The sequence below is a fragment of the Andrographis paniculata genome, unplaced genomic scaffold, assembly GCF_009805555.1.
Source record: "Andrographis paniculata isolate CXL003 unplaced genomic scaffold, ASM980555v1 Contig87END, whole genome shotgun sequence".
In the NCBI taxonomy this organism is placed as follows: Eukaryota; Viridiplantae; Streptophyta; class Magnoliopsida; order Lamiales; family Acanthaceae; genus Andrographis; species Andrographis paniculata.
The window spans coordinates 2458622-2529205 of NW_026137625.1; the positions used below are offsets into that span (position 1 = coordinate 2458622).

At 30.0% G+C, this 70584-nt stretch overlaps 10 protein-coding genes and 1 non-coding gene across 16 annotated transcripts; 5 read left to right on the plus strand and 6 right to left on the minus strand.

Annotated features, from left to right (window-relative positions):
• The first annotated feature begins 4422 nt into the window (after positions 1–4422).
• Positions 4423–9008, plus strand: LOC127242714 (protein IQ-DOMAIN 13). Of its 5 annotated transcripts, none has more exons than XM_051262378.1 (7): positions 4424–4581; positions 4659–4739; positions 5699–5805; positions 6066–6560; positions 6634–6855; positions 6963–7094; positions 8165–9008. In XM_051262378.1, exons 3-7 carry the CDS (start codon positions 5722–5724, stop codon positions 8888–8890), a joined length of 1659 nt encoding a protein of 552 aa, XP_051118335.1. In that variant the 5' UTR covers positions 4424–4581; positions 4659–4739; positions 5699–5721; the 3' UTR covers positions 8891–9008. The 5 variants fall into 5 exon arrangements, with proteins under 5 accessions (XP_051118340.1, XP_051118335.1, XP_051118338.1 ...); XM_051262381.1 differs by having other exon boundaries at positions 4668–4739; XM_051262382.1 differs by having other exon boundaries at positions 4682–4739.
• Positions 9009–11542: 2534 nt separating this feature from the next.
• On the minus strand, positions 11543–11663 carry LOC127242783 (small nucleolar RNA snoR86). The gene has a single exon (XR_007836886.1). It is a non-coding gene; the product is annotated as a small nucleolar RNA snoR86 (small nucleolar RNA).
• Positions 11664–12034: 371 nt separating this feature from the next.
• LOC127242602 (uncharacterized) lies at positions 12035–14149 on the plus strand. Its single transcript, XM_051262186.1, has 3 exons — positions 12035–12287; positions 12376–12513; positions 13619–14149. Exons 1-3 carry the CDS (start codon positions 12159–12161, stop codon positions 13799–13801), a joined length of 450 nt encoding a protein of 149 aa, XP_051118143.1. The 5' UTR covers positions 12035–12158; the 3' UTR covers positions 13802–14149.
• Positions 14088–18855, minus strand: LOC127242601 (cysteine synthase). Of its 2 annotated transcripts, none has more exons than XM_051262185.1 (10): positions 18474–18855; positions 17212–17321; positions 16963–17020; positions 16573–16836; positions 16170–16307; positions 15937–15988; positions 15773–15822; positions 15320–15379; positions 14430–14510; positions 14088–14312 (listed from the first exon to the last, which is right to left on the minus strand). In XM_051262185.1, the coding sequence occupies exons 1-10, from the start codon at positions 18729–18731 to the stop codon at positions 14220–14222; spliced, it is 1164 nt and encodes a 387-aa protein (XP_051118142.1). In that variant the 5' UTR covers positions 18732–18855; the 3' UTR covers positions 14088–14219. The 2 variants fall into 2 exon arrangements, with proteins under 2 accessions (XP_051118142.1, XP_051118141.1); XM_051262184.1 differs by having other exon boundaries at positions 15773–15852; positions 18474–18851.
• Positions 18856–23628: 4773 nt separating this feature from the next.
• Positions 23629–24406, plus strand: LOC127242710 (early nodulin-like protein 1). Its single transcript, XM_051262373.1, has 2 exons — positions 23629–23863; positions 23946–24406. The coding sequence occupies exons 1-2, from the start codon at positions 23686–23688 to the stop codon at positions 24311–24313; spliced, it is 546 nt and encodes a 181-aa protein (XP_051118330.1). The 5' UTR covers positions 23629–23685; the 3' UTR covers positions 24314–24406.
• Positions 24407–24563: 157 nt separating this feature from the next.
• LOC127242749 (uncharacterized) lies at positions 24564–27043 on the minus strand. Its single transcript, XM_051262435.1, has 2 exons — positions 26871–27043; positions 24564–25798 (listed from the first exon to the last, which is right to left on the minus strand). The coding sequence occupies exon 2, from the start codon at positions 25779–25781 to the stop codon at positions 24756–24758; it is 1026 nt and encodes a 341-aa protein (XP_051118392.1). The 5' UTR covers positions 25782–25798; positions 26871–27043; the 3' UTR covers positions 24564–24755.
• A 132-nt stretch (positions 27044–27175) lies between these two features.
• On the plus strand, positions 27176–29650 carry LOC127242722 (60S ribosomal protein L5-like). Its single transcript, XM_051262390.1, has 9 exons — positions 27176–27230; positions 27732–27801; positions 27913–28004; positions 28184–28310; positions 28458–28537; positions 28624–28740; positions 28884–29018; positions 29098–29267; positions 29347–29650. The coding sequence occupies exons 1-9, from the start codon at positions 27228–27230 to the stop codon at positions 29468–29470; spliced, it is 918 nt and encodes a 305-aa protein (XP_051118347.1). The 5' UTR covers positions 27176–27227; the 3' UTR covers positions 29471–29650.
• A 77-nt stretch (positions 29651–29727) lies between these two features.
• On the plus strand, positions 29728–30604 carry LOC127242723 (uncharacterized). Its single transcript, XM_051262392.1, has 2 exons — positions 29728–30020; positions 30173–30604. The coding sequence occupies exons 1-2, from the start codon at positions 29728–29730 to the stop codon at positions 30417–30419; spliced, it is 540 nt and encodes a 179-aa protein (XP_051118349.1). The 3' UTR covers positions 30420–30604.
• An 822-nt stretch (positions 30605–31426) lies between these two features.
• On the minus strand, positions 31427–35808 carry LOC127242680 (uncharacterized). Its single transcript, XM_051262322.1, has 5 exons — positions 35533–35808; positions 34369–34470; positions 33483–33624; positions 33357–33403; positions 31427–31753 (listed from the first exon to the last, which is right to left on the minus strand). The coding sequence occupies exons 1-5, from the start codon at positions 35617–35619 to the stop codon at positions 31535–31537; spliced, it is 597 nt and encodes a 198-aa protein (XP_051118279.1). The 5' UTR covers positions 35620–35808; the 3' UTR covers positions 31427–31534.
• Positions 35809–38149: 2341 nt separating this feature from the next.
• LOC127242520 (BTB/POZ and TAZ domain-containing protein 3) lies at positions 38150–43145 on the minus strand. Its single transcript, XM_051262071.1, has 6 exons — positions 42819–43145; positions 41859–42194; positions 41636–41766; positions 40967–41273; positions 39654–39967; positions 38150–38533 (listed from the first exon to the last, which is right to left on the minus strand). The coding sequence occupies exons 2-6, from the start codon at positions 42165–42167 to the stop codon at positions 38398–38400; spliced, it is 1197 nt and encodes a 398-aa protein (XP_051118028.1). The 5' UTR covers positions 42168–42194; positions 42819–43145; the 3' UTR covers positions 38150–38397.
• Positions 43146–47652: 4507 nt separating this feature from the next.
• Positions 47653–52322, minus strand: LOC127242686 (integrin-linked protein kinase 1-like). The gene is made up of 12 exons (XM_051262334.1): positions 51330–52322; positions 50669–50743; positions 50478–50582; positions 50219–50304; positions 49966–50086; positions 49802–49881; positions 49623–49685; positions 49406–49524; positions 49217–49302; positions 49005–49129; positions 48688–48819; positions 47653–48015 (listed from the first exon to the last, which is right to left on the minus strand). Exons 1-12 carry the CDS (start codon positions 51759–51761, stop codon positions 48009–48011), a joined length of 1431 nt encoding a protein of 476 aa, XP_051118291.1. The 5' UTR covers positions 51762–52322; the 3' UTR covers positions 47653–48008.
• Between the last annotated feature and the right edge of the window lie 18262 nt (positions 52323–70584).

The window sequence follows — 70584 nt, forward strand, 5'->3', positions numbered from 1 at the left end:
TTATTTTTATCCTTAATAATATAATAATGATAATAATAATAAATATTATAATATAATATAAAAATAATTAATTTATATATTATATTTTTAAAAAATTAAAATATATAATAATATTACTCCATCTGTCTTCGATATTTTGTCCGATTTACTGTATATACGGGGAATTTAGGAAGGGTATAATTAGTAAATAATTAAAATATATTAGTGAAAATAATTATCATATAATAAAAATAATTATAGATTAAAATTAAGATAGCAGATTAATATAATTAAAATTAAAAAATTATATATTAAATTTTTAAAATAAGATTAAAGTGTATAATTATTTTCCAAAACATAAAAGTGACAAAATAAGTGGAACGGATGAAAATGAAAAAATGGACATGAGAAGTGGGAAGAAGGAAATATTATTTTTTATTATATATGTTATACTTGAATTATATTTAAAATTATAATTGAGATACCAAATTTAAATAAAAATATATAATTTTTCTAAATTATACTAAAATTATTAAATATAATTTCAAAAATTTTAAAATAAAATAGAAAATACGGATAATTTAATATTACATTGTAATTTTAGTTTTAATTTATATATTTTCTTTGAATTAAAATTTTAAAATATAAATAACTAAAATTTAAATATATATTTTTTATAATTTTATTTCAATATTTAATTATAATTAATAATAAAATTTAAAAATAAATTATAAAAATTCTATAGAAAGATTCAATTATATTAACACAATATCATTTTAAATAATTTTAACCGTTTAAAAGCACTTTCAACTCTATTAAATTCAAATATATATATATTTTTAATCAAAAATTATTTTTATAATCATTCGTCCAAATACAAAATTGAATTACATTCTTACTCTTCTACTTCTGCTTTTAGCTCTGTAAGCAAATTCTTAATTGAAAATATATTTTTAGTTATTTTTTCTATTTCAGTCAATGGTGTCTTTATTTTACAGGATTAGATCATATAATTTTAAGATTATTTAATCATTAGGGTAATTAGTATAATATTTATTTTATTTGATTAAAAGGATGTTTGACAAATAATTATTATTTTTTTAAAAAAATAAAAATAATTTATTAAACAAATTCTATTTGTTTGATAGTTAAACAACTAATTTAAATATTTTGTAAATTAATTTTTTTAAATGTAGTAGCTTATTAGCTTATCTGTTTGACCTTCTGTTTTTTATCTATTTTCGTTCGTCTCATTTTATTTGTAAATTATATAATTATATATTTTTAATTATATTTTAAAATGTAATATTTATAAATTTTTAATTTTAATTATATTATTTAATTATTCTAATCATAATATATAACAATTATTTTTATTAATAATTTTTTTAATTACTCACCAATTAGGTTTTGTTTAGATAGAAGTTTTTGAAAATTTTTGAAATTTTAATTCAAAAAAAAAGAAATTAGTATTTGATTTAATATTTTATAAAAAAAATATATTAATATGATATTTTTTTAAAAATAAATAATATCAAATGAACGAAAGTTTTTACGTAAACAAAACCTATACTTCATTCGAATTCCTAAATACACGTTAAACCAAGCAAAAGAAATGGGACGAAGGCAGCACTTCATGTTACAGTCCGTACGAAGGAAGCCCACAAATTCAAGACACGTCATGGTTGTAGGGGCATTGTTGTCTTTTCAGGATCTCCACTGTCAGTCGGTACAACAGCGGACAATTAATAAATAAATAAATAAATAAGCGGAGGATTCATCATCCATCCTCGGACGGGGCCCACCCTTTAAATTAAGTAAAATTCCATAGGGGCATTTAGGTCTTTACACAAGCACCGTTCTTTCAAAGCAAAAACATTTTACTAGTATTTTATTATTAGTATTACCCGTAGGTAGAAGCTGAGCTGAAAAGACCGACAAATAACCCAACGGCCAAAAACGTGGCAGAATCCTGACCGTTGGATCAATCCATCCTTCTTCCCCACTGTTAATAAAATAAATATTAATAAATCTCCAATGTCAAAAATGGGGGACACCAATTACCATTACCATAATAATTTAATTTAATTTAATTTAATTAATTTAATTTATGGGAAAGATAAACAAAAGCAGATATATATATATATATATATACACACACCACTCCATATAGATGGACCTAACCTAACATTTGGTTAACAACAATAAGTGGGTGTGGGGGGTAATCAGAATTCAGATCAGATTTTTTTATCCCTTATTATTTATTTATTTATAGTAATAATAATAATAATAAAAATAAATTAATAATAATAGTCTTTTCATTGAAGCAAAGTCAGGCAGGGAATTGAGTGTGGGCCAATTAGCCGTTTGGGTTGGGGGGGGTGAAAGAAGGGACTTCCATTCTTGCCGGCTCCATGGACCTCAGCACCACTATCATATGGTCGTATTATTATTATTATTATTATTACTATTTTAAGTGTTTGACTGTGAGTAAAATTTTAAACTAATATTGAATAATAAAATATTAAATGATTGTTGTATCTAAAACAATAAATTTAAGAAAATTTATTTATTTATTTATATATTATAATATAAAGTGCCATTTAATTGTAAATACGAATGGTTGGGATAATTACGATGAATAGATTTAGTATAAATATATATTTCTTTTTTATTGAAATTAAAGTAACAGATAGTCTGTGAAATTATATTATATATTTAGTATATTTGTATTATTTTAATATAAATTATATTTTGTTTATATTTCCGTGTGGTGTTGTTAACATTATGTCCTAGTAATTTCTGTTTTTTATTTTTTCGAGATACTTATATTTTTTTTATTATTTGTTAATTTTATACATAATATAATTATAATAAATAATTTCATTTATTCACAATTTATTATTTCTATTTTAATAGTAATATATTAATTTTTTTTATAATATATATATATATTTTTTTATCTATTTTATTTTTATATTAAAATGTTATTACTTTTTAATTTTTAATATATTATTATTTTCTAATCCGGTGTCTTGAATATAAAAAAATAATACTTCCTTCATCATTTAAATTTTTTTTTTGTTGTCATTCAAATTTATTCTTATTTTATTTTTAGTAAAAAAATATCTTTTTTTTTTCTTTAAAAAAAAATTATTTTTATCTTTTTTAAAAAAAAAATTTATGCCGGTCAAATGAACACACAATTGGGAAAAAATAGGAAGTAATTTATACTCCCTCCGTCCAATTTCTATTATCCTAAAATACATTTGTACGGTTTTTTAGGTGATTGTCTTTTTATTATTAATTGACAAATTTGCCCTTAATTGTATAGTAGAGATTAAAAGTAATAAATGAATGAATTGTAAAAATATAAAATGTGTATTTAAAAAAAATAGAAAAAATAATTGTTAGACATCTCAAATAAAAAAAATAGGACATTAGTTTGTAAAGTGAACGAGTATTTGATTAAATTTTTTTTTTTTATAAAGTAAAAATGACCACAGCTCTATTGGTTTCTGGAGGTCCAGGAGCTTAGTAATATAGATAAAATTGGCCAACCACCTGTCCTCTAAAATTGTTTCTTGTATGTTTAGAACAACACTAAATATCTACGTTTATCATCATTGACCAAAAATTAATAAATAAATAATTAATTAATTAAAATAAAATCCCACTAATAATATTAACGACAAAATGTAAATTTACAGATTACTAACATGAAACAAACAAGAATTTCGATTTTGGGTCAAGAACAATGATAATCCATCGTCATCATTGGTCATGATGATGCAGACAAAAAAATAAAAAATAAAAAATAAAAAGAATATCGGAAAGTTGTGGGAATTGCTTAAATAATTAATTAATTACCCAATTAATCTAATTTTATTTAATTTAATTTAACCAAATTGTTGATTAAGAAATAAATAAAACCTGTAAAGGAGCAATCTTTAGCAGCACCAGATTCAAAGTTCTACTTCTATTTTTTTTTTTTTTAAAAAAAAGAGAAATGTTTGTTGGACAATTCTCAAAGGTGGGGAAGAACATAAAAGTTAATTAATTAATAGCTATATAAACGCGTCTAATTCGATCCTTATTTAATAGTATTTGACTTAAATTCTAAATAAATTTTAAAATATTAATTTTTAAAGCTTTAAAATTATAAATATATTTATTTTTTTATATTTAATCTTAAAAAATAATAAATATACTTCTAAGAGTTTATTTAAGTCAAATACAGTTAAACAAGTTAAACAAGTACAGTCGAGGGGTTAGACGAAAAGTGTAACGAACACGAGAGAATTTCACGCAATTTTAGAAATTTTGGGAATTTGGCCGAATTTCGTCAAACGATTTTGTGTAATTTAACCTTAATTAATTAAGTAATCATATCTAATTGTGTTCTTGGTTTGCTTAGCAGGGCTAGAGAGAGAAACTGGTGCAATTTAGAGAGAGAAAAGATAGATAGAAATAGAAATTGGGTGTTGTGGGGATTTCACTTTCAGTTGGGTGAACTTTTGTTTTCTTCAAGAGAGACCCTTCGAAGAAGAAGAAGAAGAAGAAAAGTAGAGAGAGAAAGAGAGAAGCAGAGTTCATCCAAAGGTAAATAAATCAAAACTAAACCCCCAAAATCCCCAATTCTTTCAATACCTAATTTTGTGTTTATTTTTATTTTTAAGTGCATGAAGTGATTTTGTGGCAGAAGATCTCTTGGGATTTGGCCATTTCTGCCTGTCTCTCTGCAACAATTCCATGGCAAAGTATACAATTCTCAATCTTATTTATTTATTTAATTATTTCTCTACAACTTCTGTTAATTTTTATAATTTAGCATTTCCTCTTTCGATCTTCTTCTGTGAATTTTTTCCTCTTACACAATGCTCTGTAATTCCGTTGGATCAATTCTCTGTTGCTTTTCTTTCGTTTTGACGAAGAACTTCCACCTGAAACACACACACACAGATATTATAATATTTATATATATATATCACCATAGATTTGGGGGTTTTGTAATTTTCGAGCATACCTATCTCCTGCAACAAATTGTAAGATTAATCAGTTCTGAATTGTGCTTTAATTTCTCCAATTCTGTTTTTAACCTGATCCAAGAAATTAGCTACAGCTTGTAAATATTTGCTTTTAGATATGTTTATGCTAAAAAGAATCATTAAAATTGTTGAGAATCATAAGATTAATTGCTCGAAATTCCTTTGAAGGGTTTAGCTTTATTTGATTTCTTATGGCTACTTTGTATTAGGATGATTGTTGGAACACTATATAATATGTAATTAATTACGGATATATCAGCTAACAAGTCATAGCTCCTTGGAATGAGATGCTAGTTCGATTTCAAATTCGATTTCGATCTTTATATATATATATATATAAACTAGAACGGGATCCATTCTTACCGCTAGCTTTTAATCGCGACTATCTTCGCTATAGAAGGATTATGGTTTAAATTTTTACCCCTTCGAGTCGAGCTTTGATCGAAATGTAGGTTATTCGATGGAGATCATCTTTCTTCATGATTGATTATATTGAATAATGATCGAATTATCTTTAAATCCTGGAATGCTCGATTATTTGAGGTGTTAGTAGTCAAACATAGAGTTTTCTATCATTGTAATCGGATCTCTTTGGTTGGAGATCGGGTTTTGAAGCCTTCGAACGAACTGCATGTGTAAATGTTCGTAATAAATTCGTTGTTTCGATGTAGGGCGAGACCGTAATGCTGAAAACATGGGGAAGAAAGGGAGCTGGATTTCGGCGATCAAGCGTGTTTTCACGCACGGTTCCAAGGAAAAGCACGCGAAGCCAGCCGATGTAAGTAACACAAAACAACGCTATTTGCGACCAAAAAAAAAATTAGCCGGTTTTCGTTGTCGTAGCAAGTTTTGTCGCAATTTTCTTTCTAGCGTGAAATTGACCGTCGATCAAGTTGTGGTTTTTTTTTAAAACGACGCTATTTGCGATAAAAAAAAAAAAAAAAAAGAATTAGCAGGTTTTCATTATCGTAGCAAGTTTTGTCGCAATTTTCTTTCTAGCCTGAAATTGACCGTCGATCAAGTCGTGGTTTTGTTTAGGGGTCGTCGGAGAAGAGGCCCGTTCGGGAAAAAAGATCCGGGAAGGGAATTCTACGGCGCGGAGATACCAAATCGTTCATTCCCCTGTTCCGGGAGCCGAGCAGCATCGAGAAGATATTAGGGGAAGCTGATCAGCTCCTGCTCAGGCCACCCGCATCGTCGGAGCCGCCGAAAATTGGTTTGCCGGGAGCGTCGATCTCACCGCTCGTCGCATCGCCGCAACGGGATTCTCCGGGGGTTCGATCTCCTCGAGCCCCCCGTCCTGTTTCTCCGAAGATTCCTTCTCCAAAAGCTGTTTCCCCAAAAATTGCATCGCCGATAGCCATTTCTCCCAAGGCTTCGACATCCCGGGCAGCTTCTTCGAAAACTGTCGCGACGCCTCCGAAGGTAGGAAAGGGCAAAAAGGGAATTACCTATGTGAAGAGGCCAGAGCCGAGTTTGCGAGAGCAGCAAGTTTCGGCGACTAAGATTCAGGCAGCGTTTCGGGGTTACTTGGTAATGATTTTCGTCGTCGCCTTGTCTGAATCCCACGATTAGATGGGTTATTTACGATGTATTTATGTTTCAGGCAAGGCGGAGTTTTAGAGCGGTGAGGGGATTGGTGCGGCTGCAAGGAGTGGTGAAGGGACAAAGCGTGAAACGACAAACGATCAACGCCATGAAACAGCTGCAGCTCCTTGTCCGGGTTCAGACACAAATCCAATCTCGAAGAATCCAAATGTTGGAAAGCCAGCGCCGGCACGATAAAGAAGCCGAGAGTACTGTCAGCAAATGGACCGCGAACCTGCTGGTGAGTGTTATCGAATTCGTTAACTACAATGTAATACATTTTTTTCACGGCAAATGTCTCTCAGAATTGAGTTTTGAATAGTAAAATTTGTTCGTTTTTTTTCTTAGTCCGAAGCCGGACAAAATGAAGATTGGGATGACAGTACACTAACAAAAGACGAAGCTGATGCAAGGCTACGAAAAAAGGTTGAGGCGGTCATAAAACGAGAGCGAGCCATGGCGTACGCGTATTCTCACCAGGTATGCGCTAAAATCTTTTCCTTAAAACTACGTATGTTTTATTGCAATCGAGTAGGGATATTACGTGAGTGAAGCTACAAGAAAGCTTTAATCATACTAACGAGTGGAGTTTGAGCTCAAAAATTTATTTAGTCAAGTAGACTTAGCTCAATAAAGCTCGATAAAATAATAAATTTTTATTTTTATTTATTTTTTAATGCATAATATATAAAAATAAAAGTTCGAGATCTCGAGCTCGAGCTCAAACTTGAACTTCTTTATAAAACTAGTAAGCTCGGGTTTGGCCTGATAGAAGATCGAATCGAGTTGGAACATTAGATACTCATCTCAAATATCAAATCTAGCTTCAAGTAAGAATTCTTCTTTGCTAGTGTAGTTTAAAAGTTTAAAAGTTTAAAAGTACTTTGAGGTCTCAAAATCTTTTATATCAATATTTTGAAAAAACAAAATATCATACCCTTATTATTATTTTTTTTTTCCAAAAAATATCATGTTAAATACTCAAATTTTATTATTATTCAAACTTTCAGAACACCTTGGTTTAGATAGAGGTTTATTAAGTTTCTAATGATTAGTAAAAATAATGTTTTGTGAGAAAAAATAAATATTTGAAGTAATATTTTTTTTTGGGCAAAACAAAATAGAACTCATTCTTAGTTTATGAAAATTGCACATCTCATTGTTTAAAAATTGCGGCAAATATCTTTATAGTTCAAAAAACCTTGCATTTAACCCCCTTGATTGTTCTAGACTTACTTAGGAAGGTAATTCAGAAACTCTAGATCTACAAAATCACCATAAACTAACATCGGAAGGGGAATTAAACACAGTTTTTCAAATTATAAGAGAATTTGATGCAATTTTTAAACGGCGGGGGGTTTCGTGCTGTTCTTATAAACACATATGAATTTTATGTCATTTTGCCTATCCTTTTTAGAAAAAGTTATTATCGATAAATAGTTCATAAACTTACACTGGGAACTTTCAAAGACAATACTATATATAAACGGATATCTAGCTACCATTTAACCTCTTTCAACTATTCGACATGTTTTCCTTTGCGATTTCAGCTATGGAAAGCAAACCCGACCTCGACTCAAACTCCGGTTGACATCCGCGCAAACGGATATCCATGGTGGTGGAATTGGCTCGATCGTCAACTCCCTCAAGAAGGCACCTCCCGGGGCCAACCCGCCGGAAAAATCGTCGCGTCAACTCCTCCAAGATCGATCTCGGGTTACAAACCGAGCCCTCGATCCCACAAGCCGGGAAGCTTCACTCCCGACAACCACCACCACGACTTGCCCGGAACGCCCCAATCGTCGAGATCCGTAATCCCGACGACGCGGGTCAAGCAATTCCATACCCCGAGCCGGACTCCTCCTCGGCCCGGAAACGGTAATTCATCGACGAAGCCGCGGCCAATTTACGACGCTCCCATGAAAGACGACGATAGCTTGATGAGCTGCCCGCCGTTTCTCGCGGTCCCGAGCTACATGGCGCAGACGGCGTCGGCGAAGGCGAAAGTGCGGGCGAGTAGCAACCCAAAGGATCGGTTGTTTGCGGGAACGGTAACGGGAACGGGAACGGGAACGGCGGGGAATGAGTCGAAGAGGAGATTCTCGTTCCCGTTGACGCCGAATACGATCGGGTCGTCGTTTAAGTGGAATAGAGGGAGTAAGGAGACGAGCTCGCAGGCGGATAAGCAGTCGGTCGGGGGGATGAGCGTCGACTCCACAGCGTCGATGCCGGCGGCGTTGATGGGGCGGAGGAAGCCGTTTAACAGGTTTGTGTGAGAGGTTTGTGCTGTTTGTTTGTGTTTTTTTTTTTTTCTTTTGAACGTATGTATGTTTTGTTTGTTTGTTGTGATACACATCATGTTACGATATTGATTGATATTGTTGTTGTTGTTGATGATGATGATGTTTGATGTTTGTTTGTATTTTGGGAGTGTTTTAGGGAAATTAGGTGATTGTTGAAGATGATGATGATGACAAATTTAGTGATTGTTGATGTAATAAAATGGAGATAGAGTGAGAGACTGGATATTATGTAGTTTTCTATTTTATTTTTATTTTTAAATTTTTTATAAAATGGAGATAGAGTGAGAAAGTAGTTATTATGTGATTTTCTATTTTATTTTATTTTAAAAATTTTTATCATTGAGATTGTTGAAAATGAAATTTTATTGACATATAAAATTATATAGAGAATAAAAGAAAATGAAAGTGTATATTATATTAATATTTTTTTTTTGAAAAAAACATGTGATAAGAAAAAAGAAGAAGAACAAAGTCAATTGCTTTGAACTTTGTTGTGGTTTTAAAAAATAATAATAATAAGTATTTGTTTTATCTATTATAAAAAATATATATAATTTTTTTTTTTTTTTTTTTTTATCATTGTTTACAGTTTTTCTAAATTCGTCTTATAAAAAGTAAAAAAAATTATTTTTCAATGATAAAATGAGTACTTATATATCAATCTAAACCCAATATATATATATTCTCTTCTCACTATATAATATAAATATTTGTAAAATTATATTTTTTTATCAAATCAAAATAAGAGGTGTGTTTTGTTTTGAAGTTTGGATTTTGAGGTGAGATTAGAATAGTAAAAATTTTAAATTTGAATAGTTGTATGATGTGATATAAATAAGTATTGATGTGATATTTTAAATGTAAAATTGATTTTTATATAATATAAAAAATTAAAAATAGGTGTTTGATTTGATATTTTTGGAAAAAAAAAATATAATGAATAATTAGATTTACATCCAATCGTCCAAACATACACGACCGATATTCTTGGGAGTATTTTACTTTCACATTTTGTTGAAAGTACTGTTGAAAAAATTTAGAAACAAAACACAATTAAATAAACCTAAACTTTCATAAATATTAAAAGTTGATTTATTTAAATTACTTCTTATTTAGGGAGTATATACTTCTTATTCTCAATAAAATACTACTTTTATTACATTAAAAATATTATTTAACTAAAATTTAAATAACTATTTTAATTTCAAATCAAAACCAAAACACATTTGCTTTTGGCACAAGTTTTTAAATGAATAGTATTAAGTAAAATAATTTAAAAATTTTATGATAGATGAAGAAAGAAATATATATTTTATAATATTTGGATCTGATGCAAAAATTAAAAAAAAATAATAATATTTTATTAAAATATATAAAAATAAAAAAATAATTGTTGATATTTTTAAAAAGTAAATTAGATATTCCGTAACAAAGTTTTTATTTATTCCATAACAAAATATTAATTTTTTTTTATAATAACTATATTATCTACTTAATAATACAAATACTCTTACAATATATTACATAAATATAATTACTTTTATATTACACATATTAATATCTATTTTATTTTTACTAGATCTTATTATAATATTAATATTTTTAAAACTAGATAGATATTATGAAATCATTGTTTCAATTGATTTTAGTACAATGCCTTGTTTGTTTTGGTCTTTAGATTTCAATTTCAATATTTTACATTCTATTTGACTAGTTTGCTCGACAGTTATCAACATGACAGTGAGCTTATTAAGTGTGTACCATCTATAATTGCTTTCCATTTATTTTTGATGATATTAATTGTCGAGATTGCAATATTAGGGGAGGTATGAACAATTTGTATTTGTACCATAACACATTACTTATAATCCCTACATTTCCTTTTTTGTTTTTGTTTGTCACAAATTCACTATAACATTTTCAAAAACAGCCCTCACAGTAAATAGCAAAACATTCAAAAAAAATTTAAGGAAAGGAAAAACACTAGGACGAAAATGTGTTCAATTACTTTGCAATTTACAAAAGAATTGAACATCAGAGAGTATATTTCACTACATTCTCTAGGAATGAAGTTTGTCTTGCAAATTACCAGGGAACAACACTCGTTCATAAAAATCAATAAATACAAATTACTTAATCGTGAGTTAACTTCAGCTTGCTTTCGTTCGGAGTTTATCCAAATAATTTTCAATTTCGAGGCCAAAAAAGATGTTTAAATAAGAAATATGTGAAAAAAAATTGAAAATACAAATTACCCCCAACAAATAGACATAGCTCTATGACTAAAAAGCTTTCCAGATTTTGTTAATTGTAATCATCTAAAAAAATTGGAAAAATATATATTGTTGATCCACTTAGCTATATAGCTGAAACACATTCGGTTCGGCTGATCAAATCCTAAACCTGAACAAGTCAGATTCAACATGCATTTCCACAAACACACGCACATACCTTGCTTGCATATGTGCGTGTCTGCGTCACACCGAACGTAACACAAAATCATTCGCTCCTAATTCACAAATACATTAGATTATCAAAAAAAAAAAAAAAGGTCAACAATTCAATTCCGAAGAGATTCAACTAAAATATCAGATCAATCATGAAATGTCGAAAATTAGAATAAAAAATTTCGCGAGATGTTCGAGGCCGTAATCAAAACCAACGAGATTTGAAAGGCACGGAGAATCGCTTAATATTTCGCCAACCTTCAATGCAAGTGGTTCGTCATAAATTGACGCCCTTGCTCTGCAAATTGGCTTGAAATCCGTTCATCCAATACAAACACACAACAAATTCGAATCAAAATCTGAATCCAACAACAACATCATCACCTACACAGGACACCAATCCCCAAAAATCCAAAAATAATAAAACCAATCGAGAACAAAACCTCCCGAACTGCAAACGGCACCGCGCTGGATGAAGAACTGCAACCGAGAGAGGGCTATTTATACATGAAAAAATTAGGGCTACCGCTTAAACCCTACATGTGAATTGACTAAATTGCCCTGGAAGAACAAAGCCCAAAAAAAGGGGCCCAATGGGCCTTCTGATCCAGAGTTATTTAAACTCGGCTCATTAACGAAACTGAAGATAAACCATCATTGTGAACTGTCAATTATACCCTTCAGCCCCTTCTCCAAGAAAATGAAGAAATGTATCCGCCATTGAAAAACCTTCTTGAATCCTAACACACCGATAAATCCCTAAAACCCTAAACTTGAAGGGAAATTTCATAGCAATGGATCACATAGCAGCAGCAGAAGAGAGGCTGGTGAATGAGCGTATGAGGCAGAAGCTCAACGAGGTCAATGCCGCTGCTCAGTCGCATCTCGCCGGTGTACAAGACCACATCAATTTTACCCTCCAGGTTTTTCCCCCATTTTTGCTCTACGTGAGGTTTTGTGATTATTTGCGCCGTGATCGTTCTCTTAATTCGGTTGCGGATTCGTTTGCAGAAAGCTTACTTCAAGTGTGCGTACGAGTGCTTCGACAGGAGTAAGAAGCAGGACGAGATAAACAATTGTGTGGAGTACTGCAGCGCTCCTGTTCTCAATGCTCAGAACTTCGTCGAAAACGAGATGGCAAACTTTCAAGTAATTGCTCATTCCTTTGTTACGATCCTTTTTTTTTTAGGTATGGATTTTCATGAGATGTTTGATTAATTTGCTGTTGCGTATGAACATTGAACTACATACTAATGTGGATCAACTGTTTGTCCTGCATTAGCTGTTCTAACGTAGAATTAGCAATATGATTTTGACCTTTTTTTTCCATCTCTACCTGAATCATACTCCAATAGTTTAGGATAGCTCTCAATTCCAAAAGCTGTTTCCAGGATTTTGTGTTCATTGCACACAAATGGTGGCTAAAGTAAATTCTTATAATGATAGCTGAAGCAAGAAAATATTACATGTCCTTTTGTAATCTGTAGAAAGAACTCTGATGCACAATTGATGATAGTGATTAAGGTTCAAAGAGTCGTCGATTAGGAAGATTTTCTGACAATCCTGGAAACAGTAGATATTCTTTTCATTTAACTGAACTGCATCAATTTTTCTTCCATAGATAAGTGCTTGAAAATTTGGGTGTTGCAATCAAGCTATATGGCTCTGTTTACCAAGAGGGTTTTAGAAAATTTTGAGAATAGTAAAATGGAGGTTACTTGAATCTTTCGGAACTCTCCCGAAGGGGTTAGAACTCTTGGCTAAGTCCATCCGACAAAGATTAGACTTAGTCCATATTTATTCGTTAGATTTAGTCTATATTTATCCGTTGTTCATTCTCTATTAGATAAAATTTATCCGGTAGTAGATATAGGGTTGTCCCCCTCATTTGTAAATCACCATTCAAGAGAGTAATACACTTACACTTGGTCTGTACTAGCAAGGTTCTAAAGAGTGTCGATGAGATTTTATAGTTTTGGAATATTTTTAGAACAAGAAAAAAATATTGTGATGTTTTGTGAGAGAGTGAGTATTTGATATGATATTCGTTTCGAACAAAAAAAATTATTGTTGAATAGCACTATCAAAACTTTCAAAAGTTTGTATGTAAATAGAAATAGAGCCTATAATTCTCCTGTCCAGTGTAAACTCTTGGTTAGCTATCAAACTATTCGGCACCTTAACTAAAAAACGCGAAAACTTTTATTGTCTATAATGAAGCTAGTTCGTGACAATACCTCTTTGATGTTTACAGGAAAAATTGAACAGATCTTTGAAGGTATGTCAAGACAGATATGAGTCAGCGAAGCTCCAGCCCAACAGCAACAATGCCATGAAAGGCTTGGAATCATGTGTCGACTCGTCTATTGATGACAGCATCAAACTGCTTCCACACCTAGCTCGAAAATTGAAGGAATATCTTGCAGTTACGGATTAGCAACAACTTTACCATTTTATAAAGCCGGTAATCGACCCTTTGTGAGGTAAATCAACTTGCTGTGAGATGAAGCGATACTCGAATGAATCAACTTATACACATTTGTATTTCCCAGGAACCTGAAGTTATTCGATAAAAAAAAGTGCAGTAGACAATAACACAATTTTCATTGTAACTAGAAATCAACAGGGGAGCTTTTGCCGAGATATTTATTCGAGTTAGGCAATTATCGCTTGTATCAAGTGCAACTTTTTCATGCATAGACAACCTCGGACTAACGGGGCAATATCAAAAAACACATACCACTATGTAATACTTGCTATAGAATGAAATTATTCAAATACCAGACTAGAATATGGAGTGTTTTACATAGAATTGCCAAAGCTGTTGTGGGAGATTCTTAGGACAGGATTGATATTCAGGGTTCTGGTTGCATTTTTTCGCATTCTTCCCGGATGGACTGGAAAAGAAGTGTGGATAAGTACCGTTCTCCGAAGCTTGGAAACACTACCTGTAAGAAATAAGAATGCCGGCTGTGTTAATTAGGGGTTTATTAAAGATGTAATAAAACTAGAATAACATTTCTTGGAGGCATGAAGTATCGAGACTTAGAAAAGAGAAAAGATACCGCGATAAGCTTTCCAGCATTTTCTGGTCTCTTTCCTACTTGAATTGCAGCAGCTGCTGCAGCGCCGGAAGAAATCCCCACCTGGTATGAAAATTGCAAAATTAAATAACAGTATAATCGGCGGGTTCATAGAAGTCGGGATACTAACATATGCATGATTGTAAATTAGGAAGATGAAATCATTTGTAAGCATCAAAAAAGTATAAATGTGTCGATCTTGATGTTTTAAACGCAACACTTGACATAAAATCATAAACAGCCAAGCTTGTCGCAGCATCAAACAAGAACCAAAGTAAAAACTCTCAATATCAAGTAACTTATCGCCAGAAATGAGTCGGCAAGTTACTAATTAAAGGAAATCTTAAGTACACTACCCACATAGATAAGGCTCCTAGTTACCACCCTCTAACCGGAACTAGTTCGAAATAAATAAAGTAAAATTATTCGTAACTTTCCTGTGGTTTTGAAATTCAATGTACAATCTATCTGTACTTTAAAACTGTATGACGTCCCCTCATATTTTAAAAATTGTTGTATGAAACACCACCGCCATAAAACTTCCCTTGTGTGATATTTTTGCATGACATGCAATTTTTTAAAATAAAGTGAGGATTTACACTGAGTTTCAAAACTACATAGAGTTTCATGCGACCTTCTTAAAGTATAAATGGACACCATGCAATTTTTAAAGTAAAAGGGATATTCACATCGAATTTCGAAACAACAAAGAAGTTATGGACAATTTTGCCAATAAATAATATTCAAGAGGTTAATTGTTCAAATATATGGGATTTATTTATTTTTGTCACATAAGGAAAATTTCAGCATCAGTAAACACTACAAAATTGCAAATTGAGTTAATAAAACATAAAGTAAAAATTTGTGCTAACCAGTAAACCCTCTTGAAGTGCTAGTTGCTTCGCAGTTTCCACAGCTACATCGCTCGAGATCTAACAAGTAATAAGAAAGGACATCCACTCAGCAAGAAGTTATCGAACTTACAAGTTAACACACGAGCCAAAGTACTAAAAGGATCAATACCGTGTTCAAAGATGCCGACGGGAGTATGAAATTAGTGTCGGGAAATGATTAGTACTCTCTAGTCTAAACCATTACAATAGCTACTCAGTTTTAATTGGATCTGAGTGTGGACCTTAATTTTGTTTAATCTGTATATCTAAAGATGGAATTAGTTTGTCGATCCAAAAGTTCAGCAAGGCTACGCAGATCTTTCAACATTTCATGTTAAAGTTGGAAGTATAAGTTCCTATGAACTCCAAAGTGAATAAATAGCTATCATAAACTTGATAAAGCTACACAGAGCGCTAAGGTAGACGTAGTACCTCTATAACTTCATCCATCACATCTTGATCTAAATTCTTTGGAATAAAACCTGCCCCAATTCCTTGAATTTTGTGAGGGCCTGCAGTTTCAAATTGAAAATACGAGAACCCACAAATTTAAGCTTGAAACTAGCGCAGCAAATCCATTCATGGGACCAACTTACCAGGTTTTCCACCAGATAGTATGTTGCTCTCAGTCGGTTCCACGCCAATAACCTATTATATCAGATACAAACGCATAATTTACAATAGGAGATATAAGAAGTACATTGAAATATAAGTATATACATCTTTATTAGAAGCTTGCAAATCTATTCCATCTACAACTAATTAGCATCAAGTATACAACTGCCGAACAACTGCTTTTGGATAGAATGCATTAGAGAAAATTTATTACCTTAATTTTAGGGTTATTTTCTTTGAGATAACGACCAACACCTGAGATGGTTCCACCAGTACCAATCCCAGCAACAAGTATGTCTACCTTGCCTTTAGTATCTTCCCAAATCTCGGGTCCGGTAGTTTCATAGTGAATCTGCAGAAAGACATATATGGTATTACAGTTTCCAGACTCCATTTGCGGATCATATGTTTACACTACTAGAAGTATAATAGAAGTATAGAAATAGAAAAAAAACTTCAGAAATCTGCAATAGCAAGATTATACAGAAAGATGAACTTATGAAATCTGCCATCTGCGGTCAGATTATGTTGGCCATTGATTGGAAAAGTAGACATCCAAAGAACTATACTTTTTTCTTTATCGACCAACAAAAAACAAAGTTTCTAAAAGCAAGGACCTTGGGATTTGCAGGATTGTCGAATTGTTGGAGCATGTAAGAATTTGGGGTTTTCTTCAATATTTCTTCAGCTTTTGAAACAGCTCCTTTCATGCCTTTGGCTGCATCGGTCAAAACTAGCTCAGCTCCAAATGCTTTCAAAAGAACCCTTCTCTCAAGACTCATGGAAGCGGGCATTGTCAAGATGAGCCTGTAGCCTTTTGAAGCAGCTATAAATGCAAGACCAATTCCCGTATTTCCACTGGTCGGTTCAACCAAGACGCTCTACTAAAAAGTAAAATTTCCAAGTAAGAATAACATATATTGCAACAATCCCAGAACAAAAGTAAAAAACACAACGTTCGAAAAGAACATCCGAGTCAAGAAACATACTTATTGCAGATATCTTACCTTTCCAGGAGTTATAAGCCCTTTCTCTTCAGCATCAGCAATCATACTGTACCCTATCCTGAAAACAAACACAACAAAACATGAGGCTGCAGTGCAATCACACAACGAAAACTTTGTAATGTGCGATTTTGCAATATTGAAACATAAACACCAGATAAAAATTAACGAGCATCACAATTTTGCTCAGCAATGAACAAATTTCTCCACAGTATATGAAAATTTGTCGATAAAAAGCAGCAGCAGTTGTACCTATCTTTGACACTGCTGCATGGCTCCATAATCTCAAGCTTCGCAGCAATATTTGCAACGCAACCTTTAACAATGTTGTTCAAGTAAACCATTGGTGTCTTCCCGATAAGCTGTTGATGGAAGCAGTAGCATATACCAAACAACATGTTAAAAGTGGAACATCAGCAGACTAATAAATAAAGCAAAAGCAAAAAATCCACCAAGAAATCACTAATTATAAAACAAGATGTCTACATCTTATATCTAAAAATCATCATTCTGCTCAAAGATATCAGCTTGGAGGACAACAGTACATTAATTCCTCATTCTTTTCATGAACCAGGACAATTAAATTAAAATGGCTGCCGAAAATCTTCCCATCTTTGAATTGGCAACAAGTTTTCCTTCAACATTTAACAAAGGACAGACCGTTTCAATTTTAACCCTTGGAGTCACATACACTTAGTTGTCCATCGGCCAAAATAGCAAAGAGAATTGAAGTAAAATGCGATAAAATTGTGCTTCTTAAAGTTAAACCCCCAAAAACTTCAACTGAATTACACAATAAAGAGAAGAAATATGCATTTTTGGTCCAGTATTAATAAATGCATATTTGAGATTCAAGATCCATTCACAATCTACTGATTGGGCAAAAACTACAACTTAGTCAGATGGAAAAAGACAAAAACAAAAACAACAGAGAGAATTAAAAAATTAATTAACAAAAATAATAATGATAGACCAAGGGTGTGATCTTTCTTTTGTGTTTAAAAAACACAGCCAAAAAGAACTGGTGCAAATTATAATACTAAGAGAAAAGTTTCTAGACCAAATTTCTCCAAATAATAAATTGTTCTAACATTATATTCCAAAATATATCAAAATTAGGAGCGAATAGTGCAAAATAATAACAAAGTACTAAAGATTTCTTGACCAAAAAGAACAAAAACAAAATTGAACAAGCTAGACGCCTTCTTTTTTCACCTTCTTTCGGAATTAGCACATATATTTATCATGAATCCAAACAAATATTGAATAAAAAGGCAATTAAACTTCAAATTTGATCCAAAACCTCATCTTATATGGCAAAATTGAACCTGCGAAAAAGTGTTCAAGCTGATAACTATTTCAGTAATCCTTTTCACATCATTCAACCGAATTATTTCTACATAATGTCACCATTTCCATATCTAGAGTAACCCTAACATACCCCAAACCCAAACAGAATATTCTTAAAGCAAAAAAGGTAGGAAAAAACAGAAAACAAAGCAACGCAGTCTCACCTGAGTAACATCTTCAGCGATGTTAAGGCCTTCAATCTCCGTCTGCGGTTCAACAGAAACCGCTTTGCACACAATCCGATGGACATCGCATCTATTTTGGCCAGTAACAGCGGCGTCGATAGTAAGGCTTACAGTGTTAGCATACTTTCTGGCTCCGATGCGGCAGCCCTTGGCGAGGAAGAGCTCCGGCGAGCGCAGATCCGAATTGTGAGGGGCGCAGAGAGAGTTCAAAGGATTGTTGGGCAGTGAAAAAGTCATGGCTGGATGGCTGGATGGCTGCCTGCGCTCAGTCACTCACTCTCTATATCGTATCGTATCGTCTCGCAGTCGCAGGTAGGGAAGGGAAGTTTGTCCTGTTCGACTGCAGATGATTAATAAGTAACCGCTTGGCTGGCGATACGACGTCGTTGAGGAGAAGTGATGTTCAACACTTTTGAATGGGCTTGCAGTTGCAGGGCAGCTATATGAATGAGCCCGTTTCTTACCTCTGAGCATTTATGAATTATGATTGGTCTGTATTTATTTGTTTTCACTCATTACCGTCTCTTATTTATTCTACTATATTACTTTTTTTTTAGTTTTTGTATTACAAAAATTAATTTAAAAAATTTTGTTTGGGGTTTTTCCTAAAATATACTATTCATTCAATTTTTTTCTTCAAAAAAAATATCAAATCAAATACTTAATTTTTATTTTTATATTATATTAAAAATCAATTTTATATTCAAAACATCATATTAACAATTATTTATATCACATCATACAACTATTTAAATTCAAAATTTTTACTGTTCAAATCTCAACTCAAAATCAAAACTTCCAAACAAACACACCCTTACATAAATAATTTTCATTTGCTCTGGGTGTGTTTGTTTGGGAGTTTGGATTTTGAATTAGAATTTGAATAGTAAAAATTTTGAATTTGAAATAGTTATATGATGTGATATAACTAGGTGTTGATATGATGTTTTGAATGTAAAATTGATTTTTAGTATAATATAAAAAATAAGTGTTTAATTTGATATTTTTTTAAAAAAAAAATTGAAATGAATAGTAAATTTAAAATCCAATCTCCAAACAAACACACCCTTATAATCGTCTATGTCTATGCCTCTTTTCTCTTCGCGGTTCAAAGTCAAGTAGGAAAATAGAATCTTTCAACAAAATGAACGAACAAGATCAATAGATAACCAAAAAAAAAAAAAAAAATTATTTGTCATCATTTCAATTTCAAACAATCTCTAAAAAAAATAATAAATACAATTAAATTATAAATAAAATAAAATAAAAATGGAGTTTCAAATACATCATGCTCAATAACATCGATTGTTTTCATAATTTTTTAAAATCTAAAAAATAGTCAAACTATGAATCTGTTTGTTTAGTACATAGAATTGACAACAAGTGTTTGTTTAAATAAAAAAATAGAAATTGAGAAATAATAAATCATTTTTATTGATTGGCATACAATGAATAATATATGTTAGCGATCATTTTTGTATCAAAATATCTAAATTACTATTAATTAAAATAAATTAATATCTCGTTAAGTTAAATTATCCATTGATTGACATACAATGAAATTTATAAAATTTTATAATTTTTATTGTGAGCATGCACATAAAAGTTTGCAGTAATGATTAAAATGAAAATATATATATATATATTCATTGTTGTATAGAAATACCCACAATATTATTGTTAATTAAATAAATTAACATTATGTTCAGTTGAATTTAGTATTTACGTGTGCATGAAGAATATTTCATACTATATTATAGAATCCGATATAAAACTCTATTTTTTTAAAATGTGTGACAATATTTTATTATTCAATAGACATAATATTGTTTGACATTTTTCAATTACTAATAAAATTTTGATTCATTGATTGACATACGATGAATTTACAAAATCAAATGATGCTAATAATTTCTATTGTAAGTATATCGATAATAGGAGTTTGTAGTTAGAATTAGGATGCAGAAAAAATTCAAAATTTATTTTTTATATAAAAATACTCATATTACTGTTAATTAAAATAAAATAGCATTATGTTTTATTATTTTTAACATTTGCGGATGCATAAGGATCATTTATATTATATTATTCAACGCGATATTAATTTTCGACATAAACTTTCCCACTACTTTTCGGATCATCATCACCACTCTTCTTCTGCCACCGCCACCGCCCTCCATTTAATCATCGTATACTACTAGAACAACAATCCGTCATCCACCGTCATGTCACTCAACACCAACAATCTGTCATCCACCAGTCACTTTTTATCCATCAATTAAGCTCACATACTCTCTCGGAAAATGAAAATCACCGCTAATAAGGCGGCATAAATAAATAAATGTTGATGTAATATTTTGAATATAAAAATATTTTTTTTAGCATAGTATATAAAATAAAAAATAGATATTTAATTTGATTTTTTAAAAATAAAAAATAAATTAGATGAACAGTGAATAAATTAGGGAGAAAATCCCTCAAACAAACACACCCTAAGGGGTGTGTTTGTTTGAGGGTTTGGATTTTGAGTTGGGATTTGAATAGTAAAAATTTTGAATTTGAATAGTTGTATGATGTGATATAAATAGGTATTGATGTGATGTTTTGAATGTAAAATTGATTTTTAATATAATATAAAAAATAAAAAATAGGTGTTTGATTTGATGTTTTTGGGAGAAAATTTTTGGATAAATAGTAGGATTTTATCTAAATCCTACAAACGAACACACCCTAATGTACACCATCTATGTCGTATCTAACCCAATTGAGGGCTGAAATTGAATAAATACCTTGCTGATGAGTGTGCCCAGCAGTAGGGAATCCACCGATTATTTTTTTTTTTTATATTGAAATATTATGTTTTACTATTTTAATATAAATACAAAAAAATATATTTATTGCTTGAAAAAATTTCTGTTTAATTAAATATGCACAAAATATGTCTAAAATTACAAAATATTACTCCTCCGTCTATATAAAAAATAAATAAATAAATACTTATTTTTGGCACAGTATTTTAAAAATAATATTTCATCCGTTCCATAAATATAGTTTTAATTAGGTTGGATACGAGATTTAAGAAATAATGTGTAATAAAAATAAAAAAGTAAGAGTAATTTTATGGTGATATGGTTATTTATGAAAACAAAACTATTGTTTTGAGACAGACAAAAATGGTAAACGAGATTATTGTATTGGGACGGAAGGAGTAATATTTTAATTATAATTAGTAGTTAAAAATAGTATAATAACATTTGTCCATAGCTTTTTGATGTAAAAGCAATTATATGATGTAAAGTGAATTACTTGTATAAAAAAAACGAGGTATTTAATTAAATGTCCTAAAATAGAAATATGTATACTTTCTAACTGAACGATGAACTACTAAATAAAAAATTAATCAAATATTTATTTACTCATTTTATTTAATTAAAGTTATTTAAGATATTTTATATATTTTATTTGTATAAAATTTTGTATAATTAGTACGTTGAATTTAACACAATAATTTTACTCAATATAAACATAATATTTTTATTGAATTGTTACATTTTGTTAGGTGATAAAATATATATTACTCATCCATCTCACATAAAATGTCTAGAATTCAAAATGATAATTAGTAAATAATTAAAAAATATATTAATATATAATATAAATAATTATAAATTAAAATTAAGATAATTAAATAATTTAATAAAATTATAAATGATGAAATTTAAAATACGATTAAAATATATAATTATTTTTTTAAAAAATGAAAACTATGTAGGAGTAACCTAAATGAAAATAGTAGATACTTTATATGGACGGATGAAATATATATATATTGTTTTACTTTTTGTTTATTGTATTTTCTATTATTATTTGTAGAGAATCATTTCAATTAGAAAAATAATTGAACAAGCCCATAATTAATAAAAAAAAAATAGTCAAAATCAATTATACAGTAAAAATATTAAAATTAACTTTCAAAAGAATATAGTTAGATAGTTAAAACATTGATCTGAATTATTAAGAAAAAAAAATAATATTTTAGTATGTTTTCAAATAATAAAATATTTTATTTTTTCATAAATATTTAAAAAATATAATAAAAAATTAATAATTCAATAAAAAATATATTTTTTTATTATCAATATAATTCTTAATATCTAAGTAAAATCACAAAATGAAAACACCATATTTCTCCGATATTAATAAAAAAAAAAAAAAATTAAGGATGTGTCTATTGTTTACTGTTGAAAAGAATATTTAACAGTAATATAAAACAAAATTGCATTTTTTATTATTTATAGTGTTATTTTTAAAATAAATAAGGGTTGATTAAATAAGAAAGAATGTTTACCGTAGCGGTAACCATTCGGATTTTCGGTTCGGATTTTGCCAAATTCGAATATCTGAAAATCGAAAATTTTTGAAAAAATCAATCCGAACCGAACCGAAATCCGTAATCCGAACTAAAAAATCCGAACCAAATCGAAATATCCGAAATTCTAAATATTATTATTAATTTTTTTTATTTTTAAATTTCTTTTATATTTTATTATTACTTTATAAAATATTAAATATATATATAATATATAAAAATTAAATATATTAAAATATAATTAATAAATTTGAGTTTTTTATATTAAAATATAATATTTTCTAATAAAATATTAAATATATATAATAAAAAATATATTAAAATGTTATATTTCGGATTTCGGATTGGTTCGGATTTTAAGTATACCGATTCGATTTGAAAATACGAAATTTGTTAAAAATTCAATTCGATCCAATCTAAAAATCCAAAAAATCCGAACCAAATTTTAAATTTCGATTTAATTTGGATTGAATTTTCGAATTTCGAATATTTTGCTCCCCTAGTTTAATCGTGAGAGTTTTTAAACAACAACAACAATAATAATAAATTGAATAATAAAAAAAAAACAAGTAAAACATGTATATACGAGTACTGGATCCGACCCGGTCAAAGTATCCATTAAGCCGAATTGGCGGTAAAAGGCAAAGTTTGACTGCTTCGAAGCACATTCTGGAAAATGGCTTCAACTGCCGTCGCCCACTTCCCTCTCTCCGGCATCACTCTCACTCTCACTCCGCCCTATAAATATCTCTCCGATCAAACCTACACATGCACTTACAGCTACAGCTACAGCTGATCCATTAATCATTCTCAGTTATTCCGATGGCCAGTATCAGCACTCTTCTGCTTTCCCTCCTCCTCATCGGTTCCATGGCGGCCGCCGCCGCCGAGGCCTCCGGCTTCCAGTTCGAAGTAGCGTGGAGAAAACCGACGGGGATGGAGTCCGAAACCTACAACGATTGGGCGGCGAGGAACCGCTTCCGCATCGGAGATTCCATTCGTAAGTCGTTTACCTATTGAATGTTAATTTGAATTAATTTTGAGGTGCTTATATATATATATATATGTGGTTTGGATTTCAGAGTTCAAGTACCAAAACGACAGCGTTTTGGAGGTGAGTCCGGCGGATTACCGCCGGTGCGAATCGTCCAATCCGATCTCGGAATCGGACGACGGAGGGACGGTGATGAAATTTGAACGGTCAGGATTGTTCTATTTCATCAGCGGGAATTCCGACCACTGTCAATGGGGGCAGCGCCTGATCGTTCGGGTGATGCACCTTTCCGAGGAGGAGATTGCCGCGCCGGCTCCGGCGCCGGCGACTCACGGCGGGATGGACTCCGGCGAGAAGGGGACGCCGGCGGCCAATTCGACGGCGAAGATCTCTGTGGTTTCGTACTTGGTTACTGCCTTTATTGGGCTGTTTGTCGTATTCTATATTTTCATGTAGTCAGTCAGTATTGCTTATTAGTTTTTGTTTAGGGTTTATATTAAGATTATTTCGAGTTAGGATATTTTTATTGATTTTGATTATTGTAGTTTGTTAGGATCATTGTATTCCATTATTTATTGATTGGTTATTGTTATTCTAATATTTTATTTTAGTGGAAATTTTAAAAATAAATAGCTGCACAATTTGTACCCTTGATAAAGGGTAAGTTCTTTTTTTGTTATTCTTTTTATTTTCATAAAGAACATAATAAAGCGTAAAAGTACCCTTCATTTGATCAAACAAACAACACAGAAAGAAGCAACCATAAAAGACATCTAAACACAAACACAAACTCAAAACATCTACCAAACAAAGACACACACAGATTCACACAACAACGTAAACCAACAGTACAAAAATAACATTTACCAGAAAATACTCCCCAAAGATCGATCCCATCCTAAATCTCGCCAAGAAAAATCTGCTTGTCGCTGCTGCCCGACCCGATTATCGGCTCGTGGGGATGAAAAACGCATTCGTTCACCGACCCCGTATGTCCCGGGAGCTTATACAGTATCCGCCTCGAGGTCGTGTCCCATATATGAACCATCCCGTCGCTGCTGCCGGCAGTCACTTTACTCCCGTCCGGCGACCAGCTACACCTCAACAAATTCTTCTCGAAGTTGTGCTGATGACCTTCTAGAATCTTCACGCAGCGATTCTGCGGGGCGTACGGTCTCATATCCCATATTCGAAGACTGCAGTCCATGCTATTGGTCAAGAGGTAAGACCCGTCGGGGCTGAGCTGCATCCCGGTGATCATATCGTGATGGCCTTGGAGTTTCATCACGGGATCGGTCCTTCTTAAATCCCACACTTTGATGTCGTTGTCGATGCCGCCGGTGTAAATTTTGTCCGATGCGTCGGAGAAGCTGACTGCCGTGATTTGGTATTTGTCGGGAAAGCTCTGTACGGAGGCCCTCTGCCGCATGTCCCAAAGTTTTGCGGTTCCGTCGTCGGAGCCACTAACGATGAGGGGCGGACCACGCCTGGCGGGGCAGCAAGAATTTACGACGAAAAGGTGCCCGACCATTTTCTTGATCTGTTTCCCCATTTCGACGTCCCATGCTCTTAGGGTTTTGTCGGGGCTTGCTGATATTATGTGGGTACCGTCGGTGTTCCACTGAATGTCTAGAACGGCATTCTTGTGCCCTCTTAGGACCATGAAGTTCTTGCAATCGCCGTGCACGTTCCACAGAAAGATATCCCTGTCGTGCGAGCTGGACGCAATTACGTTTCCCGTAGGGTTGAATTTCAGCGAGTAGATTGCGCTTTGATGCCCTGTAAGTAACATGATTGGTGCTTCTAAGCTTGATGTCCTCTGTTTTCCATTTGTGCCCGGCATTGGAGGGCCGAAGCTCTGTACATTTGTTGACAGCTCCGTTGGCCTCGGACCAATAACGGATAGAGCACTTTCAACTTGCATTTTGACTTCTCCTTTGCCTGTACTAGAAGAAAGAAGGGATTAGAAGATTATATCCTTACCGATTTCCGGCCAGCGTAATGAAAATAATAAGTGAACCAAACAAGGCATAAAATCCATTCAACAACAAAGTTACACCATATTTCTTCATGGGTTTTGTAAAACAAATTTCAGTTAAAATTTTACACCACTATCATGCATCTGCGGAGAATGGAAAAATGGTGTGCATACGGAATTCGATCTACAACAAAACAACCATTTATACAATCACAATAAGACACAGACATTTAAATGTGTATATGCAAATATCCTAATTTGTATATGTTCAGCCACCCGAATGTCATTTCCTTTACCAACGACAATCAAGAAAACCACTTCCTACACCACCAATACCAACATATAAGAGCATTATATAATGTTCCGAAGAATCATAAGGTCGGCATGGTACAAAACATTCCACATGGTGGGCTCAAGGGTGTAATTAACTTAAAATTTTAGTGAGTTCCTTCTAAAGAACCCTTGTTATTTCAGTAAAGATAAATAGTTACAATTTGTGTAGTCGGGCGCTAGGCGATTATATAGCACCTTCTCCGCTAAAGTAGCCTTCTTATAAACTTATGCAACTCTATTTCATAAACAAGTGGTAATAAAAATTTCAATGCCAGTGTATGCATTTTTTTATGCTTATTTAGAACACATAATACTCCAAAAGCTAAATATCATAGCCATAAGTGTACCAAAATTTATAAATTTTCCCTTCAAAAACAAAGAAGAACGACACAATAGATTCTATAAGCATTCCACCCAACAATCAAACACATAGTGGTATAATCCACACAATAAATAAATAAATAAAAATAAACAAATTAAGAGCTCGGCGTCAAATCATTCAAGTTTCAACAGCTCAAAACAAACCAAACTACACATCACATAAATCAAAACACAAACAAAATACCAGGAGCTATAAATCGCCAGAATAACTAATTCACATTCTGTCACGAAAGATACACAGCGAATCCACAGGAAACTCACATTTTCGTACGAAAACCAGAAATTAACGACGTTTAAACATTTCATAAAACGATCACTTACTAACAAAGAAATAACGGCTGAGTTGAGAATAATCCAAAACTAGCTCAAACGAAACACTGCCAGATAATGATGATCACCGACGGAGATATTTGCCAAGATTAGGAGCTCTCTGTAAAACCCTAGATTGGGATTTCTAGTGAAGAATCGAGAGCGCTGTTCGAGAAAATGGAGGAATGGAAGAACAGAATCTATAATGGGCTGGGCTCTATTTTATAAATTGGGCCTTCGGCCCAATTATTTGGAAGAAAGGGCATTTTCGTAATTGCATTGTCCTGCAATTCCGCCTCTAGGTTTTAGATATAAAAGCCTCCGCCGAACATTTTTCTTCTGCGACGCAGCTCAACTCTCGACTCAACAATGGTAAGCGCCTAGCTGAAGCCTTTTATTTTCTCTTCACGTGTCTGCATTTTCTATTTCAGATCGTTAGTTTTTTGCGTGATGTTGTGCAATTTGAATGCAAATCGTTTATAAATTTTACTTGCGCGCAAGCAGTCTATGAATTTCATATGGTTAGAACATGGGAAGTGAACTTGTTCTTAATAACTGCGGTTTTATAGAATGTTTAGATTAGTATAGTTGCTGTTGAAGATCTCTGACTTTCTTTTAGCTATTTTTGGATTGAGAGTGAGAATGTATGAGCTTTGGAATTGCAATTTTAGTTTTAACTTCCTTTTTTTGACAATTGGTCTTGGAGTTTCGCTAGCACATTATTTCTTGCGGATCTTATCTGTAAAATAAGAAGTTTCAGGAAATCATCTATGCTTTTTGTATCTCAAAATTTTTCGATTTGTGTTGCCTATGATATGATTATCCGTTATCATGGTTCAGTGCAATTATGAATGTTAAAAATTGCAATTACAGGGTTTTGTCAAAGAACAAAAGTCAAAGGCTTATTTCAAGAGGTTTCAGGTCAAATTTAAGAGAAGAAGAGGTACAGAATTCCCTGAATTTCAATGTAGCCTCCAATTTGATTAATCGATTAATGTGTTTAATAAGGTGCTTAATTAGCTGCTCTTGCTAATATTGTGTTTCGATTATCCAGAGGGGAAGACTGATTACAGAGCTAGAATTCGCTTAATCAACCAGGACAAGAACAAGTACAATACTCCCAAGTATCGATTTGTTGTGCGATTTGTATCCTTCAAAGTTATTGGCTTAGAGCTAAATGGCATTTATTTAATGTTCCATGGTGTAGTTCTCTAAATTATGACAAGGCTAATCCCCTCATTTATTTGAACTTTGGTTTCTATTGAAAATGATATGATGATTTTAAATAATGTAATGTGAAAAGTTAGCCTTGATCATATTTATAGACAAACAAAGATATAATTGCGCAAGTCGTATCTGCTACCATTACTGGAGATGTGATTCTGGCTGCAGCTTATGCTCATGAGTTGCCTCATTATGGACTTAAAATCGGTCTCACAAATTATGCTGCAGGTACATCTTTCCACCAAAAATTCACTTTGAAGTTTGAATGATGTGTATTGTGTAACATGTATGCTCCTTTGTATTCAATTTTCATTGAAAGAGTTGATATTCTTTGTGTTGGTAAGGTTATAATCCTGTGAATAATCTTTTAATCAGCCTACTGCACCGGGCTGCTTCTGGCTCGCCGTGTCCTGAAAAAACTTGAAATGGATGATGAATACCAAGGCAATCCGGAGGTATATGAGATTTGTGATGCTCTGTAGTCATTTCTTACTGATGGGAATTCTGCTGCACGAATTTATCGAAGATTTTATGACATCAGGCTACTGGAGAGGATTACTCTGTTGAGCCAGCAGAGAGCCGAAGACCATTCCGTGCATTACTTGATGTTGGCCTTGTTAGAACAACTACTGGAAACCGAGTATTTGGTGCCCTGAAGGTAATCCGTTTGTTACTACATTTTACTGTAGGAAGCTAATGCTTATCTGGGCTATAGTCGAGATCTCTATGCAGCTATTATTCTGAGGTGTCGGAAAACACTAATTTACCTCTGTAAATCTATTTCTTTTCAACTGATTACAGGGCGCATTAGATGGTGGATTGGATGTTCCTCACAACGAGAAGAGGTTTGCCGGATTCTCTAAGGATTCTAAACAGCTTGATGCCGAGGTTCACAGAAAGTACATTTACGGTGGCCACATCTCTTCATATATGACGGTATATCCCCTACTCACTAACTATAACATTTTTCTTACCAAATATTAAATGATTCTCACCTATTTCTCAAACTTTTCAGTCACTGATCGAAGATGAGCCAGAAAAGTACCAATCACATTTCAGCCAATACGTCAAGGAAGGGGTCGAGGCAGATGACCTCGAGGAACTGTACAAGAAAGTTCACGCGGCAATCCGTGCCGACCCAACTGCCAAGAAATCTGATAAGCCACAGCCTAAGCAACACAAGAGGTGAGAAAGCAGTCTACATCTCAACTTTTCAACAATTCCTATTTGTCGATTGTAGATACTCACAAACATCTTTCTCCAGGTACAACTTGAAGAAGCTCACGTACGAGGAGAGGAAGGCAAAACTGATCGAACGCCTCAATGCCCTCAATTCTGCTGCTGGCCCCGGCGCCGATAACGATGATGATGATGAAGACGACGAGTAAGGCAACTAGACGCCGCACCATCTGCTTCAACTGCAGTTCTATCCAAGAACATGATAAATTTTCCCAATTTTCGTGAGTTTCTTTTCCATTTTTGTAGCTTTGAACCCCGACCGGAATATTCGAGCTGTTTGTTCCATCTTTTTATTGCATACACTCTTAAAATGTACGTTTTTAATCAAACCCTTTGTTTGTGGGCAACACAGAGAAGAACCCTTTAAGAGGGTCCACATAATTTAGACCTTATCAAGTGTGAACCAATGAGAATTTCCAGCAAAGGATGTAAAATGCAAACCCTATCCACAAAACCAGGCCATTTTCTTGCCACTTTAAACTTGTCAATTCACATGAAACAAGATCTCAAAAATTGCACAGAAATAATGATGTCTTCCCATATAGCCCCTTTCACTACAACCCATCATCATCCATTGGCAAAGCCATTGCCAATTTCAAGAACAGCAGCAACTCATTTGTCCTTAAATGGACTGCATTTGCACAAGGTCTTTGCTTGCTCATCATCTTCCTCTAATGAAGAAATACAAGTCCAAAGGAGGTATGTATGTATCTATGTTTGTGTGTGTGTTATCAAATGGCAACAAAAATTGCATTCGGGAGTTGACTAATCTGGTCCCGGTTCGTTATATACATGTGTTCATCTACTGTTTTCTAAATCCACACCTTAAAAGAGGTGTTGTGTCATTGCAGGAGTGTAGCATTGGGGTTGGGTGGCTTGGTGTTGGGGTTGCAAGTTGGTGGCGGCAATGCGAGTGCCGCTAGGCGACCACCGCCGCCGCCACAACAGGAGAAAAAGGATCCAAATGTGAGTGGTGTGACAGCAAAGGTTCTAGCCAGCAAGAAGAGGAAGGAAGCCATGAAAGAAAGCATAGCTAAATTGAGAGAAAAAGGGAAGCCTATTAAAGAATCCATTCAAGAGCCAGAATCATCACAATGAGGCTGTAATTTTTTTATTATTATTATTTTTTTTTTTCTAATGTCAAGTAAGTAAAGGCTACACAGCCTATTTTGGACTGTTTTCAGTAATTACTGAATTCAGATGAAGAAAATGTTAACAAATAATGTAAAGAATCTTGTTACATTCAGAAAATGGTTATTTTTGAATGTATGTTTTCACTAGCACATATTATGTTCATTAAGGTATGAATGCAAGTAGCAATTAAGGGTTGGCTAAGGTGCTTGAATTGAGAAAATTTCGGCATATAATCACATAATATCCTAATGATAGAAAATTTATATAATCTATATACGAAACTTACTAGTTAGTCTATCACTATAATCGTCATTGTCCATAAACTATTATGTCGCTTGAGATCTGCTCAATTGTAAGTCACATAATCTTTTATTGTTAGTCACAAATTCTATTCCATAAATATGTGATCACCTATAATTGCAAAAGTAGATCATATGTGCTCACACTTTCTTGAATGGTAAAAGAACATATAATTTAGGTCATATATGTGAATGAATATTATTGACACTAGAGAATGGAAGGAAAAAAGGTAAATAAAATCATGATCAAGTCGACATTATTTTCCAGAAGTAAGAACAACCAAACTTGAGGGCCCAAAACATGTAAATTAAGCTAACCCATCGAACTCTAATTCTCACAATCAATGAAAGATGCTAAGAAGAAGAAAAAAACAGACGAGCAGTTATGTTAGTAATAGGACTTACTGATGAACTATGCTCCTAGTAGTGCAGTACACCCAACCGATGGCTCCAGTTTTATCAGGTAGCTTGCACCTCACAAAGCCAAGCAAACAAATCATAAAGACAACCTGCATCCATATGGCTCCTAGAAGACGAGAAGACACAGAGATCCAAGTTAAGTATACCTCACAAAAAAGAGATTTAGTCATCATCTTCCTCAAAACTACATACTGAAATCAAGGGGGTTGGTTATACGGAAGGTTATTTGCAATGCTTATGAATACATCCAGCTTCACATGTGCCAAAATGGAATAGCAGCAATCTGAGTCATTAAGAAATAATAATATGTTGTACAATGTTGCAGGGTAGAAAATTCGAAAACATGTGCTCAACAAAATATCAGGTCTTCACATTCCCAAAGAATCTGGAAAGTGGTAGAGGTCCACCGGCCTCTTCACTTTCACTGCTAGAGAGCTTAGATCTCGAGCCATGCTTCTTTTCTTTCTTTCTTCTTCTCAACTTTGACTTTGATGATCTTCTTGATTCCCGCTCATCATCATCACTGCTTGAAGTTTCTGATGATGAACTTGAACTGGATTCTGAGGATCGCCTTGATCGCTGAAAATGAAATTATATCCTTTGAAGTTAAAATTCAAAGTAGTTTTGTATCTAAGATGAGGAGCTGAAATTCATCTTTCCACGCTTGAATACCATTTCACACACAGAGAGGCATACCAATAAACATATTCATGTAGCAAGATCACACTTCTGGGAAAAAAAAAAAAAAAAATATAAGAACTAATGACAACATTTAAAAATAACAAAAAGTTCTGATGGAACTGTCTACGGAAGCAAGGAAATGATAGCAACACCTCTATGGAATAACAGTTTCAATACACAATTTACAGTATTGATGAAACTAGAAACAGAACTACTGGTGGGAAAATAGACAGTATCACTCCAAGCACATGCACCTTATTTAATCTTTTCTCCTGGGGTGTATAATCCCTTTGCAGACCTATATAATCGAACAGTCCAATCAGGATGGACCATATATACCTACAACTAAACCAGAACTAGAGACCACCCACATATTTGATCAGCCAATACTTTTTCTTTGCCCCTCTATCCTTCTTATGTAGGTCCCCTGAGATGCAACAAGTATAAAAAATGTACTATGGATCTTTTCCTAACAATGCAGAGGATATTATCTGCTCATTCACAGAGAAGAGAAGTGATATTCTTAAATGCAACAGCCTTCCCTTGATCTACAAACATTGACTCATTTCACGGGTAGGGAAGAAGCCATTTTTGTGTCCATGTGCATCTTATATTTTTGGATTGGAAAAACAATAGCAGAAACTAGGAATAAGATGCAGCAATAAACTTAAGCTGTTGCCTATGGATGCTAAAGATTAAGGAGACAAAATTACATGGTGGGTAAGAGAAGTTGAGATATGAATTCCATGCTGTGGAGTGTGGATTGACTTTTGAAAGAAAATGATAAAACTTGAGTTGAATAAAGAAATAAGAAAAAAAGAGGGCAGATACTTGCTTACTGGGAGAAGCGACGAAATCAGTTTCAGCTTTCTTACCTCAGGTAATGAAATCTATCCAATCTTCAACCATAACAATTGACACTACAATTATATCATTTATGAAGAGAGCCAAACAAGAAAATTTATTGCAAGCAGCACAGGATAGGTCAAGTAGCCATTGAAGCAATTTCAGAGTGCAAGAATTAACTAAATTTTTGGTTGTTTAGTTGCCGAATATGGCATTTCTAGTTGATCAATATGTTTGGTTGTTCAACTAGCTGAGGGATGTACTATATGTCAAAGATTTTCCCCCTTTTCCATATAAGGCTCAAAAGAAGGAAGCTATACAAAAAAAATATCAGGTTCCAGGCTGCAAGGTAGTATTTCCTCTACATGGCATACAGGGTCATCATTGTTCGAATATACTTACCTTCCAAAAGCTTTTCCATGCAACCTGACAATCAAGCGTTTAACATGTTCGCAGAAGAAATTTGGCAGCAACAAGTGCATATGCAAAGATAAATCAAGGGCTACATAGTGGCCCAAATCAACTTTTCACACATTCTATTCTATATAGATTAATACGGAGAAATATATATATATATATGCATCTTTAATAATTTAGTCACATAACACAACTGCATGACATATGAATGACAATTCATAGGGAAATGATTGTGCACCTTTCTCTTCTTGCTGCTATGTTTCTTCGAGTCTTTCTCTTTTCTATCTGCATTGAAAATAAACATGACATAAAAAGCATGATCATTAAAATAATTGTTAAAATCCTGATTAATCCAATTCCGTACCCTTTTTCCGTTTGGATTTTCTGCTTGAGTGATTCTTCCCCTGAGCAAGTTTACGTGCCCTTTCAGCATCTAACTGAGCTCTATACTCTCTCATCATTCTATCTTTATCTGCTTCCAATTCTCCCTTTCTGATTTCTTCTTCCTAACAAAAATAACATTAGAATCTGATCTGATTCGACAAATACAAGCAAGTCTTAATAGAATAATGACTATACCAACAATTATTTGAAAAAAATTTCCAGCAAGATACCAAGGAAACTTAGAACATTAAACACCATAATCATAGTGTAATGCATTCCAAAAGAAGCTAAGGAGGAGGGTGTGGCTTTACACTACAAAAAAATAATATATTTATAACAAAATTCCGTCCCTAAAGTTCCCGTAGTTAACGTAATTCCGTTCCTAATTCCGTCTCTAATGTCATTAGTAACGGAAAAAGTAGATTTAGAGACAAAAATTTTGTTACAAAAATAATTTTTTCTTGTAGTGTTAGCTGTAGGGTTATTACAATTTTTGTTATAATCCTTTGTACCAGTACAACATAGTAATAATGTTAGAGGTTTTTGAGGCCTAATCAAGATGCACGACATCCGGGAACATCAAAGCCTTAAATACACCATGAATTTTCACACCTAGCCTTGATTTGAGTTTTCAAGGTTGGATAAGGATCATTTTATATTAGTTCTAGGTAGATAGCTGATCAGCAGTCACTAAAATTTAGAAGCATTGGCACAACCGGTTAGTTACACTTGTGATTACATCATTTAATAGTTCCTCCAACCACAAACAACTGTAGGACTTGTAAGTACATAACATAAAATATTAGCCGAAAAGAATAAAGTGAAGGCAAAACAAATTCCAAAAGCTATATAGAGTCATAACTGACCTTCTGCTTCTTTTTGAACTCCTCCCATGTAACTGTATGAGAAGTCCTGAGACTTGCCAAACGAGCAGCATGCCATTCTGGAGAATGAAATGAACCATCCACCTGTGACTCTCCTCATCAGAAGAAGCCAATCCATATGTGCAAAATGTAAAAGAAAACATATAGGTCTAAAAGTCTTGCACCATAAGCAAGTAAACTACCTTCATTAACTAAGTACAGGACTTTGTATAAAACTCCTAATAAACCCCGCCATCATCAAGAATCATTTATTTGAGTTAACTCTCATACCCATATGCTTTAACAGAGAAGCTGAGGCTTAAACTTTTAATGCCAATTATTAGTGTAGCACCACTCCGTAAATTCTTATGTGTTAACTGGTCTGCCATGGTGCCAACATCTGGCTTCTATCTGAGCATGATGTACTCATTTTTAGGTCTCTACTAACTGCAAATATCAGCCTATTCTCAAAATACTTCTCCACAAAAAAACAGATTCCATGTACACTGTCTGCTTCAATTCAATTTAACATAAATTATTTCTTTTAACTTAATTTTCAGAAATTGGGTATTCAGAATTCTCATAGCCCCCCATTAAGGCTCACAGGCCTCATCACTCAGAGCTTTGAAAGTTCATTTACAAATGAATCCGACAACTAAATGATTCTACCCCAATCCACCCAATTGACCCAACAAATCATTTCACCAAGAAATCAGAACATCGCACTTTAAATAAAAGTAACAGAAAGAACCCTAGTTTCCAATCCTGGAGTGACAGGTAAAGAAGGGAAACCATAACTTCACACTCCATGGACGCTAATTAAGAGAGCACATAAATAACTGCTGGGCGGACTACATCTGAGCATCAAATCTAGAACAACAAATAACTTCCAACTATGTCTTCCCAAAATCATAACAAACCCATCCGATTTCAATTGAATCTCCTCCTAACGTAAACATCAGCAAAACACACCAAAATGAACTGCACCTTTATATAAAATATACATATATACAGAAGATTAAAACAAAAAAAAAAAAGAATTAATAAACAGAAAACGATACTAGAGTTCTAGAGATTCAATACAGCGAGCACATTAGCTAGAGCTGTAATCACAGCCTGTTAAAATTGAAAAACCATTGTTGAACTCCAGTATGAAAGGGTACGAACCATTCCATCCTCAACCTCTTCCGGCGCCGCTGAGCTGGAGCCGAGCCGAGCTCTCTGCATCGCTTTGTACGCTTGATTTTTCCCCATTAGAACTAACCTAAAAATTCTCAAAACAATAATACTCTAGCGAGATTCAGGCAGAGCAGGAAAAGATCAAATCGAATCCAGAATGCATCGGAAAGTGAGAAATTTATTGTTGGCGAAGGAATGGAATTGGGGAGGAGGAGGATTGAATCGTGCTAGACAATTTGAGAGCACTTCCATGATTATATGTGGATATGAAGGGAATTAATTGATGATACTGACTGAAAATCACCCCCCAAACGGTGTCGTTTTAACCTAAGCTATATATATATATTAATGAAATTAAAATTTTAATTTTTCTTTTTTTTTAAAAAAAATTAGTAAAAATTTTCGAAAAGTGTTTTATGTAATACTGGTGTGAGAGAAAAAAAAATTTATTTTCTGATTTTCAAAAACTATCTAAATAAAAAAAAAATGGGTGGAAACTTATAAGCAAACACAACCTTACGATTTTATTTTATTTTATTTTTTAACTATATTCGTTAAATTTTTACTTCATTATTAATTTAAAAAAAAATTAATAAATCAATATTTAACTATTATTTTTTATCCAACATTTATTTTTGCGTGACTATCTTTATTACATTTTCTCTTTAGTACTCATATCACCCCGATGAAAATGAGAATGAATTTTTTCAATGTAAAAGGATTGCCCTTAAAATATAATATTTTTGTTTTACTTATCTCTTTTAATATGTATTTATAACTTTTGCATCACCAAGAAATTTTCTATCAAAATGATCATTTAAAATAAACATTTGTTCATTTGATCTATAATTTTCAGAATTTGACCAATCAACAATATGTCATCAACATAGATCAAAAGAAGTACAGATATGTTACCAAAAATCTTAAAATATAAACAATAATCATATTCACTTCTTTTAAAATTTAAAGATTTTATGCACCCATCAAACTTTAAATTCTATTGTTCTAGCTATTGTTTGAAATCATTAAGAGTTTTTTTTGTAAAAAAAATATACAAAATAAAAACTGGTTTTTATCAGCAAAATTCTAGTGTTATTTCATGTAAATATGTGCCCCCAAAACACCATATAGAAGTATTGTTTTCACATTAAATTGTTTAAGTTTCTAATCAGAATGAGTTATTAAAGTAAGAATAACATAAACAATAAAAGAATTTTACAATAAAAAAATATTTTATTATAATCAATGTTTTTTTTTAAACCTTTTGCCGTTAATCTTGTTCTAAACCTTTGACATTTTGTTCATCCTCATTTTTAACATTAAACAATCATTTACAATAAATAATAGAACAATATTCAGGATTTCGGATTAATTCCAAAGTTTTATTTACTTTTAAAAAATTCATTTCATCTTGCATTGTTTGAAATCATTTGTTTCTATGGTTTGATCTTACAACTTCACTGAAAGTCTTAAGTTTATTGTCATCAAAAGTATTAAACATATTCAATGCATATGAAAATTAAATCATAATCATCTATTAGAAGATGACTTAATATTCCTTCTTGGTATTTCATTACACACGAACTGACACTAAATTCACACAAATTCGAACAACTTGGTTCAGAACTAAATATCACATTCAAACTTGTTTCGTAAGAATGACCTGATGGTGTGGGGGTTGGACTTGTAACCATTTTCTATAGGTGTCAGTTGACCGTCGACTGCTACACAATTGTTTTTCGGGTTGCTCTTCATCTAGAAGAGTATATTTTTTGTGTAAATATGAGCCATAATAGTTTGTGTTTTCACTGTGATCTTGTGTTATATTTTCAAATTCCAATAGAAGTGTGTATTTAGTTCTTTTGCTTATTTTTTATTTCATATTTCGATCCTAAACTTTACAAAAGAAAATAAATATTCCAATAATATTTTTATCGTAATTTTCACTCTACAAACTCTCTCTTATTCGAATTATCGTCTCACAATGTGCATTTCTCATTTTTTATACATTCAATTGAATTCTCTATTCAATAAAATATAATACTCCCTCCGTCCAGTTAGAAAATATACATAGTTCTATTTCGGGACGTTCAATTACAAAGTAACCATTTCAATTAAATACTTATTTTTTCCACAAATACCTCTATTTTACATTACATTGTTACTTTTTTATAGTAAATATATACTTTTTGCTTGGACGGAGAGAGTACTATTTGGGCTTGGTCCGTTAAATCATGCAACTCATATTCTTTCTCCTATTACCTAATTTTGTTTGTAATTTGACTATCTCTTCTACATGATTCTAAAGGTGTGTTTGTTTGGAAGACTTCCCCGGATATTCACTATTTACTAATTTTATTTTTTTTCGAAAATATCAAATCAAATATATATATATATATTTTTATATTATACTAAATATCAATTTTACATTCAAAATATAACATCAACAGTCATTTACATCGTACCATTATTTCAATTCAATTTTTTTACTATTCAAATCCCAGTTCAAAATCCAAATCCCCAAACAAAAACACCCTATGTGTGTGTTCTATTTATTTTTTAAAAATCATAATAATAAAAAATAAAAAATCAACATACTCTAAAATCGATCTAATAAAATCATTATTCTTCATCGCTGATCTTTCATTACAACATAATATAGAAGATCTAAATCCAAGTATTGTACATGTCTCTTTTGCATTGTACATTCATTACATTAAACTACATTAATCTTGGCATACATATATCCTTGATTTTTCACTTCACAATTAAGGCCATGTAAAACTCAGCCCACAATGTATGCATATTCATTCATTCATTCGATTCCCTTTCGGCTTCGGCTCAAACCCTCGACTAATAAAAATCATACCTTTTATGCGACGCCCGCAGCAGCCGCTGCGCGTTCCGGGCTGCTGCCACTTTGCTCACCAGTATCCGCCACTTGGCCTCGTCTTTCTTGCTCTGTTGCTGCATCTTCACCTTGAAATGCCTGAAAACATTCGCCGCCAACGGATGAGTTGACTATCATATATCACTACAAAAAATTAATGTATTTGTAACGGAATTCCGTTCCTAAAGTTCACGTAGCTAACGTAATTTCATTCATCTTTCCGTCTCTAATGTCATTAGTAACGGAAAAAATAAATTTAGAGACAAAAAAATCTTGTTACAAAAATGATTTTTTCTTGTAGTGTATCTCATTGATCCGCAAAGAATAGATATATTTACTAATAATTATAGTATAAGGATGTATTTGCTATGCATTACTATAACCAGGGATTAAGTAAAACCGGGTATAATAATACTATAGTAAAAGTTTGCTAATCTCCTTTCTTTTATAGGTAGTATTAAATAATACTAAGGTATAAAAAAACTATTTTATCTATCGTTAATAATTAACTTATTATTAATTTTATCGTATAATTAAAAGTATTTTAGGCCAAATTAATAATTTTATACACCAATTCATTACAGTAGACATTGAATTATTTTAGCATATGATTATATAATCTATTAAAATAATACATGTATTATAATCATATTCTACAAAGTAAACGCACTCTAAATATATAAAGACTAAAATACAAATTACAAAGGTCTATGCATACTATAATACTAAACAATGTGTATTGAAAAAAGACATTCGGGTATAAATATGTAAAGACTAAAATTCAATACCAAATGCCTATATATTTTTTTTTTAAAAAAAAATTATATTGAAAAAGGTATTCGAGTATTTTTATGTGAAGCAATGTTGTAAATGTCTATATCTACTAAAGAATAATAGACATGTGTTGTTTGTTCATAATTACATGTGTGTTGTATAAGAGTATATTATGCCCTAAAATCAATTGTGCGTTGTACGTAACTATAACATTTTTTGTTAGTTTATGCTCGGTATTTGTATTATACTAACATATAAAATATGTTGTCTGTAATATTAAATAATATTGTGTGCTGCCAGACAACACACAATGTACTTTTCAACACAGTGTTAGAATTTTGTATTTTATTAATACTACGAGATCCTAGCTTACTAAATAAAAAAAACATATATTGCATTATAAACATATACTAAATAGCAAAATGAGTCTATTATAAGCGCTTACCGGCAAAGAGGGACTTTGCAACAGTCGGGGTCGTGGCACATACGAGAGTGAAGCTCGAGAAGTTGCCACATTCGTTTGCAATGGACGCACCCGCCGGGTACTCGGGTCTTGCAGCTCGAGAAATGGCGGATCAGTGTCTCGAGACCCTTGCAGGCCGGGAAAATGCAAGTCCCCTGGCTGCCTTTCAACGCTTTGTCACGGGGCCCGATTGTTCGACACCCGTCTCTGCAGATGTGAAGCAGAGCCTCCATCGCCTCGTGGAGTTGGAGGTACACCTTTTTCTCTTCGATTTTCTTTACTCGCTCTTCTTTTCTCTACGCGATTAATTCAGGCAAGTCATATCTTTAGGGCTGTTGAATTACAAATAGAGTCGTAAAACTAACAACTTGTACGACCAGAAAAAATAAAAATAAATAAAAGCTCGTTCTCTAAGCTAAACGATAATAGCTTTAATGTAAAAGCTCGGATTTTTAAGCTAACAAGAAAAAGTTACAGATTTTTTTTTTTTTTTTAAATTAAAAAGAGTAAATTATATAACACTTTCTTTGTTTTGTTTTAATAAAAATACACAGAACACTGGCTGTTAATTTAAAGAAAATCCTTTTTGTCAAAAGCTGATGTTTGATTCCAAATAAAGAGACTCAAATTAAGCAAGTTTTATGCAAATAAAAGACGTAATATCTTAAATAATTTTTTTTGAATAAAATAAATAAATAATTGATCAATCAATTATTTATCTTTATAGTTTTTGTAAAAATAAGATAACAATTTGTCTCTAAAAACTATAAAACACAAGATTAATCAATTATTTATTTATTTTATTTTATTAAAAAATTTATTTAAGATATTTTATTTCTTTTATTTATATAAAATTTGCATTATTGAGTTCATATTTACAATCAAATACTTCCTCTGTCCCAAATAAGGTGCAACATTTATTTGGCACGAGTTTCTAGATGGGTAGTATTAAGTAGGATAATTTATAAATTAGGTAATGTGATGGAGAGAGAAATATATATTTTGTTTTTTTATTCTGATGATGTAAGGGAATAAAGTGTGGGGTAGAGATTAAGTATAATTAATTATTTCTTATTTTGGAAATGTTGCAGTGTTTGGGACATATCAAAAAGAAAATGTTGCAGGGTGTTTGGGACGGAGGGAGTAAGGATGAAAAGAGTGTTTCTGCAAACTTTACATTGACACGAAAATTTCTCACGCAATAAATAAAATACGAGGTGTTTTATGCATTTTTACTAAAACAAAATGGGGTGCTATATAATTTATCCAATTAAAAAAGTGGATAAGAAGCTCACCGATTCGGCCTCGACAACCGACTCCAATAGCTCTTGCTCGATCGCAGGATTGGCGAGCCTCATCACTTTCCATGCTTCGGTGGCGGCAACGGTTTTGAAGTCTCTAACAACCATACGAAGACAAAAGAGAGCGAGTCGGGGCGCGTCGCAGCTTCTCGCCAGCTGCAAAACATCGACGACGTTTTCCTTATTCAACCAACCGTGCTCCAGAAAATGCTCGCAGATTCTTTTAAGAGACGGGACGGCGTAGGAATGCGATAAAACGAGTAGATGAAGGACAAACTTCTTCATATCCTCGTCGTCATATCTGCAAAACAATTCCAAATGATTCCAAACAAGCCACAAAATAATAAACCAAAATTGTCCATAATTTTCATGTAATTTATAAATTTAGCGTAAATCTTTCAGGTATTTTGAAAATTGCATGACGCCCCAGAAATCTCCGCAATGCAAAAAATATAGATAGTAAATAGTCTTCACATTATATAAAAATATGAAAAGGAATTTCTTACAACGTTTTTTAAAACATAAGGAGGTACCATGCAATTTATAAAATATAAAAGGAAATTTATTTTGAGTTTCGAAACCATTGGAAAATTATGGATAATTTTGCCAAACAATAAAAACATCAAAAAAAATGTAAATATCGAGGGCGCGCCTTAGCCATACCGAGAAGAATAAAGGAAGCGGACGAAAGCAAAGAGGGCATCATACGGAACCCCGGGAATCCTCAAAACTCTCACGCCATTCTTACACTTTGTCTTATCTAAAAAACTCCCGACCACCGGCGACGCAACACTCTATAAAACAAGAACCAAATAAACACAAGCATAAGAACCCGAGCGAAAACTACTTCCCGACAAATATAATCAAGAATTGATCGAATACAAACCAGAATGCTACAATGAGCTGCGACAATCGACCCATTCTCGGCAATTATATGTACATCGGCTCCATATCCTTCATTGAAAAGCTTATCCCACAAATCCCTCGTTTCTTTGGGAACTCGGCATTGCTTAGCTAATGGCCTAATCGAACTTTTCCCCGGCAATGGAGGAGGTTTCGGAATATTGACAATACAAGAACCAAAACACTTCGAAGAATCTGATGAATTCCCTTCTTCTTCTATATGTATATCCAACGGCTGATCTAATGCATCCGCAATGGACGGCCATGATATTTCGACAGCCACAGTGCCCATTAGCTAAGAGTTTCTTAACCTCAGAAACTGAAATTTTTTTATTTCAATAATAAGAATTCGAATATATTTATCGTTGTGTACAAAGGATTTAAATAAATAAGAATCTGCAAATCTCTTATCAAATGAACACAAAATTCAGCATTACACAAATCAATATATGCAAATGAAGAACAGTAAATCCAACAGGGAAGAAATCAGAATCCATTAAACACAGAATTGGAATTTCTTGAGGATAAGCCTAAGAATTCTTCCATTTGAAGTTTCTTCAGGAAACTTTGCTTCCAATGGAGTTTGGCTAATTGCATTAGAAGCAGAGACAATTCAGGTATATATACAAATAGATACAATTATATATGTATATATATATATATATCTTCAATGGAAAGGAAGGTATGCAATATGCATACACCGATTCAGAGAAGTAAATTTTTGTTCGATACAGTAACAAATTCTGCAATTCAGAACATAATCAAAGCTACAAAGTACAATTCCGCCATGAATGTTTTTTAAAGCTTTTTTCAGAGTGATCTATTCGACGAAAAAAAAAAAAATTGAATCCGCAAGACGATCAGTTGAAATCAAAGAGCAAAACTAATTCTAATCGGAAACTGATCGAATTTTTTCCAAATAAATAAACAAGTCGGAGCTCACCTGCAACGGTAGCGTGTGCGCCTTATCTTCGGAACCGGAAATTAATTAGAACCAACAAATAAGGGTAAAGTATGGCGTTCCCTAAAAAATATTGGGGGCAGAATTCATGTGAATATGGGTTGGGGGGTAGTGGGGCGGCGGAGGGGGTGGGGGTGGGGGACTGGCAGTGCAGTGGTGCGGTCGTGTTGTTGCTTTTGAGACAGTGACGTGGAGTTCTGTTGTTGTGGTATCGTCTGCGACTGCAATTGGCAATGGTGACGAGGATGATGGGTGTGATGGATGACAGATTTTGCTCTCCAGATTCGGATTGGGGGTTTGGTGGAATTAATTGTGGCTTCCAAATTCAGGTTGTATGAATTGTAATAATTGCTGTTTGATTTTCCGCCATGGATGCTTTTGATTGGAGGTCGAGCGAGCTATTTCGCGGGTCCGGGTCGGGTATTTTATGGGGTCGGGCATTTGGTGTTTTTTTTTTTATCGGAGTCGGGGATTTGGTATTGGGAATATGGGATGTGTTTTGGGCTCAATTTACATAAAGATATTTTGGAATATTTTGTAATTTTAAAAATAATCGAGTCAGCATCCCATTTAAAAATTGTCATTTTTTATTTTAGTTCGTTCTAAATAAAGTTATTATTTTCTAATTTAATATAATAAATATTTTTTTAACTTATAATATATTACACAAATGTCATTATTTTTATATTACACAATATTAACGGGACATTTTTTTCTTTTTCACTATAATCCATTATAATACTAATATTAAAGAAATCTACGAGTAAAAAGTAAACGACAACCTTGCACCGGGACGAAGGGAGTAAAAAATTATATTTAATCTAATATTTTTTAAAAAGAATTTATATATTTAACTTAATGTTTTTAAAAATATTAAAATAGTACTACATCCATTCCATAAATATAGTCTTAATTGGGTTGAGTAAGGAATATTAATATTATATTGGTAGTTGGTAAAAAGTATGGATAAAAGATTTTTGCTCTTGTGAGTGTATTAGTGTAAAAAGTAGTGGCAATTGTGTAATAAAAATGAAAAAGTATGAGTAGTTTTACGGTGATATGGTTATTTATGAAAAAAAAACTATTGTTTTGAGACAGACAAAAATGGTAAACAAGACTATTGTATTGGGACGGAGTGAGTATCAATCATCCAAAATATTGTCTAAAAAAAAACTCTTTTGGACAGTTACAAAATAATATTTTCTCGTCCAGTCAACTTTAGCTGAGACGTGTATTAATAAAAATAACTATGAGTAATAAAAATAATTATAAATTAAAATTAAAATAATTATATAATTTAATTAAAATAAAAAAAATTACGAATTATAAATTTAAAATATAAATAAAATAAATAATTATATTTCGAAAAAAAAAAAAAAAATTGAATGAACCAAAATAGAAGAAGTGTGAGATGTTTTTGCCCATAAAGAAGTGTTCTACGGTTTTTTAATTAATATTACAAAATAAATAAATTGATAATAAGAGTAGTATTTAGTAGGAGAATCGCATTATACTAATGGAGTATTTGTTTATTTATTTATTGGCTGAATAGATTGAGACTTGAAAAGATTGATGGGCTTGAATGGCCGGTTTTGGACGTACATACCGGCCCATGGGCCCACATTTATGAACCACGTGTCTTAAACCAATAAGAAACTGACACGTGTATGCACGGGCACACTCCTCCGTCGGGTTTTTTTTTTTTTTTTTCTTACGTGAAAACCGCATAGGCTAGCCATGAGCTTTGGGAGGAATAGTATATTTGGTACGTGAAAATATAGATATAAAAAAAAAAAAAAAAAAAAAAAAACTTATTTTTTTATTTGATTGAAATAAAAAAATTAAAATTAAAGAATAAATTATTTTTTAATTTATTTTTATGTGTAAAAAATGATGAGAAATAAAATTAAGAAAATATGATATGTTTACTACTCCCTCCGTCCCAGATACCTGCTACAATGTAGACACGGTATTTTAGTAAGGGTGTAATTAGTAGATAACTAAGAATGTATTAGTGAAAATAATTATTCTATAATATAAATAATTATAAATTAAGATTAAGATAACTAATTAGTTTAATTAAAATTAAAAGAAAAATAAAATTAAAAAATTTAAAATGAGATTAAAGTGTGTAATCATTTTCCAAAAAATGAAAGTGACATGGAATATGGAACGGACAGAAACTGCAACGTGGACATGGTATCTGGGACGGAGGGAGTATTTTTTTTTCAATTTATATTTTACAATTTAATTTATATTTATTTACTATTTTTTCTATTATTTTAATTTTTTAAATTATTATTTCAATATCATAAAATATCACATCTAAATTGTTATTAAAATAAATTATCAAATTAAAAAAATAATCAAATAAATACAATAATATTACTCTTATCCAATTTATTACCCTCTTCGTCATCCGTCTCTAATGTTTCATTTACTTTTTACGTCATTATGATTAACCTTAAAATTATTCTTATATTTGTATAATTTTTTGTGCAAATTTCTTTATATTAGTATTACAAAACACTAATTAAAGTATTTTTGCAATATTTTTTTTATTTGTATTATATTTTGATATTATAATTAATATTCAAAAATCAACCTGCAAAAAATAAATGAGACGCTCGGAGTCGAACGGACATAGTATTTTTTAGTAATCAATTCATTTTTTTCCCACTAGCAATATATCATCATCTCTTTATACACAGATCATTGTATTTTTTTTATATATATTTTTCTAAGCTTATTCACTATTTTATCAAATAAAAAAATTAATTTTTATTGTCTATTTAATTTATTTTGGGTATGTTTTTTTTTTGGTAAAATTTTCTCAATTCTAACTATTTGAACTCTGTATTTTTCGAAAAAATTTTTTTTTTTCTCTCACAAAACATCCCATCAAATATTATTTTTATATCAAAATCAAACTATTTTTTTTCCAAACTAATTTTCATTCTACTGTCATTATATTGCTATATTACACATATTATTTTCTCTATAAATAAATTCAGAAATTATGAATTACAGTACTTTTATTAATTAATTGCATTTATATTTTAGGGGCAAAATTATTGATAAGTCGGTTGTAGTTTGAAAATTTTGCATAATATAATTTAAAAACTATATAAAATCCTCTCGCTATTTAAAAAATATTGCACAAAATTCATTTTGGAGTTTATGTACCAAATTTTTGAAAATAAAAAAAAATAAAAAAAAAAAAAATTTACAATTGTTTGAAAATTTTGTATAATATTTTTCAAAACATTAGAAAGTCATGTTATAGATTTTTTAAATCACAAATAATTTATAAATAATTGTCATATTTTAGGAAATAAACATCTTAACCACATTACTTAACTACATGCACTTAGTAATTTAAACTGAAACATTATATAATTATATTGTTGTTGTAATAAGAATATATTTATCAATTAAGAAAAATATAATATAGTTCCGTAAAAAATGATTTGATAGTATAGAGATGAAAACGCGATCGTAAAGTTATAATTTCAAACTCAATGTTTCTAGGTCTTGCAAGAATAACGGTCACCTTCTTAAAAAAATAATAATAACATAACGTAATGAATATATAAATTTTGAGAAATAATTAATTATTGATATCTTCACATTTTCATTAATTTTTTCTTAATTAAAATAACATTAAATCAGTTTTTCTCAATCAATATAAGTTATACGATTAAATTTTATATCGATCGGACAATATAAAATAATCTGGCATTATGCTGAATCCGTCATATCGATCGGACAATATAAAATAATATGGCATTATGCTGAATCCGTTATAGGATCAACAGAAAACCTCTGTCCATCAGTAAACTTCTTATTTGAATTTTTTTGCAGGATTAAGATAAATTAATATTTTATAAATATATAGCGTAATAAAGTAATATAATGTCCATTTTATCCTTAAAAAATAATACTCTTTAGTCTCATCGAAAGGTTGTCATTTTTCATTTTCGTCCGTCCTAAAACAAAGTTTTCATTTTCTAATTTAGTAATTGTACTACCTACCTAACATAATAAATATATTATACAAATATCGTTAATTTTATATTACACAATACTAGTAAAGGTATTCTTATCTTCTTTTATTAAAATTCAATATAATATTAATATTAACAAATATACATATAAAAAAGTAAATGATAATCTTTCATTGGACATGGGAGTTTAAAAAAATAGTAAAAAAATATGAATGATTTAGTATTTAGTTAATATTTCTTTTTCGTAAAAAATAAAAGAGTTTTAATTTATTCCGACAAAATATAGACGAAACAAGTACTATCAAATATTAGCAAACAAAAATTAAGGTCATTTATAAATACAACAAGATGAAATTGGTGTGTTTGTTTGGGGGTTTGGATTTTGAGTTGGGATTTGAATAGTAAAAATTTTGAATTTGAATAGTTGTATGATGTGATATAAATAGGGTTTGATGTGATGTTTTGAATGTAAAATTAATTTTTAGTATAATATAAAAAATGAAAAATAGGTATTTGATTTGATGTTTTTGGGGGAAAAAAATTGGATGAATAGTGAAAATCCACCAAAATCCTTCAAACAAACACACCCATAATTTTAACAAATAAACTTAAGGTCATTTATAAATACAACAAGATGAAATTGATATTCAATTTACTTGGTTTATTTTAACAAATAAACTTTTAACGAGCTTAAACAAGCCAGACTCGCATATAACTCGTTTATGTTTCCGCTCTTTCATAGTCGCAACATTCATTAAAATTTCAGAAAAATACCAGAGTCGAAACTCAAATTAAAATAGATCAGAAAATGAAATCAAAGAGGCACCCAAATTACGATTTCTATAAGGAGAGGAGAGGGGAGAGAATCTCGACAAAATATACAATGCTCGCTCGCAATTTACGACGTATTTATAACATGAAATTGTCAAAGAACATCTCCAAGTTTTTTTTTTTTTGCAATCACCACATTATTTAGATCGATAGGGCATAGTATACAATGCCGTCAAGGCTCTTCGTGTTTCTTGGTGTTTCTTGGCATTATTGATCGAATCATCCGTGTCAATACACTTCTCAACAATTTCTACGACACCAACAATCCGCAACTCCCGGCCTCTATAATTATCCGTCCTTTACACTCAACATATCATTCGTAGCGATATCTCTTTTATTTCCTGCATAAAGAATCGATAAAGAAAGAACTCCAAGCGCATCTATCAAACGATCATGTAACATTTAGCGACAAATGTCATGCTTGAACATTTCAAATAATGATTATAATTCAAATTTTTTATTATTCCAAAACAGACCAAAATTACCAAAACATGGCCAAACAAACCAATATTGTTTTATACTTCATCTCTACGTTCGATTCTTTTCAAAAAAAAGCTACAGAAATGGTTTTGAGCAAAATTTTTCATAAATGTGCGTCGCGATTGGGATTCGATACAATTTAAGAATGGTTTTGTATTTGTCTAAAAGCTCAAAATTGGCTCCAAACCAAAGTTAGCACTTTTCAACCCGCAATAAAAGTATATTATTTTCTCTCACAAAACATTACCGTAAAATACTATTTAAACACTACAAAAAAAATAGTATATTTGTAACGGAATTCCGTTCCTAAAGTTCACATAGCTAACGTAATTTCATCTCTAATTCCGTCTCTAATATCATTAGTAACGGAAAAAGTAGATTTAACAACGAAAAAATTTTGTTACAAAATTGATATTTTTTTGTAGTGAAATTAAAATTCAGATAAAAAAATCAATCTCGGATCAAAACCAAACACACCCTATGTATTCTTATAACGCGCAGTCATGAAATCAAAGTTTAGAACGAGCACGTACCAAGGGAGTCTGAATGTCTCTTTCCACCATCCGTGTTTAGAACAGTTCATCACGACTTTATCCAACCGTACAATGATCTCGGAAAATGTTGGCCTCATATCCCTGTTGGGATGCCAGCATTCCTCGATCAGCCTGGAAAATACACGCCCGTTAACTCTGTCTATTTCTTGAGTAAGAAGAAACTTCAAAACCATCGAAAGAATTGCAAGAATGTCTAAAGAATCTGAGGAATAGGCGATGTACAAAATTTACGGTGTAAACAATGCGATGTGGTTCCTAAAATCATCGATTTATTAAGAAAACAAATTGCTACTCACTCTTTCACTTCAGGAGGAAATGATTTGGATTTTGACTTGAACGGTGGTCTCTTCCCGTCCAAACACATTAACTTTGCCGCTTCATAGGGAGGCTTGGACGAAAACGGTGGCGACCCCTCCACCATCTGAGCGTCCGAAACATAATTAAAAGTTCATAAAAAAGTGGGAAAATAATCGGAAAAAAATAAAAAAGAAAAGAAAAGAAAAGATACCTCATACAGCATGACACCAAAGGAATGTACGTCGGCACTTCTGTCGAATACTTCATCCCGATAAATTTCAGGAGCCAAGTAGACACCTACACGCGGCAAGGAAGAAAAAACAAACATATAATCATACAGGATGAATTTCTATGCATTATTTCTTTCTTTTTTTTTCCATAAAAAACTACGAAGACTCACTTGTACGGTCTACGGCATTAGTATGAGCTAATTTTGCTCTATCCGGGGAAATTGTCGAAAATTCAATTACACCGAACCCTGATACCTTCAGCTGCCCTCCGAAATCCAGCAAAATATTTCTGGCACCTTACCCGAATTGCAAATATTAGAAACAAGGTACCGAATGATATATAGCGCAGAGATCTGAGGTACTAACTCAAACATTTAATTGCCTTACTTTGGCTTTAGGTCGCAATGTATAATCGACTCGGGCTTGCATTCGTGAAGATAATTCATGCCCCTGTATCGACGAAAGTATTATCAAATTTACAGCATCCGGCATCGGGGCTATAATTTTAGAGAATAAATAATAGCTCGATCATCGCATAGATAATAGGATTTAGATAATTATATTACCGAGCAATGTCCAGGGCAAATCTTAATGCTTTAGATGGAGATAGCCGGCCTTTCTTCTGAAGATAGGTCCCTAGATCGGCCTGAGTATTTAATAGCACAAGGTAAGCTATACGAAAGATACACACATATATATATATATATATTGATGGGGAGCATTTTATTACTTTTGACTGATACTCGAGCACGATCATCATCGGTACATTTTGGGTGACGGCGCCGATGAATTGAACTATATTGGGATGTCGAACCTTTTCTAACAAGGTTAACTCATGCCTGAACAGATTTCTGCAGCGTAAAAACATAGGAACACATCATAAAAATCGAAAACATAGTTTATATCTGCGCCGACATAAATTCAAAAAAAAAAAAAAAAAAAAAAGAGATAAACATAGGCAAGTGAAAAGTCGATGTGCATACATGGAGTCCGGATCGGCATGGCTGTTCTTATCAAGTATTTTCACCGACACTTTCGTGCCATTCCATTTCGCAACTTGATATGAGCCCTATACACAAATGCGACATCCATAATTCAGAAAGATCGCATATTTTTCATTTAAAACATTAAGTATAAAATCTATTGTTTTATTCAAAACATCAATTCAAACACTTATTTATACAGCATCAACCAATGTTCCAATTTAAAATTTTATTATTTCGGAAACAAACAATACACAACCTTAGCTATGCCATCACTTCTTCGAATTTGAATGTCCAACGGATTGAGCTCGTACTCGGGAACCTCACGAGGATTTGCGACAGCCATTGGGGTTTTCCTTGTTTTCTAGAAACACATAAACAAAAACATCATCATTCACACCCGACCAACATCAAACAAAGAAGCTCCCCACAAAAATTCCATTCAATTACCGGAAGCTTCGCCCCGCGAGCCTTCAAAAGATTATAAACATCCATGTTTCCATAGTATTTGGCATCCGCGGCAGCCTGTCCACATATCCAGAATTCATTCCATTGAAGAACATTGATACTATCCATTGCATCAAAGTAAAGCAAATCAACAATTCTCAAAAACTAAGCGCCAATTCGATCAAATTCATGTCAAATTCACAGAATATATATGTCGAAAACTAAGCAACAATTCAATCAAATTCATATCGAATTTACGGAATACACACACACACACATATATATATATATAGAAAACTAAGCACCAATTCAATCAAATTCATGTCGAATACAGAGAATACATACGTATATATATATCAAAACTTAAGCACCGATTCAATTAAACTTTATGTCGAATCTACGGAATATATATATCTCGAATACTAAGCACCAATTCAATCACATTAATGTCGAATTTACAGAATATATATATCTCAAAAACGAAGCACCAATTCAATCAAACTTGTGTCGAATTACTGGAATATATATATATATAGGGAACTAAGCACCAATTCAATCAAACTTATATCTATATGTATGTATACATATCTATATATAGGAAACTAAGCACCAATTCAATCAAACTTATATCTATATGTATGTATATATAGGGAAGAGTTTTTACAGTGCTTCCCCATCGATCATGGGCGTCGATGTTGGCCTTTCGAGCGAGCAGAAGCTGGACGACGTCGGCGTGACCCTCGCAGGACGCCACGTGTAACGCCGTCCTGCCGTCGAGATCAATGCTGTTGACGTCGACGCCGTCGTCGAGCAAGTCGCTCACGCCGTCCACGTCCCCCTTGCACGCCATGAACAGCAGCTGCATTGTGGAATCCAGATTCTGCGGCACGCCGACCCCATCGTTGGCGATGTCGTCCGGCACCGGATTCCTCCGGATAGGGTCCAGCGACGACTGCCTCCCGAAACTAAATCGGAAGTTGTTCCGCCTCGGGTCCAGCGAGTTCTGCCGCCCGAAGCTGAACTTCCCGCTCTTCCGCAGCGACCCCGTCGAGAACTGCCGGGAGATCCCCCGCTTCAATTGCGCCGCAATGTCCATCCCCACGCCGGTCGGCCGGAAAACAAAAAAATAAAGGGACGAATCCGAATCCGAAACCGAATCCGAATCCGAATCGAGAAGAAGTTAGTTACAGAACCAAAAACTCAAACGGAATTAGACCTCAATTTCGCCCAATCGAACGCCGAATCCTCCCAATAAACAACATCCGGTTGATAATTTCAACCAGGGTCTCCAGAGCTACAATCAATTCATAAACACAAATTTCTCAGGGAATAATGGAGATCGAAAGCAAACAATCAATCCTCAAAAAAATCTGTTCCCCGACAGGAAGGTTAGAATAATTCCGGCGGGCGGGCGGGCGGTTGCGGCAGAAAGCCCACAAAGGGGGAAAGGGAAAACGCGGAAGGTGGGGAATGAAAAGGGGAAGGATTTGGGGAATGGGAGGTGGAGCAGAAAAGCTGGAAAACGGTAGATTTGGGCGACGGTGCAGAATTGATTAGAATAGAACAGAATCTGGTATTCTCCACAAAAGGCGCTCGCTCGCTCTGCTCCGACTCTGCTCTGTTCAACGTCCTCAACTTGCTTACCGACATCTGAAATGCAAATAAATAAATAAATAAATAAGCGCAGCTCCACTTCCAGCGTGGAAGGAAGAAGATTATTACTGGGGGAGGGATCCCCTGTGCTCCTACACCCGGCCCCAGTGTATCAGTCCACTCCCTAGTAATAACACACTCCAGTCATTATTATTATAGAAAAAATCAACTTTAGCTTTAATATAATTAAAATTAATTAATTTTGATTTTAATATAAAAATTTTATTAATTTTAATCTCAATATACTATTTTCATCAGGTTATAAAGTTTCAATTATTTTTGCATATTGATGTTGAAATATTAATTATTATTATTCCATTTTAAAATTATAATCTTGGTTGCATTGAACACGAAATTTAAAAAATATTAATATTATACTAATAGTGGGTAAAAAGTATATGTAAAAGATTATTTTGCCCTTGTGAATGTATTAGTGTAAAAAATATTAGTATTATATTAATAGTGGGTAAAAAATATATGAATGTATTAGTGTAAAAAGTAGTGGCAATTGTGTAATAATAATAAAATAGTAAGGGTAGTTTTATAGTGATATGGTTATTTATGAAAATAAGACTATTATTTTGGGACGAACACAAATAATAAACAAGACTATTGGAACGGAGGAAATATATCAAAACGTATTACAAATTAAAAAAAAAAAAATTACGAAAATACTTTTATTAGTGTCTTGTAATATAAAAATAATTTTAATATTAAATATAATGACACAAAAATATATATGACCTCTTGTATTAATCAATGTTAATTTTACTGTTAAAAAAACTAATAAAAATACTGACATAAATATAACAGAACTAATGAGACATCCTATTAGGATCAACATAAGGGTGTTCCAAAATAATGTTGCCATATGCATTCAAAAATCAAATAACTCCAAAAACTACATAATATTAATATCAATCTAATTAATTTTTTTTTTTTCTATGCATTTTTCTTTTTTTAAAAAAAAAGTAATACGTAATATTTATATTTTATTAATAGAAGTATTATTTAGTCATTATGCAATTTTTATAAAATTATATTTCGTCCATACGATATTTATATCTATTTGATCATATACAAATTTTTTAGAAATGGGTAAAAAAAATTATAGTAAAAAAATAGAATTACTAAAAAAAGACAAGATTTCTTTTTTTTTTTTTTTAATTACAAAATAAAAAATGGGCAAAATTTTGAATAACATAAAAATATTGGCTTTCTCTACCCAATATTAATTTTCAATTGTAATTTCTAAAAAATAATAAAAAATAATACAAAATACCTTTATAAAAATCAAAAGAAAAAGTCAAATGCTCATTAGTAAAAAAAAAAATTCAACTAAAAATAATATATTTGTATTTTTTTACATAATTTTTTGTACCACACACTAAAAATCAATTTATTTAAATATGTCCGCATATGACGAATTTTCTTGTATAGGAAATATCTTAAAAAGATAAAAGAAAAGCGAATTAAAGCAACGGCTTTTTTATCTTTTGATTTTAATTTTTTTCATTATATTTACTATATAATTTTTAAATGCGAAATTTACAATTAATAGTAAAATTCAGGTCGATGTACAAACTTGATTTCATAATATGAAAATTTGATGAATTTCCTAAGTTATGCTAACTAGCAGCGACGAAACTATCATCTAAATTTCGAGGGGGCAAAATATTATAATTTATTTAATATTTAGCTAATAAATTTAAATAAATAATAATAACATAATTATATATTTTTTCTGTTTCATAACTAAATATTCAGTTGTTTTTTGCACGTAGTTTTAGAATTATTAGTATTGTATTAGAATACAGTAGAAAGAAAATATAAATAACTAAAATAACCTTATTAGTATCATATTGGCCCGTCTCTGCTAGTGAGTACAATCCCCGAAAAATAAAAGTGCAATAAATAAATAAACTTATGATTCCTAGATAAATTTCCAAAGCTTTTATGTGATTGAAAATGTCCAATTTTGCATGAAGATCGGGTGTTTATTGGCGTCTTATCAAATATTGTAGTGGGCGTTTTGGTGCATATAATATAATTGCAGAAAAATCAGAATAGAATTGCATAGACAAATAAAAATAGAGAATAGAATTGCACTGAATAAAGAATGAGAATTAATTCTTTTATTTGGTAAAATAGAGAATTAGTTGAGAAAGATACGAAAAAAATAGTTTTAACGTGAGAATTCATGAAAAAAATATATATACGATGAATTTTTTTGATGAATTTTTGAAAAATAAATTATAAATTATATACGATATTTTATAAAATTATATTTTAGTACATTTTTTTTTTTAAAAAAAGCATACAAATTAAATACTTAAATAATAAATTTAATGTGATATTTGTAAAATTAAAATAATATAATTTTAAAAAAAATATAAAAATTAAATAATACTTCTAAAAAAGATAAATAATAATAATAATAATAAAATAATACTCATTTATCTTCATTTCTGGATACGAATACGAGAGAGAAATGAAATAAAAGAAATAAAAATAATTTATTTCTAACCTTCTATTTTTCCTACTCAAACAAAAAAAAAAATGATGTCAAAATTCTTAAACCCCCCCTCCCCCCTTAATTGAAGTGAGAGTTGGACTTGTGACCATGAGATCATATGTTAAAACCACCTGTTGTCATAAGAAAAAAATAATGTATTTTCTATTTTTTAAAGCGCATGATTATTTATTTATATGACGTGAGAATCCGCAACCGCTAAACCACCGGCCGGATCGTTCAACCCCCATACCACCAGGTCATTCCTTTCCAGACAAAACCCATGATTATTGCTTGTTTGATTGATTGATTGAATTCAATCAATTTTAAATTATTGTTTTTTGTTCTTATCAAACAATTTAATACTATATTAAATTTTTTGGCCGTACTAAATTTATTTTTAAATAAAAATACATTTAGTCGATGGTGTGTTTGTTTGGGGAATTGGATTTCTAATCCACTGTTCAATCTCATTTTCCCCCCTCCCCACTCCCCCAAAAAAATTATCAAATCAAACATTTATTTTTTATTTTTTATATTATACTAAAAATCAACTTTACATTCAAAATATCATATCAACACCTATTTATATCACATCATACAACTATTCAAATTCAAAATTTTTTCTATTCAAAACCCAACTTAAAATCCAAACCCCCAAACAAACAACGTTCAATCAATAATATACAATAATTTATAAAATGAAAATATTAGTATTAAAAATTATCCCATTAATGCAACAATAAAATTGTAAAATTTCATTGGTATTGTGTAAAATTATTAATATTAATTTAATAAACTTTTGATCAATTTCAATGAAATTGAGAGTTTGTAATATATAAGTGGACACCCTTCAATTATTTGTAAATATAAAATTATTTGATATTAAAATCGAATCTAACAAATTACTTGAAATTATGAACTGTAATTGAAAGAAAAATTCGATGAATTGAAAATATTTGTAAATAGTTCGAACCGAATCAAAATTAAGGAAAAAAAAATATATATTAAAAATCATTTAAAATTCAATTAAGTAAAAAGATTTGCAAATATACAATATTTGTATTCAAATCAAATTTGTTCAGTTAATCAAAAATTTGGTTCGACTTAATTCGGTTAGACGGTTCGATTTAGTTCAGTTCGTTGGTTAGACGGTTCGATTCGATTCTTTTTGTAAACCTAGTAATCTATTCAGCAAGTCTATTTAATTTGAAAATTTTATTTTCTACTCTTTCCGTCCCAGCTAAATTGTCCTATTTAGCTTAGATACGAAGTTTTAGGCATTGTGTAATTAATAAGTAATTTAGAAGTATATTAGTAAAAATAATTATGATTTAATAAAAATAATTATAGATTAAGATAAGATGACTAAATAGTTTAATTAAAATGAAAAAAAGTATAAATTATTAAGTTTAAAATGTGATTGAAGTATATAATTATATTTTTTTTAAAAAAATAACAAATTATGTGGAATATACGTAAATAGAAATATGAAACAAATTAAGTGGAACAGAGTATTTTTCTAGTTTCACTATTGTATAATCTTTACTATTAAGTTTAAAAATATATTTCTATCGTCATTCAAATTTGTATTCAAATATTTCGATACAAACAAATTTTAATAAAAACAAAGAATAATAATTATTTTTTATAATAATTTCTTTTCTAAAAAATGATAATATTTTTTTATAAAAATTCAAAAAATATAATAATAATAATAAATAATAATATAAGCAGACAGAGCTAATAAAAAAGTAAAGGGTAAACTGTTTTTTAGTCCGTAACTGGACTCCTTTATCATTTTAGTCCCGTAAGTGGAGCCTATCACAAAATAGTCCCATAACTGAAAAATTTTCGTTGTTTTAGTCCTCCGGCGCCGGAGACGCCCGCATGGCTCGCCGGAAGCCACGTGTCCGCCAGGTCAACGACACGTGGATTTTATTTTATTTTTTATTTTTTTTCAATTGGACCAAATAAAAAAAAATTAAAAAGGCAAATAAAATTAAAAATAAATTAAAAATAAATTTTTAAAAAATGGAAAAAAAATAATAATAAAAAAATAATAAAATCCATGTGTCCGCAATGTCTCGCTGACCTGGCGGATTTCGGCTCCACTTACGAGACTAAAATGACAAGGGGTCCAATCAGGATAAAAAAAAAAAAAAAAAGGTTTACCCAAAAATAAATTATCAAGCCAACAGATCCAATAATATTAGTTTTGTTTAGAATTATTTTTAAAAATTTGACATTATTTAATTTTTTAATACAATAGATTAGATATTTTTTATTACCAAAAATCATATCAAAATTGTCTTTTTTAATCAATCAAAATTTGTTTCATTTAAATTAATTAAATTTATAATAAAAGTTTTATTTTATGACAATAATTATTTATTAATTATATCATGATAATTATTTTAGATATATTTTTCACGCGTTATTTAATTTTTAAATCATTTTCCATCCAATCGAAGATTTCTTAAAAGATGTACATGTGGACAGGTGTTGACTTGGTCCACAGGTCAACCTCTGAAGTTGACACTCATATTTTACGAATAAATTATTTATTTGAGGCAATGTTTACTATTTAAACTTTTTTTTTTTTATCAATATTTTAGATATAATAAATTATTATATTATTTAATTATTTTTTTATATAAACAATGTTGTTAATGTTGTTGATAATTTAAATATTTTTAATATTATAGCTCGATAAAATATATATAATATAAACATTATTTTGTAAATAATAAAATTTTATATAATATAAATAAATATAAATTATTTATTTATTTATAATTAAGTTATAACTAATTTTATAAAAAATAAGGAGTTTTAAATATAAATAAAAATATTTATTTATTGAGTAGAAAAATAAAAATAAAATAATTTTAAGTGAATCCTACGTCTAAAATGTTATAAATTTAATTAAATTGATTTATATTTTTAAATATGTTTAAGATAAATAAATTTACTAAAAATATAAAGAAGTATTTTTTATAAGACTGACGAAAAAAAAAAAAAAGATTATTTGTGATAGAACGAAAGAAGTAAATATTTTTTTATAAAATATTACGTTAATTATTACTCTTTTCATCTAATCTATTATGTCTATATTTTTATTATTTATATCCGTCTTACATTTCATATTATTTTTTTAAAAAAAGAAATTAAACATTTTAATTTCTTTATAATTTTTTAAATTTATAATTAGAGTAATTAATTATATAGAATAATTTTTATTATTAATATATTATTAATATTTATTAATTATATTTTTCATAAATTATCGTATTTAAAATAGTGTGAGGGATGTTATTAAATAAGCTTAATTTATTTTTGAAATAATTGAATAAATAAAAATTATTAAAATAAATAAACAAAACAGGTTAGGGGTTGGTTGAGAGATCCATCTATCTGTGACTCAATCTTAAATTATTTATTTAGCAATATTATTTATAATTAACTAGGACTAGTTATATCACTTTTTTTTGGATACAGAGATAAAAGAAATGGTAATTTAATATAAATATGAAATAAGTAAAAAAATAAAAGTGATATAATTATATCGAAAAATATAGTGAAATAAGTAGAAAAAATAATTTTTTTTTATTATTTATCAAAATAATGATTATAAAATTGTAAATAAATAAAATTATTTATTATAAATAATATCTATATAAGTTTATCGGACAATTAAAAAATAAAATATTGACATAACTATATCCAAGAAACTTATGTTTATACATTTTTTTTTTTATTGTTTATCAATGACAATTACTTTTAAAAATATTATATATAATATATATTTAACGTTTATTTATACTATATTTTTAAAATTTAAAAAGAATTGTGTTTGTTCGGAAGTTTTAAGAAGACTTCTACTATTATTTAATTTTTTAACATTTTTTAAAATTAAATTAAAAAAATAATTTTACATTATCAATATTTTTTATATGCATCAAATATCTATTAAAATTTAAAACTTCTACAATTAAACCCAAACACACATTGAATAACCCATATGTCTCTTAATAATTTATCTATTTTTTTTATTGTGGTCTGTCCTATAACAAAATATCTATTTTTTTTAAAAGTAATTATACTATTAACCTAATATTACAAATATCCTTTTAATTTACAATATATTACACAAATGTCATTACCTTTATATCATACAGTACTGATAGGGTTAATTTAGTCATTTTACCTTTATTTCTACTTTATCTCAATATAATACTAATATTTCTAAAACACCTCGCAAAAAGCAAATTGATATATAGATATGAAACGGAGGGAGTATAATCAATCCGTTTATTTTTTCTATTATTTCAAATCAAAATTAACATTGTTTTCTTAATATATTTTTTAATAAAAATAAATTATTTTCTCCCCAAAATATCATATTAAAATAATATTAAAATAAAAAATAAATTATTACCTTATTTTAAATCAATTTTAAATATAAACAAACAGACTCGGTATAATTGAAGAAACGTCTTTATCATAAATAAGACTGGCACATCCCAAATTGCATTATAAATAAATTTAAAAACAAAAGAATTGACACAGTGAAATTGACTTGACTTTGTCAATGGGGTCAATTTATTTAATATACATCCTTTTTATTTATTTATCTTTGTACGAAATTTAATATTTGTATTTTAATACTCCCTCCGTCCAGCTAGAAAGTATATAGGTTTTCATTTTGAAACGTCCAATTACAAAGTAAACATTTCATTAAATACCTTACTTTTTTTTTCACAAATACCCCTACTTTACATCACATCATTACTTTTACACCAAAAAACAAGGCAAAAATGTCATTACACTACTTTTAACTACCCACTATAATTAAAATACTATTATTTCTTAAACACCGCGCCAAAAGTAATTGTATACTTTTTTTTGTGGACGGAGGGAGTAATACTTAATGCTAGTTTGATATTTCTTCTGTCCCAATACAATAATTTTATTTATCATTTTTATCCATCTTAAAACAATAGTCCTATTTTCATAAATAATCATATTAACATAAAACTACCCATATTGTTTTTTATTGCACAATTGCCACTATTTTTTACACTAATACACTCACAAGGACAAAAAGTTTTTGTCCATATTTTTTCATCAACTACCAATATAATATCAATATTTCTTAAATCTCGTACCTAACCCAATTAAGACTATATTTATAGGATTGAGGGAGTATATAAAAAATATTGTATCTGTAAAGTTAATATGAAAATATAAATGTAAATAAATATAAATACACGAGTATTTGTAAATGTGTAGTGATCTTTATATATTAAAAAAATAAATATGTATTTTTTTATTTAAATAACAAAAAATGATTAAGTATATATTTATAAATGGATAGAGAGAGTATGTTTTTAATTTTTTTTAGAAATATTTATTAATACTAGTAGTATTTTTTTTGGCACAAATACTAGGTTGTGTTCCTCGTCCGTTAAACTTAATTATATATATTGTAAATTATAAAAAAAATATATAATTAAATTTGACTAATAATAATTTTCTTGTACTTAATATAGTGTTACAGTTATTTATTGTTATTGTATGTGCGAAAATTTTAAAAATGTGTTATTTGTGAATTAAGAATATATTAGTAAAATTTTAAAATATAATTGAAATGTGTAATTATTTTCTTAAATTAAATTTTATTGATAATTAAATATAAAATTTAAAAATTGGTTTGATAAATATTAATATCTTTTCATTTTTTTAGAAGAATTTATTTGAAATGGTCCTAATAATGAATTTGTGAAAGAACACAAAAATTGAGAGCAAGGAGTATTTCTGGTGTTCTATTTTTGGAATTTTAATAAATAAAATAATTATTTATGGTAAAATTTTGAATTTCCTCTTTTGTATAAAAAAAATTTATTTAATTTGAACAATAATTTTAATTGTGGTGTACTTTTGTTTTTTATAATAAAAAAATATTTAAAATAATAAAAAGTGATATGTTTTTTTTTTTTTTTTGGTTAAAATGTTTTTTATTTATTTTATTTTATTATGACAAACAAATAACATGATAAACTTATTTTTTATGACAAAGATAATAGAGAATATATGTATTGAATACAATGCTTTTGAATGAAACTTGATAATTGTTTGAATGAAACATGATAATGGTTTGTTTGAATTTGATTTGAAATTAGAATTTTTATTTAAATAGTAATTTGATATGATATTTTAAATTATAAAATATTATATTTTTATCAAAAAAATATATGTATTAAATAATAAATATTTTGATTTAAATCGCAAACCAAACACACATTGAATTTGGATAGTTAAAAAATTTTTAAAAAATAAAATAAAATAAGGTGAACAAACTCTTTGTTTTGATTTAGGGATTGTTTCATTGTAATTTAAAATTGAATGTTAATTTAAATTTATGTTTAAATAATATTTTGATATGATTATTTATTTTTATAAAATTTATATAAAATAAAGAATGCTAATTTGAATTTAAAATAATAAAAAAACACAACCTAGTATTTGTTAAAAAAATAATACTCAATTCAATAAAATGTACTCCCTCGTCTCAGATCAATGACGTCTTTTGAAGTTTTGTAATATTCTCCCTCCGTTCAAGCTAAAAGTATACAATTACTTTTGGCGGGTAAGTAAAAGTAATAAAATGACATTTTTGCCCTTACTTTTTTGATATAAAAGTAATGATGTAATATAAAGTAGGGGTATTTGTGAAAAAAATGGGGTATTTAATAAAATGGTTACTTTGTAATTGGACGTCCCAAAATAGAAATATGTATACTTTCTAACTGGACGGAGGGAGTATTAAAAAATAATAGCATTTTATTGATCAGCAGGAATGTGTAAGAGTTTTTGATATTTTTGCCATTGACTTTATATGTATAAAATATTGTATGTGTAATAATATATTTGTAATTTAAATAAAAATTAGAATTATTTTGATATTAGTATATAATTTTTATTTATTTTTTTTAAATTGAAAAGAGATATTTTGAAGTGAAGCGATTGGGATAAAATAGAAATAAAGGTAAAAAGACTAAATTAATCATATTAGTATGGTATGATATAAAGGTAATGACATTTGTGTAATATATTGTAAATTGAAAAAATTATTTGTAATATTAGGTAGATAGTACAATTACTAAAAAAAATTGATACTTTTTTATGAGACAGACTAAAATAGAAAAATAGATAAATTATTAAAGACGAATGAGTACGTTATATATTATTCCTTAAAGAGGTGTGCCTTTAGTTCAATATTTTCCAAATTTTACTATTTGGTTTGTATTTTACTTTTATTTTTTTAAAACTTTTTTACTTTTACCTAAAACATCCGGTGATGTGAAATATTATTTAAATATAAAATAAAAAACAAATTTTTAAAACTTTTTTACTTTTACCTAAAACATCCGGTGATGTGAAATATTATTTAAATATAAAATAAAAAACAAATTTTTTCAAATCAAATTCTAAATTGATCATAAAATTTCACGTAAAAAATAAATGTATATTGTTATAAATAATTGTAACAATTATATAATTTTAAAAATTAAAAAGAAGCCACTATGCTTATTGTGGGCTATATAGCCCATTGGGACCTAATTGGGCTTTGTGTTGGGCATTGTGATCAAATTAAAGAACACAACAGTGCTGAAAACCTAAAATTATATGTATATATCTATATGTTTGAGATTATTTATATAATAATAAATTATTTAATAGATTATTTCATTTAATTTTATTGTATATATTCATTTTAATTTTTTTTTTTTTAGTAATTTGTTTGAAAAAATTAACAATGGTATTTTTTTTTTTTTGCTGTTTCCCATTGTTCACTCATATTATGCATACTATAATATTTTAATTGTTATTCTAAAACTATATATCATCTAATTTTTTTTTTCTTATTTAAATGATATATAAATTTTATTTTTAATTAAAAATATTTTTATAAATTATTATTTTTTCATTCAAAATTGTAATTATTTACCAAATAATCTAAAATAATAATAAAAATTCCTAAAACCTGTATATGTATTTGTGTTTAAAGACATAGGAAATAATGATTTGTTTGTTTTGTCATAATAATAATAATAATAATAATATAAATAAAAAATATTTTTTCAAAAATATTAATATATTACATACTCATTATTTTTACATTACCAATACAATTTTTTATAGCTAGAACAAATAAAAAAAATATGTCTTCAACCATTTCACAAAATAAACACAAATAATTTTTTAATGAGAAAACATAATATTAGCTCATCCATCAAATATATGTTTCTTTTTTTCATAGAAATATGTATTTTATTTATTCATATTAGAAAACTTAAACATGCTATTTAAATAATACACTTCAATAGTGGGGAAAGAAAGCCAAAAAAAAAAAAAACAAAAAAAAAAAAAACGGGTGTGCTTATTCATTGAAATTGTTTGAAAAGATATTTATTGTATATGAAATATAGAAAATGATGTAAATAATATAAAAATAATAAATTTTTGTAAAAATATTAATTTTCTTTTGGAAAATGTGGGTTTTTTTTTTTTTTAATATTTTTTGTTGCAAAAATTCTAAGCATGCTAACAAGCAGAGCGGAGGAAAAAAGTTCGATCAGAAGGATCCGTGTGGGTCACCAAGGAGCTAAAATTAATCATATGATTCGATATATATTATTTATTGAAACAAGAGTAGAGCATGTTATTATTTTACGAAGAATACTTGTAATTTTTCGAATATGCATAGGGTCGAAAGTGAACTTGGCTAAGAGCATGATCTAATGAGTGAATGTTACCGATGACCAAATGGCAAGAACGCACGAGTGAGGTATAGATTGTGGTGTGGGACACTGGCTATGTATGTAAGTATTCGGGAGTCTTGATCATAAGATGTGGAATCCAATATTAGATAGGATTCAATCTTCTCTATCTCGATGCAATGCAAAGACATTGTCGCAAGTAGGAAGAGTGTGTCTTATGCAATTCAATCCCAATGTATTTTTCATCAATCTTTCGAATCCCAATATGAGCGGCGAATAAAATTGAGGAAATAAAGGGATTTATTTATTTATTTATTTTTTTTTGAGGTGATTGAGAAGATACTATAAAAATTCGGATGGTGAGGCGGGATAAAATTCAACCTCCTAAGGTGTTTGGAGGTTTAGCGATTGGCGAAGGTGTAGTAACCAATTCAGCCTTGCTTTACAAATGAAAATGAAGTTTTCAAGAAGATAAGTAGTTATGGAAGGATTTAGTGCTAAATATAGGGTCGAGGATGGAGATGCTCTCCGCAAGGCTGATAACCAGCTCGGATAGGGGCTCGGATGGTTCGATTTAGAGCCAAATAGAAATGAGTTGGAATGTCTTTGAAAGACGAGTACCATATAGTGTTGGAATGAAAATTAGCATGGGGGATGGTACAAAAACAAGGTATTTGGAATTGGAAGGTTACATTGAGAAGGCTTGTCCTCGATTGGGAATGTAATTTATGGGAAAACTTCATGTTCATAATCTATTCAAATTGTCCGAGGTAGGGATAAAGTGGTATGGGCAGGATCAAATAACGAAAAGTTCTCGACAGGAGATGGTGTGCGAGCGATGTATTCAATGATTGAAAATGAACGAAATGATAATAGGATTTGGAGGAGTACAACTCATCCCAAAGCACAACTTTTGGTGTGGAAGATGTTGAATTGTGGAGTTCTTGTCAAGTATGAACTGGCCAGAAGGACCCCGGCCGCAAGCCACGCAAATTTGGCACGTGTTGGGATTACAGACTGGTCCCACAAGTCAATACGAGTTATTTCAGTGCGTGTTTATCCTCTCACGAGCACCCAGATACTTCCCAGGGGTAGAGTTTTTTTAGGATTTCCGAAAAAGAATATGCACATGAGTAATCTATTCAATTCATTTAACTTATATTCAACTTCGGATGGATCCATGGGAGTTGGCCTAGCACCGTCCCAACTCCGAAGGTATTACAGGTGTATTGAGTGAGGCTTGAAGAGCCTACAATTGAAAAAGTCGTGTGAAATTAATTATATTTTATAGTGAACCGGTGCTTACGAACTGTGAGTAACGAACTGATTTCTCAAGGCAAAACTTCCTCCAAAGTAGAGATCACCGAAAAAAGTAAAATAGATCATTTGAAATTGGTTTAATACTAAACATTCAAGGGTGGATTTAAGTCAAGTGATATTTCAAGAGAATTTGGAACTATTGCAGGTGACGCGGAGAAAAAAGAATATAGCTAGAGGGCTTGAAGGTGTCTTGGATTCCCCCATTCGAGGTTGTTGGAAAATCAAAATAGATGGTTTGACATTGAGGAACCCGGAGGAAGTAGGAATTGGTGCTGCAGTGAGAGATGATACATGTGTAACCATTCTACTCATTTCAAAATATATCGGTATGTCGAACTCGATCTTTGTGACGTTCATCCAATGCTGACTTTGATGAGTTCAGATAAGTGAAAGTCAACTGAACCTCGCTGATCAAGTATGTTGCTTCAACTTGGTGTGTTTAAAGTGAAAATGCTCCTAAAGAGAAGATAAATGTGAAAAAATAAATAAATCGAAATCGAAAGAAACTCAAAAAGAACAAACTCAATAATTTGTTTAGTTGCGTTTTGGCATTTTAGTATGTTTCGATAATAGTAAAAATTTGAATTAAAAAATTATTTGATGTGATATATATTGGAATTATAAAATCAGGATTTAATATAGAAAATTAAAAATAAATTTGATACATTTTCTAAAAAAATAAAAATAAATTAACGTAAATAACCAATGAATTGTTCACTTAGTTTTTTTTATATGGACCGATTTTCTATAAATACTTTTAAAAAAAATATAATATCCATATATTAATACAATATTTATATAAAATATATATTTATTTCATCGCAAAAAATTAACTATTAATTCAACATAAAATATTACTTTTTATATTACCAACACAATTTTTCATACATAATAAAAAATAAAAATTAAAAAAAAAAAAACACAAAAGACAAAAAATGAGCAAACCCATAAGATCCACGTTTTAAAAAATATAAACAGACAAAGCCTATAATATTTATGGAAAAACGAATGCGTGCGGTAAAAATAATATTAATTGCAGTATTAATTATTTAAAAATATTTATTATATCTATAAATACTTGAGTTAAATTTCTATTAAGAGATGTAATTATAATTACTTCCAACCGTTAATGATCCATAATTAGAATTCAATAATAGTGTGATTAATTAAACAAAATTAATTTTCACCTTATCCATACGCCAAAACTTCTTACTGCGTGTTTAATATTGTTGATTAATTATTAAGAAACTTCTTACAGTGTATTTTGCATTAATTAATCTTTCATTTCTTATAGTAATTTACACACAAAAATTTAATTAATAGATAATACCCTTAAACACAATGTTAATGACATGGTCGAGGCCAAGCAACCACCAAAACTATTGTTCCGGCTAGGGATGGCATACCGTACCGTACCGAAAATATCGGTCGATACCGATACCGTACCGAACTTTTCGGTATGACTAAAATATATACCGGTACTGTACCGAAAGTTTCAATATACTGAATTTCGGTATACCGAAATTTTCGATACAGTACCGGTATATACCGTTTATACCGAAAATTTCAATTTCGATACGATACCGGTATATACCGCTTATACTGAAAATTTTGATTTCGGTATATACCGGGTATATACCGATTATACCGAAAATATAATTTTAAATTTCAAAATAATTAAAAAAATTAATAAATATCACTATTCTTCACCACAAAAATATTATGAAAAAACCAGCAAATTTTCAATAGTTTACATATTTTTTTGTTATAATTTTAAAACATATTAATAATTATTATTTATATTAATAATTAAATTATTTAATAAAAATAATATCGGTACGTTATCATACCGAAATACCGAACTTTCCGAAAATTCATACCGATATCGTACCGAAAACTTCGGTATAATATCCATACCGTACCAAAATTTTCGATATACTTTCGATACGATACGGTACGATAAGTCGGTATTTCGGTATCTTTGGTGAATTTATCCATCCCTAGTCCCGGCGGAAGTTGTCCCCATCAAATACATGAACGATTTTAAACCTTAATATTTTACCAACGGATTCAGTAAATTCTCAAAATTATACTCCCTCCGTCCCATAAATATAGTCTTAATTGGGTTGGATACGAGATTTAAGGAATATTAATATTATATTAGTAGTGGGTAAAAAGTATGGATAAAAGACTTTTTTTGTCATTGTGAGTGTATTAGCGTAAAAAGTAGTGGCAATTGTGTAATAAAAATAAAAAATATGGATAGTTTTATGGTGATATGATTATTTATGAAAATAAGACTATTGTTTTGGTACAGACAAAAATGATAAATAAGACTATTGTATTAGAACAGAGGGAGTATTAATTTTAATTTTTTTTTACAGGGATCCGGTGTAAAAATTACTAATGTCAAATATCAAGACATACATGGCGCCTCGGCAACACAAGTTGCCATGAAATTCGACTGCAATAACATAAATCTTTGCACGGGAGTAACAATTAGACGGTGTGGATCTTTATGACACACATCAAATTTAATACTACATTGTCTACTGTAATATTAAAAATTATTGGTTAATATTTACTATAAATAAATTACGCATAAATTTAACAGACAAAAGATTAACCTGACGGTAATTACAATGGATGAAAGTGATTATTATTTTTTTTGTATATATATATTATGAAATTTTAAAATAATCGATATTATGCACTCTCATTCAAACCTACATCCAAATATTTTAGCATATATGTAAAAAATAGAAAAAATAGATATTAATTTAATATATCTAAAAAAAATTATTAATGTTAAAAATCAAATCCAATATATATAAAACAAATAAATGAAACCGGGGTGTGGTGTGAATATTCGGTTGAGGGTAAAAATTTCTTACTGTATACCTAATGGCTGTAATAAATACTAATTATACTGAAATTACTATTTCACCAGCCTATTAAATATTTAAACTTCCGATGGTTAATTAATATATGTAATTAATTGTTCCAATTATTATCCGCCCTCAATTAATATTTAGTAACCCCTTCGCAATTGCAACCAAATTAATTAATCCTTAAATTAATATATTTCTTACGTCCCAATACAATAGTCTTATTTATTATTTTTGTCGATCCCAAAACAGTAGTCTCATTTATATAAATAATCATATCATCATAAAATTATTCATACTTTTTCATTATTATTACACAATTGTCACTACTTTTTACACTAATATACTCACAAGGGCAAAAAAGTTATTTATCTTTAATTTTTACCAATTACCAATATAATATCAATATTTCTTAAATATACATATCTCTATTGTGGGGCCTACCATCTGTATTACATTTATTATTAGTTGACTTTGACCCTTCTAGAAGAATATATATATATATATACTTTTTTATCCTACTCACCGAATTACTATATTTTCTTATTACAGTAATACTTTCTCGTCCGCAAAAATTAAAATATTTGAGTTCAGCAAAGAGATTAAAAAAAATGATTATTTTGTTGAAAAAATGATAAAAGTAAAAAAATACTTGAGAGTATTTTTGAAAAGTAAGTTAGAAATTAAAAAAATAATGAGAGAAAATGTAATAAAGACGGTGATATTTGTTGTAAATAAGTGTTGAATGGAGCATAATAATTAAACGTCGATTTGTTGACTTTGCTAAAATTAGTAAAAAAAAAAATTTAACGAACAGACTAAAAAAAAAATTAAAGTAAATTTGACGGACGGAGATACTAATTAATAACTAATACTTATAATTAAAAACTTAACTATATTCTATTAACTTACTAATATATTTAGTTTTACAATATGTTTAGTTGAATAATAAAAATATAATAAATATTTAATATGATATAAATTAGTATTCATCTAATTTTAATTTTCTTACAATTAATTTTTAATCTAATATATAAAAGTTGATGTTTGATTTGAAAATTTATAGCTAAAAAATTAATTAAAAATGAGATTTGATTTTATAATTTTATTCTTTATTCAAAAAAATAAAAAAAAAAACTTATTTATCATGCAAAAATTATATATATTTTTTAATTTCGATATTTCAACGTAAAATATTATATTATAATACCGTGTATACAATTCAGTTAAAGATGATTTGAGAAAGTATATTGAAAATATCGAACTATATTGTATACCGTACCAAATTTTTTAGTTTATTAAAAAAATATCGATAATGTATCGAATATTTGGTATATACAAAAATATCGAATTCTTTTTATTATCTATATATACTGAAAATATATGGTATATCGTTATTATACAAAAAAAAAAACATATCGTACAAAAAAAAATTTCGATATTTTTTTGTATGAGTATGCATGTTATTTCCATGATTCAACATTTTTTATTCGTAAATTCGGTATATCAAAATATATGTATCGCATTGGTACGGTAAAATATTATACCAAAATTTTTGATACGGCTATATACAATGTGACATTAAATTTGATGTGTCATAATGAATTATTTCTAACAACAATCAAATTCAAAATTTTTATGTACTTTTTATATAAATTTTTTTATTATTACATTTTTTCTTGTATTAATTATATTTAAATCATTTAAATTATTATTTTTATCTAATTGCATATATTGATTTACAGTAGATACAATTATTATTATTATTTTTAAATAATTTTACTAAATAAAGAATTCAATATTTAAAATTTAAAATTTAAAATAGTTAAACCTTTAATTTAACATTTTATCAAATAAAAATATTTAAAATAAGCTTTGTTACATCAATTAATCTAACTAATTAACTACATAACATAATATTTTTTAAATTGTGTGTTAGAAAGAAAGTGGACTAATTCCACAGGACGAAAAGGAGTATATTATATTCTTCAGTCTCAAATTAAGGAGGTCGTTTGTAATTTTGTAGTAGATTAAAAAGTAAAAAATATTTTATTAGTTAGTAAAAGTGTGTAAAAAATAGTTTTTGATATTTTTGCCTCTAATTTAATGTATAAAATAATTGTACGTGTAAATGATATATTTATAATTTAAGTAAAAATTAAGAGTATTTTTGTATTAATATCTGATTATTTTTTCTAAAATAGAAAAATGATTTTTAAAGTGAGAAGTACGAAAATAATAAAAATAATACTTTAACTGTAACGGATGTATATTTTTATTTTGCTTTTGACATTAAATAGTAGTTTTATAATACTATTAAAATTTATGTTAAAACTTGTATGATTATTATTATTATTTTTAAAAAGAGAACATAACAAAATTGGAACAATTCTCAACACCACTTTGACATTAAAAAATGAGAATGGATTATGGGGTTAATAAATATGTATTACATGGTTAATATTTCCACAATTAATTAATTAATAAAATCTTAATTCAATAATAATATTAATAATAATATATACAATTTAAAATAATTGTGTTAAAACATAAGATAGTTAGAAATATTTAAAATCCTACCTTCTAAATCTAATTTTCAATACCTATATTTTATTTTTAAAATAATAAAGACTCCATTTTGACAAAATTTCTAGAAGTTTAAATTTGAAGATGTTGAAAAAATTAAAATTAATAAAAATGGGTTTGTTTGGTTTGTTTTTATTCAACTAAACAATTCCCCATAAAGATTACTTTCTTATT

Coding starts and splice junctions, on each gene's coding strand:
- LOC127242723 (XM_051262392.1), top strand. CDS start 29,728: ATGAGAATTTCCAGCAAAGGATGTAAAATGCAAACCCTATCCACAAAA. Junction 30,021..30,172: donor GAAATACAAGTCCAAAGGAG/GTATGTATGTAT, acceptor GTGTCATTGCAG/GAGTGTAGCATTGGGGTTGG.
- LOC127242749 (XM_051262435.1), bottom strand. CDS start 25,781: ATGCAAGTTGAAAGTGCTCTATCCGTTATTGGTCCGAGGCCAACGGAG.
- LOC127242520 (XM_051262071.1), bottom strand. CDS start 42,167: ATGGGCACTGTGGCTGTCGAAATATCATGGCCGTCCATTGCGGATGCA. Junction 41,767..41,858: donor CAGCTCATTGTAGCATTCTG/GTTTGTATTCGA, acceptor CTTGTTTTATAG/AGTGTTGCGTCGCCGGTGGT. Junction 39,968..40,966: donor CGGTTGTCGAGGCCGAATCG/GTGAGCTTCTTA, acceptor TTAATCGCGTAG/AGAAAAGAAGAGCGAGTAAA.
- LOC127242602 (XM_051262186.1), top strand. CDS start 12,159: ATGGATCACATAGCAGCAGCAGAAGAGAGGCTGGTGAATGAGCGTATG. Junction 12,288..12,375: donor ACATCAATTTTACCCTCCAG/GTTTTTCCCCCA, acceptor ATTCGTTTGCAG/AAAGCTTACTTCAAGTGTGC. Junction 12,514..13,618: donor ACGAGATGGCAAACTTTCAA/GTAATTGCTCAT, acceptor TGATGTTTACAG/GAAAAATTGAACAGATCTTT.
- LOC127242686 (XM_051262334.1), bottom strand. CDS start 51,761: ATGGACATTGCGGCGCAATTGAAGCGGGGGATCTCCCGGCAGTTCTCG. Junction 49,686..49,801: donor TTTGCCCTGGACATTGCTCG/GTAATATAATTA, acceptor TCGTCGATACAG/GGGCATGAATTATCTTCACG. Junction 49,525..49,622: donor CATTGCGACCTAAAGCCAAA/GTAAGGCAATTA, acceptor GTAAGGTGCCAG/AAATATTTTGCTGGATTTCG.
- LOC127242722 (XM_051262390.1), top strand. Junction 28,538..28,623: donor AATACCAAGGCAATCCGGAG/GTATATGAGATT, acceptor TTATGACATCAG/GCTACTGGAGAGGATTACTC. Junction 29,019..29,097: donor ACATCTCTTCATATATGACG/GTATATCCCCTA, acceptor CAAACTTTTCAG/TCACTGATCGAAGATGAGCC.
- LOC127242680 (XM_051262322.1), bottom strand. CDS start 35,619: ATGGGGAAAAATCAAGCGTACAAAGCGATGCAGAGAGCTCGGCTCGGC. Junction 33,625..34,368: donor AGTTCAAAAAGAAGCAGAAG/GTCAGTTATGAC, acceptor TATTTTTGTTAG/GAAGAAGAAATCAGAAAGGG. Junction 31,754..33,356: donor ATAGCAGCAAGAAGAGAAAG/GTGCACAATCAT, acceptor TTTCATTTTCAG/CGATCAAGGCGATCCTCAGA.
- LOC127242710 (XM_051262373.1), top strand. CDS start 23,686: ATGGCCAGTATCAGCACTCTTCTGCTTTCCCTCCTCCTCATCGGTTCC. Junction 23,864..23,945: donor CCGCATCGGAGATTCCATTC/GTAAGTCGTTTA, acceptor TTTGGATTTCAG/AGTTCAAGTACCAAAACGAC.
- LOC127242601 (XM_051262184.1), bottom strand. CDS start 18,731: ATGACTTTTTCACTGCCCAACAATCCTTTGAACTCTCTCTGCGCCCCT. Junction 17,322..18,473: donor TCGCTGAAGATGTTACTCAG/GTGAGACTGCGT, acceptor TTCCATCAACAG/CTTATCGGGAAGACACCAAT. Junction 17,021..17,211: donor TGCAGCAGTGTCAAAGATAG/GTACAACTGCTG, acceptor GTTTGTTTTCAG/GATAGGGTACAGTATGATTG.
- LOC127242714 (XM_051262383.1), top strand. CDS start 5,722: ATGGGGAAGAAAGGGAGCTGGATTTCGGCGATCAAGCGTGTTTTCACG. Junction 6,561..6,633: donor CAGCGTTTCGGGGTTACTTG/GTAATGATTTTC, acceptor TTTATGTTTCAG/GCAAGGCGGAGTTTTAGAGC. Junction 7,095..8,164: donor CGTACGCGTATTCTCACCAG/GTATGCGCTAAA, acceptor TTGCGATTTCAG/CTATGGAAAGCAAACCCGAC.